Source organism: Polyodon spathula, chromosome 21 (assembly GCF_017654505.1).
Source record: "Polyodon spathula isolate WHYD16114869_AA chromosome 21, ASM1765450v1, whole genome shotgun sequence".
Classification (NCBI taxonomy): domain Eukaryota; kingdom Metazoa; phylum Chordata; class Actinopteri; order Acipenseriformes; family Polyodontidae; genus Polyodon; species Polyodon spathula.
The window spans coordinates 5,102,471-5,174,559 of NC_054554.1; the positions used below are offsets into that span (position 1 = coordinate 5,102,471).

The 72,089-nt window shown below is 37.8% G+C and overlaps 1 protein-coding gene across 1 annotated transcript; it reads left to right on the forward strand.

Moving 5' to 3' along the window:
* Nucleotides 1–2,826: 2,826 nt before the first annotated feature.
* On the forward strand, nt 2,827–48,107 carry LOC121296097 (A disintegrin and metalloproteinase with thrombospondin motifs 18-like). The gene is made up of 23 exons (XM_041221297.1): nt 2,827–3,124; nt 3,269–3,347; nt 4,130–4,446; nt 16,890–17,154; nt 17,678–17,877; nt 18,369–18,452; nt 18,544–18,703; nt 19,080–19,185; nt 20,958–21,095; nt 21,322–21,475; nt 23,027–23,122; nt 23,467–23,615; nt 28,770–28,942; nt 30,877–31,007; nt 31,702–31,825; nt 32,918–33,162; nt 37,169–37,310; nt 37,647–37,773; nt 42,759–42,963; nt 44,979–45,173; nt 45,477–45,707; nt 46,013–46,160; nt 46,351–48,107. The coding sequence occupies exons 1-23, from the start codon at nt 3,023–3,025 to the stop codon at nt 46,467–46,469; spliced, it is 3,690 nt and encodes a 1,229-aa protein (XP_041077231.1). The 5' UTR covers nt 2,827–3,022; the 3' UTR covers nt 46,470–48,107.
* The last annotated feature ends 23,982 nt before the right edge of the window (nt 48,108–72,089 follow it).

A 72,089-nucleotide genomic window follows, 5' to 3' on the forward strand; every position in this document is an offset into this window, starting at 1 on the left:
AACTTGGATTATTCTGGTTTAGAATCGCTTACTATGTCGCTTTCTGTTTCAGTAGAACTTTCAGACACATGTCTTATCTTTAATTGCAGCTAGTCTACCAGTGTAACCACCTGTCCCAGTGGAACACTCTGCCCCCAGTGGATGTAAAACATACTACACTGTCAGTGTGGTATTTCTTAACAATGCATTTCTTACTTGATTGGGCACAAGATTATGGTTACACTTAGACAACAGGCTGTGGCAACGGAAACAGAAAATGACATAAAGAGTTAATTGAATAAGAATACATTAGTTAAGATAACTGATATTTTGTGCATGTACCAGGCTTCTCTTTAGGCAGTGCTGTTGTTTAATGCTGCTGTATTTACTGAGTAATTGAAAAATTAATGCATTCTTCTAAATAAGGTTGGTTCCATATTCAATGCCATTGTTTGTTCCCATAGAGATCGTATAATATTGTGACAAGCAATGCCATATTGTTCCAGTAAAAACACAACTTACATTAGAGTCACTGTTTTAAATAGTATGATAAGATGGATAGATATACAGTAAGGCCAATGGGTTATACAAATTCACCACTCAAACCCTTCCCAGTGGCACTCTTTGCAGTTGGCATGCTGAAATTAAACTTGACTGCTGAGTTTACAGTCTTGATTTTTGGATGACGGCACCATGATGGGATGAACTTGTCTTTCATCACCACCTTGTTTGCTACCGGCCCATTAGAGCAGTAAAGTCTACTTCACTATTTCTGAAAGGGATAGCTGTGCAGTATCGACAGACAAAGGTGTTTTTATTTTTAATTCTGGGAAACCAGGGGAAAACTGCAAGGGTGGAAAGGGAGGAGAGGGCAGGTAGTAAATGAACAGGTTGTGTGATGTCCCTCCTTCCAAACTAAAGTTTCAGTTTTAATTATTCTTTTTTTAACTCTTGTCTTGCAATACTGACCTCGGGGACTAGAGATTTTATGATGTGGTTTATTAGATCTTCAAGTCCTTATCTGTAAAAAAAAATAAATAAATAAATAAATATATATATATATATATATATATATATATATATATATATATATATATATATATATATATATATATATATATATATATATCTATCGTTATCGTACTAGCATCGACGCCTGTAAATTCGACATTATTTGTGTATAAACACAACTTGTAACACGCACGATTGTGTGCTTGCAGAATTAAACATATTTAAGCACGGTATTGACAATGTCGACCCAAGGGACTTTTTCGACCTGAAAAAAGAAACAAGGACCAGGGGTCACAAATGGAGATTAGACAAAGGGGCATCCAAAAAAGAAAATAGGAGGCACTTTTTTACACAGAGAATCGTGAGGGTCTGGAATCAACTCCCCTGTAATGTTGTTGAAGCTGACACCCTGGGATCCTTCAAGAAGCTGCTTGATGAGATTCTGGGATCAATAAGCTACTAACAACCAAACAAGCAAGATGGGCTGACTGGCCTCCTCTCGTTTGTAAACTTGTTGTTTTAACAGCTTCAGAGTTGATAAGGCGTCAATGTATTGAAAATAATTAAATAAAACGCCCTAGTCTTTCACTCTTAAAATCCTCTAACCCTATGTACTGTATATACAAAACACAACTTTCAACACTATGAATTAAAACCATCTGGTAAAACAGAGATGAGATGGTTAAGTGTGGAATGAAATGCTGGGGAGCCTTCATCCAGAGAGACAGCTCCTTTTTGTAGTTCTCAAACAGGTGTTCCTTGGACAGGGTGATAATATATAGACGATATCTCTACAGATTGCTATTGAAGCCACAGGATACAGCAGAACCGCGGAGTTTGGAACTGACCGGTCTACCAAACACCCAGCTTTCAACCGGAAGTACGTAATCACTCAACCACGAATGCAATTCAACCAGATAGGCACTGCTGGGCATGGTCACGGCGAAGGCAAAATTATTTTACCTACAAATGTATCCAGAAAGGTGAGGCAGATTTTAAAGCAGGTACAGGCAATTTGATTAGGAACATTTTAGTTTTAAACAAAGCACCGTTTTTTTTTTTTTCCAAGCTGCACGAATGCAGTTTGTTTATAACAAGCCCAATGTTAACCAGGGTTTTCATAGACGTTTAAATCTGCGGTTTTTATACAATTACGATTTCAATGGTACTATTTAAACGTAGCCTATTTTCCATTTATAGTCCTGTTTTAAAGACTAGAACCATAACACTATGATTATTGTATTACTGTACTGTATCCTTGTATTATTTGCCAGGTTGAGGGTGTAGGTAGCAGGTGTCCACATTTAATAAAACCATTTAAAATTTAGTTTTCAGATTTAGGAACACCCTCCATTCCAAGGTGTTAGTAACTCCGAGTTTCTAAGAAAGCAAACAATCTTCTCAAGTCTTGAGGGGACCCGCTTCTCAAACATTTACCCTGCCCCTGGACATAAGTTACCCCTCTCAAAAAACAAAAGAGCAATGACCACAGCATGTAGTTTTAACTGGGGCTTTTGTGTCATAATCTGAATTGGTTCTCTATGTCATTTTTCCTAATACTTGTTGCTTGACGTGCAGCAAGTTATCACGTTTTTTTGTTTTTGTTTTACCAGATACTGTCGCTGGATGTCTGGGTCGTTGTTCTTAGTAATTATATTCCTCACACCTTCCATGTTTTGGAATACGAGGTTTCATTGACCGTGCTTATAATTTGGGAACTCTCTTGCGATTGGCTGCCTTGCCTTCCTACCTCCCCGAGGGGCTCGTGCAGCTTCTGCAGTCTGAGTGCAGGCTGACTGTCACTGATAAGTTGCAGACCTAAGTAAACGCTGCAGTGGTAGACTTCTACCTGCTGCAACCGTCACTTTTACAATTAAATGCAATGGATTTAAAGGACTTCAAATAAAGACCAAGCTGAAGTACAAACGAATAAAATGTTTATAGATTGCATTCAGCGCCGTCGAGGGTTATTTTTTAAAGTTTTCACGGAGAAGGTAACTGAAGAGGTGCATGACTGAAAAAAAAAAAAAAAATGGATTGCCTTTTCCTTTTGCTGTGGACTTTACCTATTCCATTAGTCAGCAGCAGGTCAATGACGTTTCTGTCAGCTTTGTGGTTTGGGAATGTTATGAAGGCAGGTGACCAATTCATTTCTAGACTACTTTTTTTTCATTATTTTTTCTAAAGGAATACAGTGTCATTAATGTATCTCATATCTTTGCTTGTTGTGGCGTGTTACTGTACTTCTTGTGATGGAGTCATGTTTGATGTTTTTCAGACCTTGCAGATCTGTTGTTCCTATTCTGTAACCTCTGTAACAGCTACATTCACGAGTGACACCAGTGGACTGAATTATGGTTAGTATTTTTCTTTATTTTACTATGAAATTAATACACCTTTTAAAGATACTTACTGTGACCATAACAAATAATAATAATAATAATAATAATAATAATAATAATAATAATAATAATGATAAAGAGAGAGAGAAAATAGTTTTTTCAGCAGTTTATGGGGGAATGACTTTAAGTGTACGGTATCTGCTGAGACTCGTTCTCCAAGCAGGTATGCAGTTAGCTGAAATAAAGTGCACAGCCCCTCCTTCATCTCTGTCACAGACACTTTGTCAGTGGAGGGATTCCCTTTAACTGCTGCAGTTGCTGTGGCTGACTGCCCTCACAAACTCACTCACCTCTCTATAACCGCAGGGAAAGTGAGAAGACTTGATATTGCCATACAGTGTCTACTGTCTATATTCTTGGTGTGCCTTATAAAAGTATGTTTTTCACAGCTTTGAACTGAATAAGCTGACAGCCAGTCCGAAGCGAAAGGCTTGAACAGCAGCAGTATATCCATGTGCAAGATATATCCTATATAATGATATTCTGTTTTACCTTTATTGTGTTTTATAACAGGTAATGTATGCAACATAATGTAATTAGGGGTAATTAGGATAAACATATTAATGGCAAATACCTGCAAAACCAAAAGTTGTACTGGCACCTGTGTGCTAGAACACTAGCCATGTATTCTACAGAAGTCCTGTTATTGAAAAAGGGGTTGCTAGAACTCAAAATTCTTCGTGAAAGACCAGCGACTGAATAATAAACTAATTATTGTTAACATTTTATCATTACAGATTACGTGTTTGTAACACCTGTAGAAGTAGACTCAGAGGGAGCTTACCTTTCCCATGATATTGTGGGAAGCAGCAGAAAGAGGAGGTCATTGCAGTATCCAAAGGACTCGCTGCACTACAAGCTGTCAGCATTAGGAAAAGAACTTCATTTAGATTTAAAGCCCTCCAATGTGTTAGCAAATGGGTTTGCTGTCCAGACACTTGGCAAAGACGGTGCAACCTCATGGCAAGAGCCCACAGTTGAGGATTGTTTTTATCAGGGATTTGTAAGAAATCACAGCAGTTCGTCAGCTGCGATATCAACATGTAAAGGCTTGGTAAGTTTTTCCCTTTTGTTTTGTATGTAGTCCTCCTCTTTTCTGTGTCACTATCAAGACATGTTTAACTGTGTTGCAGATCAATGAATGCATACCTTAATAGGTGGAAGACCTAGACTTAACCAACTTGCCAGCACTGCTGCATGGTGAATGTGTGCATGCTAGTTAAATCACTGATTTTCAAATAGGAAGTAGAGTCAGACCTGTTAAACAGCCCTTATCAGTTGACTCAAAATGGTCATCTGAGGTTTGCAATACATGAGTATTTAATTTATACCATATTGTTGTTTGTAGCAAAATGTCACCAAACGTTCCCATTAAATATACACCCACTGGATTAATACACTAACTACTGTATACTGTAGTCCTCCCTTGGATTAGGTTACTGATGAAAAATACAGGATGTGATTGGGGTTTATAATTTGTATGAGGGCATGTTCCCAAGCCAGGTTGGAACCAGGTCCTAGAGGTGAGGACCAGTGCCCTGTGCAAGGACATTTGCCACCCATTCACATTCTTTATAATGTGTTAAAACAAGCACTTTACACCTTCATCTACTGGAATAACCGGCATCTTAAAAGTGACTTTTCCCACTGTTTCCTACAAAGAATTGGGCCTTCCCATTGCTGGGAAACCCACTTTGACAGCACAAGATACAGCATCCAAGGAAGCGCTTTAAATAAATGCCCCACCAGCTCGAACAGTCACACATCAACCTTGAACATTACACTGTGATAAAGTATACCTTGTGAATAGCCTCTATCCTCTTTTTTTGAACTCTCTTCTTTTGTCCCTTGTTTTCATCGCTTCCCTATCCCTCTTGTTCACCGCAATTAAACCACAAGTGATGTTCCTCCTTCATGGATGGCAGCACTAATCTTTTTATTGTTCCTTTCATTAGTGGTAGCTTCTCTGCAATAAAACAGCAGTGACCCATTCTTTAAAAGCATGGAACAACACAATGTGACTTGGAAGCAATTGCATATGAATAGACTGGAAGGACTCTTTGATCTAATTTTTTGGATGACATAGGGGACTCAGTGATCCAGTTGTCAGCTGTCTGTTGATTTAATAAAAAAAGGGAGAGGCTCTGTTTTAAACTGTTCTCTTTTTTTTTTTCCTGATGTCAGGCGCAGTGGCAAAAAAATAGATAAACACTGCACAAGCCTGACCAATTTAATCTAACTTGCAGTCTTTGTTCACGAGAGGTTTAAGGTTAAATACAAATGAGGGCTTCATCTTGCTCCTTTAATCCTTTTAATAGAGTTTTGTAGATGTCAGTGTGTTAATGGTGGTTACCAGTTAGTGGTGGTTTCTTGTGTTCGTACTGTTATGTGAAGGCTGTTAGTCTAGATTTGACTGTTTGACTGCAGTTTATCAGGGTAACTTTAGAAAGACACCAGAATTTAATAACATATTGCATTGATATATATATATATATATATATATATATATATATATATATAAAGATCATTATAGATATACAACTATTACTATTCCATAATATATATGCTGGTATATATTAACATGGTGTACAACATTTATATTCCATTGCTAATTAATGGTATTTACAAGGTTTACATTACAATAATTCAGATGGTGTTAGATGGTATTAACCCTGATTTTTGAGTCTGGAAATGAGGGCAATGTCAAATGGAATGAGGTATCTTATCAGAACTGGCCTTCAAACATGCCACAATACATCAGTATTAGCCTTCTTTGTTGAATAAATAAGTATGGAGACTGGATTATGTCTAGGTCAGGACTTCAGGTCATTAGATGGACATTCGCAGGATGCTGGGTGCTAGCCTGCATGTATCTAAGCAGGTTCCAAATGTAGCTTTGCTATTCAGAAACAGCATTTACATAACAAAGGGGCTACATGTTTAAATCTCCAACTTAGCTTCATAGGAGAAACATTATTGTCATTAACATTATTTTAAGAAAGGCTCAGGAGATCTCTAGCCCACCAGTAAGATAACACCCTGTATTGTTAAACCTTCCCTTCAGTGTCTGCCACCCTGAACAGCCTGATTACCCTTTGCAAGACCTGTGTGCAGTGACCAGTGTCTTAAATTGTGTTGCACATGCTCTTGACCTTTCCCAAGCCCTCACAAACCATTTATATTAAACACTGCAAAGTTACTGCCTCCAGTTAAAACTGTAATGTCTACTAATCCACTTTAATAGGTGACGCAGAAGTGTATCGTTTGGAGTTCTTCTCTGCGTGCATTCATTCATGGACCTCCAGAACAATGACAATGACCTAAGTTTACAGCAACTGTGAAGAAATGTTAATTGAATGCTTCACCAGTAGTGTGTTACTGTAGTGAACAGCAACACCATGTTTAACAGTATTCATTGGATAACCACATGCCAATGTGAACCAATGATTCTGTGTACAAATTAATGAATGACAGAAATTTTACTGTGGCATTACCACAAATATTCTACCAAGGTGTTTTTTTGTTCTTTCTGCAATAACTGTATTTATTATTTCCAAGCCTGGCTGCTAGAAGTTCTAGTTTTTCTAGTCTGAGTTCACAAGTAGATGCTGTGACCATGTTGTCAAATGTTCATGTAGAACTTTCTGCTACCAGGCATCTATCCGCTAAAAAACCTCCCTCATATATTTAAAATAATGTTTTGAAATTTTATGTGAGCATAAAGATGAATTTTGTCTTGAGAGATTTTTGCCATTTACAGTATTTGACAAAAAAAAAAAAAAAAAGATTCCTACAAAGAAGTTCGTTTTTGAAATGGTGTTTTTGGTGTACTACCATTGATATCCTTTTAGTGTATCTTCAAGGGTTTATACAGCTTTAGTTTAGATTTTCTCCGGGAAAACTGACAGGTCTGTTGTGACCTGTCTCGTTGCTTAACATTATGTGGAATCATAATATTATCACAGAGCTGATGCTGTCAAAATGCCTGATCAATTACAGAAACAGTTACTATTATTTCTCTAGAACAAAATACCACAAAGATGTGCATAGTGTTTGTGGTGCAATAATTACTTTTCTCATGCGTTTGTGGTAATTTCTGATTGAGTTGGATCTGGTATCATGAATTATGATTGCTGTACAAGTTTTGGAGTTGTCTCAGATGTGTAATGATAGAGGAAAGCAACCTTTTATGTTGTTGTCAAACTAGGTGTGTAATTGAAGAAAGAAGGTAGCTCACTTAAGACTTCTAAAGTCTCAGTTCTTTGTTGTAAATCTAATTCATCTCCAGCAGGACTTGGAGAATGAAATCCAGATTTCAGTTGTTAAAGTACAATTTGGAAATATTTTAAAGAGTACATCAGCACTACATGAAAAAAACAACTATCCCACCTTGCTGTTCCGAAGATGAAAAAATGCAATATATTTATTTTTTAAGGTTGGATCATCTTCAAAGACTAATTCTGAAAGGAAATACGTCATTTCCGAACCTCATTTGCTAGTTTATTTGATACGTGTCCATTCTGTAGACATTCAGAATCAGCTGGAGCTGTATCTAAGACTTTGGGAGCATGTATTGAAATAACACAGTGCTGCTGTAGTTGTGTGTAGCTCCCTTCATTAGTTGGAAATGAGAACGACTCCATCTTGGGTTTCTTTTCTCCGCAACCACTTACACAGCTCAGACTTTTCTGTTATTATTATTTTAATTTTTTTTATTCAATGCAACCTTGATCATAATAATACATCAAAATACAACATGCGAAGGAAACATGTACATTGTGAAATTTGTCTACTGCACAAAACAAAAGCAGGTATAAGTTCCTTCCTTATTGAAAATTAGAAGGACCATGTTTGTCATACAGTCTAGTGTGTTTCCACACAGAGGTAATATAGGTTACACAACGCTTCATCGGACATGTGTCGGTACATCTGACAGTACATGCGGAAGTCAAGTTTTTTGACTCAGAAGAGATGCTCCAGAAGAATGATTTTGGACATTGGCAATGCGGCATTATGCAAATGTTTGGACATATACAGATTATTATTCAGTGACCAAATACATTCGGAACAGCAAGGTGGGATGGTTTGTGTTTTAATTTTTTTTTGTAGTGCTGATGTACCCTTTAAATGTAGCCATTTACCCACAGCAATTTTGGGAATCGAGAGTCTTACCAGTCTTACCTCTTTTGAAAGGTTTGTTCAACAATTGTTGTGACGAACAGTACTGAGAAATTAATTTAAAAGAATTACAAATGTTATGTTTGATTGTGTGTGTAGGTGAATCTGACTTTCAAATAAATGATTTACCTCTTTCATACATCTGTTGATCCAATAGCCAGTTACTTTATTTGACATACTGTATGCAGTCTACCATGTGAAATGTAACGCCAACTTGCCAGCTCTTTAGTCCTTATTATTCCCCATCATGTTTTAGGCTTTACCACCATTTTAACATCACATCTGAGAAACTATTTGAGAAGGTGTTCATATTTAGAGGATTAAACTCTTTGGGAGAACCTTTGAGAGAGAGAGAGAGTGTGTGTGTGTGTGTATATGTAGCACGTCGAGAGGACAGGTGCGTTTCAAAGAACTTTGATAAAAACCTAGGTTTGGCTAAAACAAGTGTAAAACTTTTGCCAGGATTTAAAATAATATAATAATAATAATAATAATAATAATAATAATAATAATGCACTTTTTTTTTCTATTTTGTGTTCTAAAGAAGGTGGTGGTAAAAGTCTGCTTTAAAAAAAAAAAAAGTGTCTTAAAGTGTTAACCATATTGTTATTTTAGTCAGTACTGAAAACTTAGAGATTGACTTCTGGTGTAACCCTACTGGGGTCTTCAAACATATCTTTCAGTTGGTTCTGTTTTATCACTCCCTTTCCCAGGTCAGAGTTTGAGATCATCAGTGTCTGTGCAGGAGACTGAGGTGTGGTGTTCACACCTTCTCTGCCAGTGAACTTTTGGCTTTCAGCTGCCAAAGCAAGGAAGTGTTTATCCGGTTTTGAAGAGTGTTTGTTTGTTGCTGCTGATATGAAGTGCAGAAACCTTAACAGTTGTAATTCCAGCTCGGTTACAGATTCCAGCCATGTGCTTGAAAACGCCAAGCTTGCCTCGTGCATCTACTTAAAACATGACCTCTCAAAATTTGTCAGGTTTGTCAATATAGGATGGAGTTGTTGTTTTTACCACTGTGTCTTAAATAACCCAAATAACCCATTTGCCTGCTTGCATTTTAAAATAAATATTCCAGTCTAATATTTCCGCACACTCAAGTGCTTTATAAACCTACAAGTTTAAATACATGCACATGGAGTGCTGTTAAATAACATTGATTGTCTTGTGACGTAATACAGTACAAATGCAGCTTGTGACGTCACCATTGTGTAGCATGATCTGAACATATTACACCATGCTATTTTACAATGGATGTAAATGTACAGGTATGCAAGGTACCGATATCAGTTTATTAAAATTCAAAATCTCACTTTTTGACCATAAGCAGAGGTGTTATCCCAGAGGAATGTCTGAAGAGAATCAACACTGTACAACATAATTCTCAGCCTGGTGTGCACACTGGACAGTGATGCCTGCTGGAGCTTATTTTTATGGAAACTTAGTAAAACCATATATTTGTACATGCGGGATTTTTTTTGTGGACCTACATGCATGCTTTTTATAGATAAATTGGTTTAGGAGACACTCAGTTATACGACTTTCTAAGATGTCATTTTATCCTCTGTCATTTATGGGGCAGCAAATTAAAAGCCTTTGTAGTTAAAAAAAAAAAAAAACAAAAACAAAACATGCTTATTGTTCATTTTACAATTATACACTGCCCCCTGTATGTGCTAGCCATCAAATGAGTTTATCAGTAGGTTTGTTCTCTAGCATGAGTCAGTAAAGAATGTTATCAGTTAAAACCGTTCATCAACCCATTTTGGTGCACTGACAATAGCTACACTCATTGTAAATTGTGCAGGATCCGGTGTCTTAGCTCGGATTCCAGTTGGCCATGTCAATGAACCTGATGGAATCTCATTCCCACACTTTTCTTCCAAATTACAAGGGAGATTATGCTTAAGTACCATAATAAGGTCAGTCAAAGGTGTTATGTCTGGGCAAAGGCTCTGACCTACAGTTGTAGTCTTCATCTGTTCCATCTCTTTCAGTAAATATGGGTTGTGTGAGTGTCTGTCCTGTTCAGGCACTGTAAAGACACACTGTTTTGGATTTTAATGCCTCAGTTTATTAAGGGCTTTACTCTCAAAGCATAGATTGGTAATAAGTGTATAGGGACATTATCTATGTTAACTGAAAGGCTATAGAAGAAATTGGTCTGTGTGTGATATTGTTTTGCGTATCCCACATCTATTATACAAGTCTGAGAAGCCTTGTATTTTTTATTTTTTTTTAGTTAACCTTACGTCATCCTGTTTTAAACAGATGTGAGGGAAATACTGTGGAATCACCCAAATCAATCAGTTATATGTACAGTATACACATGCATTCCTTACAAAACATCTAGGTAGTTTTACAAAAACCCAGTTAGCCCCAGTAGGATTTCTTATAGAGGGAACATTTAATGAATTTCTTGGGAGTAATTGAAGGTATGGGTAATTGAAGGAAGTCTTGCACCGCACATATGATATCTATCTCTTCCTTTATCCTTCCAATATAATCTTTAACAACACTCAAGTGTGTTACTCAAGGATTGCTACCAATTACATCTCACCATGCGCATCATTATGTCATTCAAATTGTATTTAAGGATTCATATTCCTTAATTACATTTTCAAGAGGGCTATTACTGCCAACATAATAACTAGGCTTATTGCAGCCTTGGTGATACAATAGGCATTTTGAAATCTGTCCGGTTATTTAGAAACATTTGTCAATCCATTTATTGCAAATGAGGTAAAAGCTGAGAAAACTATAACAAACAGTAACATGCTGTATACATTCGTAGGTTGTAGAACATATTTGACCAAGTCATCTGCTTAGACACTTGGCATCTGTCTCTGCCACCCAGCCTGTAAAGTAGGTTGTCAACCAATTAGACAGCAGTCCCATCCTGTAATCTCCATTAGTGCTGGACAGTTTGCACTTGGGGTCTCATTAAATAAGCAGTGGCGTGGCCAGTGGCATTGTCCAACTTTGATGTCCAGCTTTTATTGAAATTCATGCCAGTTGAGTCTTGAGTTTGAACCCATGCACGGAGTAAATAATCGATCTACTAGGCTTGTACTGTTATTTTGTTTTACAATTGTAGTTTCCCAAAATAAATCCAACTTGTGAACAGCAATGTATAATAAAACAAATCTGTTTAGTCGAAAGAAAAGAGCTCTGTGAATTATTTCCCTGCAGTTGAACAGCAGATACATTTCCTATGAGACATGCAGATGTTCGCCTGGGCTTAGTATTGGTAGAGATGAAATAGTGCTGTCTGTTGGTTTCATATAATAGAAACCAGCATTCTTTTGTTTAGCCTTTGTTGTATAATACATGTTTGCCCTTTTCATAATTCATTAGACATTCCAGCCTATTATATATTATGGATGAGTACTGAAGGCATTCCCCAACAGTTTGTGGTAACAGTGATTTAAAGCCTCATGCAAAGCACTGTTGAAAGCACAGTATTTCTTGCCATTATGTCCTATTGGCATAAGTTCAATTTTTGTACAACAAAAGGAAAAGTTTGGGATATAAGAAATTCCAAAAGTTTTTAAATCAGATTTGTTCGCTTAGTTGAAAATGAAGACTCTCAAATATTTACGTTGAATTCTCTTTTATGAATGTTCGCGAGGAGCATTGTAAAGTGGGGTAGTGTTTTTCTTCTCCCTCTCAACTCTACTGGTTCCAGTATCTGGGAGGGTGAGATTGCAGGAAGGTCATATGGATTTTGCGTTGGTATTGCCTCTGTGGTATTAATGGTCTGTTTTTCTTCATTGGGTACCTTCCTGCCGACAAGGTGTGTCAGCTCCTGCAGAGCAGACACCACTGTCATTCTGGGTGGGACTGAGGTTTTAAATCATCTGTAACCTGATGAACTGCCACAATAATTTGAGTTATGTTTGAGGTTTGATATCTATGGACTGACAGGGCTGATACACACTCCCAGCCAATAACAATGCTGTTCTCATCTCAAAGAACTGACAGGCGTACAAGTAGATTTAAATTATACATTATAGATATATTGGTAAATAGAGCATATTGGCTGGAAGTGTGTTAGGATTAAGCAGCATACAGTAAGTAAAGCATGTTGTGATGTCTTTAGTTAATGGCCGACAGGTCTCCAATCACAAAAATATACTCAAAGATGACAGACCCTGGGTTGCCATATGGCTGAATTACTAGTCCCTAAAGCAGGGTTTCCAAATCCTGGTTCTGGTGGACCCCTGTGTCTGCAGGTTTTCATAACTGAGTTCTCAGTTAATTAATTGAACCCTTAATTGAACTATTCATTAGCTTAATTAGACCCTTTTCATTGTTTTCAGCTTTTAAACAGTTGGAGATTTCAAGTTAACTATACAATTTTTTGAAATCGGCAACTTTTTAGGCGCGGAGAACAATTAAAAAGACCTAATTAAGCACATTATTAGTTCAATTAACCCTTAGCGGTCCATTTATTCATCGCTTGTCAGGCTCGTCAGGTCCAATTTATTTTCACATGCGCTGTTTATTTTACACACGCTGTTTAAAAAATAATTTTTTTCAGAGTAAAACAAGTTTAAAAGGCCCTGCATAGCAAAATGACATCAGTACTGCATCTCCAGCCAAGCCCCATCCCTTGTTCGCTGTATTTTTCACATACCTCTTTATAGACGTGCATACTGATAAATCCTCTCCTGATCACTCGTTTTATCATCAAACTCCTCAATAATGCAATGCAAGTCATTATTTTATTACTATAACATCTCAAAAAGCTCTGCAAATGTCTGTGATATTCTTTGAGCGATGATTGGGGAAGCAGCTATCTCCTTTGTTTGTGCCTGTATTATCTCTGTGGTGCAGGGGCTAAGTGTATTGCGCAGATATGTCCCCCCTTTTTTTTTGGCTTCATTCTGCTCCTATCAGTCTCACTCGGCCATTGAAAAGTTTTCTCAGCTTTTTCTGGAGAAAAAATGACTAGAGACATGTGTTTTACATCTTTTTATGATGTTGGATGGGGTCCGACATTGGACTGGAAAGGGAAAATTGTAATGTCAGACCTGGTCTGCAAAGGGTTAAGGGTTTGAATAAGTAATTCGGTTGGAATGAACACCAGCAGACACAGGGGTCCCCAAGGACCAGGATTTGGAAACCCTGATTTAAAGGAAAGGCACAGCATGTCTACATGTACCTTGTCTCTACTGCTGTTATGCAAGACTGCACAATTACTGATGTGTCACACGAATCCGTCTTACAATACTGAGTACTGAGTTTTTGTACTTCTGCCAGGCAGCAGTATTCCACTCCAGATCCTCAGTTTGGAAGGAGATTAGGAAAAGATTTATGAGTGGCATGCTGATTATAACCGTTGATTATTATCTCCTGCAGAAGGGAAAGGATGACAAACAAAGCTTCAGATAGGATGTGTGTGTGTGTCATGTAGATGGTATGGATCTCTGCCAGGCATAGCAACACATATTGCATGCAGACAATTTTAATGTGACAACAGGCAAATTATGCCCTTTATGGCAAAGCAATCAGATCTGTTTTTTTTTATGAGGTCTAGGTTATGACCCATATATCAAATTATATATAATTTAAAAAATTTCTACAGGCACTTGAATTAACTGTTCACATGCTCTTACAAGCCAGTTGGCCGATACCGATAGACGATGGTTTCTACCCATATTTTCGATATGGGTAGATTATCAGTGCACCCTAGTTAAATCCTTCTAAACCATACAGACTGGTTAGGGCTTGCATGCACTGATAACAGTTCTTGTTTCTGTGTCCTTGGCCAATAGTACTGTGCACAGATGAAAAGACAGAAGGCCTTTGCATTGTACACCTTTGTACTGTATATTGTGCAATTTAGGCAAATACTGTATGTCACTCTGAAATTTATTTTTAACCTTTTAAAGCCCAGTGTCCTTAGCAAAGTGGGCCTTAAGTCAAGTCTGAAAGAACGATCTTCATTTATAATCATACTAGTAGCGTACTGAGGTTTCATCAGGCAAGTCCTTTGGAACATCACCTTTTAATAAGAGGCAGGTTAAAGATTATAGCTGAAAATCTATACGTAAAACTTGACAAAAAAAAAAAAAAAAAAAAAAGTTTAACAATTAATTATTTGGATGACGAGCAGTATTATGGTATTGCAGGGCATATTTGTCGGACATAGTCAAAGGAAAAAAAGCTTATTTTTTCCCCCTAAGAAATGCCACATCAGACAGATGGAACTTATTTCCTGCACTCAGCACAGAAATTTCACGTACGCTGTTAACTACTGCAAGACTTTGTTACACAATTTATTGGAAAAGTTGGTATGTCTGTGGGGCAAATGGAATACATGTGTGATTATGGCATTCAGGAACAGTTTAATGAGTGAACACCCCACCGGCTGTGGCTGCACTGCTTTTAGGCTGGTTATATTGCTGGCTTTTGAGATAGGAGGCTGAACTCCTGAAAGTACAGTACTGCAGATGTAATGGGAAATTATAGGGTTACTGAATTACTGAGAACTCGGGACTTTTACAACTGATGATCCTACCTAAAATGGACAACTTCTCTCTTGGTTTTGGTCGTAAATATTGTATACAGCTTACAGTATAACTTAAATATAATACTATGTACTAAAAATACTAAAACAATGTTACCCGTTTAGTAAGCAGCACATAATATACTCTAACACAAGTAGACATTTAACTTTCAAATAAAAGAATGAAACAGACAATGGAGATAAAAGCCAGCACTGTAGAAATGCAGATGGTAACTCAAACCTCTGGCATCAAAGAAAACTTGTCTTGTCTCTGTCACAAGATAGATATTCAATAAATGAAATGCTGTATATGAAAAGAAAAACAGAGGCTTATATAATGAGGCATTGCAGGACTGTCACAACCCATCCCAAGAAGAGACGTGTCTTTGTGGGTTTTTTTTTTATGTTATTGTTTTGATTTTTATTTTACAGAAACACAACAATCACAAAAAAAAAACAAAACAAAACAGTAAGACAAATATATAGTCTCCTGCTTCAATGATGTGTTCCATAGCCGATCCATTAAACCACAGCAGAATGATGCATTCTGATGTGTGACATCTGGCCTCAAACTTTATTTATCACAGCTGAATGAAAGTCTCTGCGTGCCTTTCTGAAGTTGATACTTTTAGCTAACATAAACACATGAAATCACTTCAGGGATTAAGAACCTGTGTGCATTAGTGGCATGTTCTTTGACAGACGAAAAACAACATTGGATCCTTTCAGTCAACATGGTTTAAATTAGCTTAGAAATGGTCCCCCTGAGAGGGTGCTATAGAAATAGAAACCCTTTTAACAAAAGAAAAGCATACGCAGTTACTGCTGAATATCTGCTCGGAACTCAAATCAAATCAGTAAAACCCATTTTCACAGATGCTCAGCTTTCAAGCCGGACGTGGGTACAAGATGATTAATAACTATAAGATCTGATGTGGGCTTTTTTTATAGCATATCTGAGATTGAGAGTGTTATTTTTCCTTTTAAAAAAAAAAAAAAAGTCCATCCTTGCCAACGTTTGGATAGTCTGGGAGTGCTCAAAGAAAGCAGTTCTTAGGTAAAATGTACAGTATATTTACCTTTAGGCAGTTTTAAAGACTCCAAACACATTACATTGTTTTGTTACATACTGCATATACTTTTTATGCATATTCACCACATTTGAATCCTAAAGAATGCTCACACCCTTTGATTTGCATAACTGACAGTTTCTAAAATCTGCTGACATTGTCTGAATTTCATGTTTTGAGGGAATTAGGTTGGATTGATTGATGCGGCCCTGTGCAGAACTGGGTGCTCTGTTTCAGTGTGCACACCACCTGGCTCTGTATGATTCAGGACTTGATCTAAATTATGTTAAAGTCAAATCCAACACAAACAACAATGCATTCTGGTCTGATAAAAACAACTGCCACTGTAACCAAAGCCCCAATGTTATATTTGAATTAATAACCTTATCCAAAAGTTGAACCATTATCTAGCAAATTCTGACAGCATGTTTTTATGGTGAATTATAAATATATACTTTTGGATATAAATATCCACAAACATGCAGAGTAAAGTGGTCTATTTAGAAGGAAGTGCAATGTCAAAGGGAGATTTTTCAGAGGTGAATAAAATAATTTCAGTGGTAAAAAACTAACAAGGAACTACAAAAAAAAAAAAAAAGTCATTGTTAATGCCTGTAACTGTTTTATTCCTCTTTGCACTTGCTTCAAAATGGTGCTTGTTTAAAATAGTGTATTGTTTATCAAAGCCTGTCATTTCTTTTCTTCACAACCGGAAACTCTTTCTCTATTTACTAGTCAGGTTTGATAAGGATACATGGTGGTGAGTTCTTCATTTTGCCGCTACCACAGCGTCTGGCAGTGGAACACAACTACACCTCCCTTCCCGGGCATCACCCACACGTGCTGTACAAGCGATCGGCTGAGCATACCATCTTTCGCAGGCCAGCAGACAGCAGCTCCTACCATGGTCACCATTATCTGCCCCACGACCACCTTCACAAGAGAGACTACCTGCACGGGAAGTACCAGAGACAGCACTTCTGTGGACGGCGCAAGAAATGTATGTAAGGGAACTTTTCTCTCTTAACTGCTTAGAATACAACAGAAACTGCATTGGAGTGCATTAGACCATCAACATTTTTGGGGTTTTGCTTGTAAACGATGTTACAAATTTTTCATTACAAACCACACAGTTTTGCTTTATGATTACAAATCTAACTATTCTAATACATACTGTGCAACTATGTCATCACCCTATAGAATTAACAAATTCTGCTTCATAAAGGCGAATGAAACCTGTTTCGTTGATTACATGTTGTTAAATAAAAGATCTAAATTATGTTCATATTGTTTTTTTTTTTAATGTGTTAATCCTAAAATTCTAATTATTGTAAACTTTTGGCTATAGCTGTACACTTTGAATGGAAGCCCTAGAAACAGGTTGAGCTTGTGTGCAATAAGTTATTGTGAATATTTCCTGCCTTCTCATTAGCAGCAGCCCTCTTATCAGGGATGGTTCTGAGAAGTAATATTATTGTTCTTGACACTTTTTCAAAGCACACTTCTCTGGCTTCCCTCTGCAGACACTCCTAAGCCTCCTGCGGGACACCTCCACACAGTGCCCGATGAGTACGAGCAGCAGAGCAGAGCCAAACGCTCTCCTCTCAACCCCCGCAAGCCAGCAGGGCTCAACGTGGAGACCCTGGTGGTGGCTGACCGGAAAATGGTGGAAAAACACGGCAAAGAGAACGTTACGACATACGTCCTCACAGTCATGAACATGGTGAGCAGTCAATCACCTGATGCTAACTGGTGATTTAGGTGCCTGATGTTAACTGTATTTGTTATATTAATATTTACCAGAGCATTTAGTACAAATATTTTGGGATATATATATATATATATATATATATATATATATATATATATATATATATATATATATATATATATATATATATATATATATATATATATATAACTAAGATGTTAGGGGATGTATATGTTTTGTTAATTAAATAAACACTACAAAAAATTAAATGTCAGTACTATTGTTTATTTAGTTTAACCTTCTGTTCTGAGGGAGATATTCATTTATGAAGTTGATAAGTTTGTGGGGTTCAATGCAACAACATTAAAACAAATGGAACAGTAATTTCTAATTAAAAATAAATAAAATAAACAATACTAATGTAATAAAAATAATTTTTGCTTCCATATAGTACTTAATTGAAATTAATTAGTACTACAAACCTGCTAATATAATCTCCACAGGTTTCCAGTTTGTTCAAAGACGGCACCATTGGAAAAGATATCAACATTGTGGTGGTCAGTCTTCTTCTCCTGGAACAAGATCCAGTAAGTTGCTTTTAAAAATCCTTTGTAACATTTCCTTAATGGTAATGTTTCTGGTCAACACACACTATTGTCTTGTATTGGACCTGTGCAGGTGGGCTTGTCAATAAGCCACCACGCAGACCTGTCCTTGAACAGCTTTTGCCAGTGGCAGTCTGGCCTGACTGGGAAGAATGGGAAGCGTCATGACCACGCAGTGCTGCTCACTGGACTGGATATCTGCTCCTGGAAAAATGAACCTTGTGACACACTTGGTAAGGAAACAAGTGTACTGCTCTGACTATAATTCCATAGCGTTATGTTTTCCATAATGTTATTTCTATACTCTATTCATACATGTGAAAATGCTCTTGGTACCGCCAAGTCTTCTTTAATGATTTAATTCATTTGCCAGCGCGGATTTATTGATCCACTTATTAACTATAAATACACTTAAATGACCACGTGTATACATTTTTTATGCTCTACCACAGTTCAGATCATTCAAATATCATCGCTTAAAGACTCCCTTTATTTGTATTTTTAATGTTAATCTACTTACAATTATATACTGCACTTGAACTGGACTTCCTCAATTGTAATATCGGCACAAGATCTGTATTTGTTGATGTATTTCCTTTATTTCTACAGGTTTTGCGCCTATAAGCGGGATGTGCAGTAAATATCGTAGCTGCACTATAAATGAAGACACAGGGCTTGGCTTGGCTTTTACCATTGCACATGAATCGGGGCACAAGTACATCACTTAATTAACTTCTTCATTAAATGTTGTGTCTGTGAGTTCAATCAGCCAATTGTTATTCACAGGTATAGTATATAATGCAGTGAAATGGATTTCCTGGTTGCAGTTAGACTTGTCCAAAGCAAATCTACACAACTGGACACTGCAGCTACAGGTGCACTGTTTCTGCATTCTAAAAGCATAAGGCATACATAAGTGTATCAACAGGTACTTCTTCTATTGACTCTTATGTACAGAATAAAGAGTGTTATCTTTCTTTATTGATATATTTACAGGTGCAAATAGTAACCCTACACGATAGTGGATAAAAAGACTACCTGTGTTCTGTTATCTAATCCAAAACCAACACTTTGGGAGGTCCCTTTATGATGTTACAATGACCAAGTCAAAATGGATGTATAAATCCTTTAGATATGAGCATTTGTGAGCCATTAGTGATCTAAAATAGTTTTAGCATCCAGTTTACTCATAGCACCCTAAAGCATGCTGCACGTGTTTACGTGACAAGGTTCTATGTTTGATCCTGTATTGGTCCTAACTGCCCTGTTTAAATGACACCGAATGAAATACTGTTGACCAGGACTTTCTTGTTTTGTTAAGACAAGTTTAAGAGACAGCAGAGTTTTCTGGTTGGCCCCATAGCTCTTATTGAGAAGTGACAGGTGTTTGCAGAGACACATTGTAGCATCTGAAATAATACTGGTATCCATACACAAGACAGAGAGATGTGGGAACAGATAGAAACATGTTTATCTTGTAATTTTGAGAATCTGGGATTTACAGTATACACTCACAACTCTTAAGTCATGAAATCTGAATACAAAAAGAAGACAGCATTTCTTAAATGTTGGTGTACTTTATTATGTTTTAGAATTATATACTATGTAGAATATGTTGTCAGAAGTAGTTTGTATATTAAAGATAAAAAGATATCTTCACAACTTTTCTCCTTTAACTTAAAATTGTGCATGTAAAGGCTAGACAATTAAGTATTTTACTACTGGATTCCATGCTTATTAAAAACAAAAGGCTCTGTACTGTTCAGGAACTTCACTTTGAACTTGAGCAAGTGTTGAAAAGGTCCCGTAGTCCTCTTTTTCTTTACTGTGACTTGTTTAACGAAGCCCGGCCCTTGAGTAACGTGTATCTAAATGAGCCTCATTCATGTTTTCAGAGGTCTAGATCAAGGTTAACTCCTTAAATGTAATCGCTCTAAAAAATCTTAAGGAGTTTAAAGTTAATCTGATGAATGGGATTGTAGGAACAATGCAGAGAAGACTAATTTAGACTGACAGTTTTTATGTGTAACAATAATCCATTGACAAAAAAAGGGGCCCTGTTTTCATGTCTTGATAGTTAGCTGGCATGTCAGAGAAGTCAAACGGCACTGTGGACTATGAGTAAGCATTGCACTTGAACAGTTGCATAAGGAATTACCAACGTATTACCAACACAATAACATTCATAGTTTGAATGCATTGGGGATTAGAATCACAGAGTGTATTTATATATGTGATGTATGCTGTTAAATTAAATGAACTCCATTGATTTAAATCCCTCATTAGGTAGTTTTGACCCTACACAAAGCAAACACATTATCCTCACTTACAGTAGGTCTGTGGTAATCATGTAGGAACCTCCCGAGTAAGACATTAGAACAAGACATTAATTTTCTTTACTGTAAGAGTTATACAGAGTGGTCATGTTGGTCACCTCTTCCTGCTCTGTCATGTCTTGTAAAGCTATGCCTCCCCTGTGTGTTCCAGTTTCGGTATGGTCCATGATGGTGAGGGGAACGCATGTAAAAAAGCTGAAGGGAACATAATGTCCCCGACCTTGGCTGGAAACAACGGTGTCTTCTCTTGGTCTGCCTGTAGCCGCCAGTATCTCAACAGGTTCCTCAGGTAGGCCCAATCCAGAATGGACTGCGTTCTACAGGTTATTATTGCACTAAATATACCAAACACCAAAACATTCTTCCAAAAGGGGACCAATCAAAAGGATTCCTCCTTACCATGTTTCTTTTCCAGGCTGTGAGTTTCAGACCGGCGAAAATCCATTGTAGGTTTTGCTTGTGCATGATTGAACCAAACAGTTTCTCTTTTAAATGTGCATTATGTTTTTTCACAGTACAGCTCAAGCTTCTTGTCTTGTTGATGAACCGAAGCAAGTTGGACAGTATAGATATCCGGACAAGCTACCAGGGCAACTGTATGATGCTGACACACAGTGCAAATGGCAGTTTGGCTCAAAGGCAAAACTTTGCAAACTGGACTTTGTAAAGGTACCTACTTTTTATTCAAATCTAATATAACCAGTATCAGAAGGTAACAAAGGTTTAAAAAAGAATACATTATTGTGAGCCACAGCACTAAAAGCAGGACTAGTTTTTTATATATGATATAGGACAAGAACGAGCAAGGTAGATTGGGCTGCACACCATTAGCATACAAATACCCAGTACATTGCACTTCTATGCATTTGTCAACATGCTAATTCAAGTGCTAACACTAATGCTATGGGTTAAAGGGAACAACAGGCTTGGGAAAATACAAATTCTCCCATGTCCAAGTTCAATAGTAGCCATGCAGTATCTCTATCCCTTTGCCTTCACATCCTGTATTTCAGCTTTAGTCTTTGTGATTTAAGCTACTGCATGAACGACACAACTTCATAATTAAAGGGGTTTTCACTGTCTCACAGCAGCAGTTTGTGTTAGGATTCAGACTGCGTAGTCTAAGTAGAAGAGGGCTAATTGGCCGTGCATTCTTCTGAACTCGCTGCATGAACCAAGCAGCCTCACCGGCGTTAGATTAGCACCATCAGTGGGACCAGCTTTGAAAACTGACTTTTGTTGCCAATCGGGCGGGGTGCCAGGTGGCACTTATCCACGGCATGGATTGAAGCTTTCCCTCTAAGATTATTAAAGAGACATTTATTTTGAAAAAAGATGAACATTTAATAGATGTTGCCGGTTTGCCAGATTTATTTCTAGTTCTTTTTAAACACCAACTGTAGACGTAACAGCAGTTCTATTGTGAAGTCTGAGAGAACCTGTGTGCCTTCTGTGTCAGAATGTGTCTTTAACAAATGGCAGAAGTTCTGTATTTAGACATTCCTCCAGACAAGCAGCTAAAACAAATAACAGCTCTACAGGGAAGGCCATCTTAAGATGCGTGCAGGCTTTTAAAGGCATCAAGACCTGGGTTGTCAAATAGTGACTGTGACATAGTGAAAGCTGTCTAACAGGATGAATGTAAATACTATTCAGAATTTTTTTTAATCTATTCTTGTATCTTGCCAAGTCTTTTTGTCATTATTAATTACGCAAAAACGTTATGGTGGGAAAAAGTATGAATACCAGATTAAATTGGAAAGTTTTTTTGTTTTCTTTTGTTTTTGTTATATTGTATTAAAATACCCTGGGAACATTTAAGCATGGCTGTTTAATTGGATGATCTGAGAAGCTGGTTGTAGTCCAAAGCAATGCAGTTGTGTTCATCTCTAATTTAGATCTGGATTGCAAATAAGCAGTAATAATTTACAGACCCCCAATTAACAGTTCACATCTAGCCAAATTATATAAGGACATTTTCTTTTGTTTTCCCCCTAAACCTAAATGTTGTCCTCATGCACCTGTATATTTGCAGTGTTTCATTGTTTCCTGTTGCTCTGTATTCTGTCGGTACTTTCAAACTGGTGTTTTTTTTTTGTTTTTTTTTTGTTTTTTTTACAATTTTAACAGCAGCTTCTATGAAAGATTTTGACATTAAGGACAACTGTAAAGCATAGTTGGGGCCAACTATTTGATGATTCAACTCCTTGTATCTTTTAGGATATCTGTAAGTCACTCTGGTGCCATAGAACAGGCAACAGGTGTGAAACTAAGTTTATGCCAGCAGCAGAAGGGACCATCTGTGGACAAAACACGGTGAGTTATACATACGGAATATATTTAGGAAAACCAACTCCCAGTGGGAGGTCCTTCCAGGAAAGAGTTGTATAGTCTTTCCTGACCATTAACTACACAAATTAATTAGATAAAAAGGGAAAAAACAAACATAAAAAAAGAAAAAAAAAAAAAAAAAAAAACTAGTACATAAAAACAATTGCAATCCAAAAAAAAAGAAAAAGATCTAAAGAATGCTGCTTTTGTCTTTGGCAGAAATAAAATCTTAATCACCCAGATTTAGTGGTCTTAACACCCAAAGCCAGGCAGGATATGATCTACTGTTAGCTGATATTGACACCCGCTTTCTGCTCTTGTTTTGACAGTGGTGTCGGAGAGGCCAGTGTGTGAAGTTCGGGGATCATGGGCCCAAAGCTGTCCACGGTCAGTGGTCCCAGTGGTCAGAGTGGTCTGAGTGTTCAAGAACCTGTGGAAGGGGAGTAACATATCGCGAGAGACACTGCAATAGCCCAAAGTAAGCATATATCTGGAACTGGGTCTTACCATTATCTTTTATGTTTTTTTTTAATATAGTTGATGCATCTCTTTTTAGAAATTCAACAGTAATAAACACATTGTTTGTTGCAGTTATTAAAAATGAGCTCATATGACCTTTTTATGGTAATCCGAACAAAATGCCGCCTACGCTGTTTTGAGATGTGTGGTTTTGCTATTCTGGCAAGGACACCTTGTGGGAGCTTTCTAGAAATTCACATACTGTTTAAAAGACTATTCTTTATAAATATCTAAGTGATTAAAGAAAAAAAAAAACGTTATGAATAAGGCTGGAGTTTGAGTTAACTAATGCAGGTTTTCATTGGCAGCAGAGAAACTGCTCTGCTGAGTCAGCCAAAACAAATTAGAAATGACAGATGATAACATTTAAGAGGCTTGCAAATTACCAACAGTGCTGTAATGTCCTATGGACCACTCCTTTATGGTCTGAAAGGCTTTCAGGACTTACCTCAACCTACAGTTTCTCATCCCGGCTAAAGTATGTTGGGTACAAGGAATCAGAGAAACATAGCAATGTGAGCCCACGGAAGTGAGTGCTGTTAACAGTAGTGGCCTATAAACCTGTGTTGGCTCAAAGAGGATTATAGAACAGCAGTGGTACACCACAGATGTGGAGTGGTATAGCTTTAATATCAAGTTTGAACTGGAGTTGGAAAACCCTGGGCATAAAACTCTTGGTCTACGTTAAATACGGTGGCTTTCTAGAAAACATTGGTCTTCAGGATCTAAATTAAATGAATCTGCTTTACATACTATGTGGAATTTCTTTTTTTTTTTTTTTTTTCAACCCTTCTAACTTATCTTGAGATTAACTGTATTGAAAGCAGACCATGTGGGATGTAAATGCAGTAGTTTACTTGTGCATTAGGCAAGGGGAATACAGTTACAGTATACCAATCCTTTCTGTCTTCATCCCGTAAAATGCCTGTGGCTATTTCTGCTATAACGGTTTAAATAATTTCTATGCCAGGATTGAGGATTCTCCCTTGCTGCCACAAATTAACAGCATTTATCAGCTTGCTAGGAGGCATTACACAACCTTTACACCTCTTCCACTTGAGGCCAAATCAATTTGTTCTACTGATTTAATGACGGCGATAATATTGCTTCACTATGCTTCTGAGGGAATCCTGGTCTTAGGAATCCAGACTATCTGAGATCGTCAGTGCTTTACTCATTGTTCATTAATTTACTCATTATTCGTCAATGGTACTACTTTTAGGGTCCTCACTCAAAAGATAGGGACCATTATGCACTGATCGTGTCTGTCTCTCTACCTGGTGAACACCACAGCTGCATTGATTTTGCAGCAAACTCCTATAAAACTCAGGGTTAAGTATTTCAAGTTAGATGCCTAACAAAGAGCTGCTGTAGATCACTAAGTAATCCAGTTCAGAGTTACAAATTTAAATCTGCCAACACCATAACACAGTGATTGTGCAGGTGCCATCTTTTGGGTGTAAAAGTTAGAAAGTTTCAGCTTGGAAGACAATGAGGATAAAGACAAATCAGCCTGCAAATAAGTGTATTTCTCTGCCTTAGCATGTAAACAGAGTTTCTTAGGACACAGGCATGCATCCCAAAGAATGTGCCTTACTTGATTTAATCCTTAACAGGTGCTGATGAACCTAACTTGTTTTCACAGTGTAAGCGTCAATCACTTTTTGGAAGCTGGGAAGTGTATCACAGATTAAACATGGCTGAAACTTTTCCCACCATGCTGAGGAGGCTTGATCAGACCAGGATGTTGAGGAAGAAACTTGCAATGCTCTTCTTTACAAAATAAATAAAGCATTTCAATTGATTCCACATAAAGCACTTGGCAGGGTATACCTATTTATCTAAAAAAGTTAACGCCATATAGAAAGGTTCTTTATATTCATATTCATAGCTAATCATAACCATGTCAATTAATACCAAAAAGTTAGATCTGTACATCGTCTTTTAGTTTTTTAGTTAGTTTTTTAAAACTACAGTACTAGTTCTTAACACAACAGCATATTGACATTTTATCATCTTTTCCCATCTGTATGAAACATACATAGTTACTTTGAGGAACAGTTTATAGTTAAAATAAATAAGTAAATAAATACAACACTCATTTAGTTTCAACAAACAAAAAAAAAACCAAACAAAACTATTCTGCTGTTTACAAAACTGATGCTTTAGTTTGAATCAGCCTTTATTTGTGCAAAACTTGCACGTAAACAATATTTACTGTGGTTTATAAAAGTTAATTGTTTTAGACTGCGTCAAGCCTTTTTCAGGTTAAACAAATCGATTCCATCAGAGTAAGCCATTTGTTTTTATCCATTAGAATGTCTCCAATTGTCATTCGATTAACAGTACATGCCTCACTTAGGCAAGAAAACGTTTGCAATGTCTTGCTGACTTGCTTTCTTATTTTCAGATGTATACATGCAGATTTGTTTCTTTTGCTCTGTGTTAAATGTAGGGTCAACTTGACATGTTGTACTTTCTGTTTTGCTTTGGGAGGGTGAGTGTTGATGACATTGATATGAACATTCAATTAATAACGAATTAGGAAAGTGAGTCAAAGGTTAACTGCATAGCTGGAGCTACAATGATGGAAACTACAATGCTTATATTTAACTTGCTTGACTTGGGAAGTTGGCGGGTGGCGGACAGTGGGGTGGCGATATAATGGGTACAAGTAGCACTGTTTTTATATTGGTGACATTTGTTCAGAAAGAATAGTTGGTAGTGTGCAAGGGTGGAGTTATAAAGGGGGGGCAGTATAACACAGGACAACTGTGAGAATAAAAAAAAAAAAAAAAGACTACTACATGCCACGCAATACAAGATAAAAGGCTAGGAAAATATATCAGAAGATGGAACATTTTTTGAAGAGAAATGTTAGTGATGGTGGAGAGAGTTCTGGAGTAGCCAGAAAGTTAAAGCAAGTAGTGATAAAATATGATCCCAACTACATTACGTTTGGTTTTACAACAACGGGTGATCCATAGCCAAGTACCTCAGTACGTTGAATGTGGTGAGGTGTTGTCCAATGAAGCACTAAAGCCTTCAAAGCTGGAAAGGCATTTACAAACTAAACACCCTGGATGCATTTGAATGCCAAAAGAATATTTTGAAAGGAAGCGAGATCAGCTAAAAAGTCAACAGATGTCAACAACACATTCTAAAAAAAGCCCTGAAAGTGTCTTACCTTGTTGCAGCCTGTACCGCCCACTGTAAAAAAAAAAATCAGAGCATTCCCCTTTCAAACGACACTGTCGCTAGAAGAATAGTGGATATTAGTGGTGACATTGAAAGTCAACTTTTGGAAAGGATAGGACAGCTGGATGAATCTACAGATGTTTCCACCGCAGCTTTACTGCTCACCTTTGTTAGGTATTGTTGGAATGGTGACCTGCATGAAGGCATGTTTTTCTGTGATGAGCGGCCTACAAGAACAACTGTTTCCGTTGCCTTAACAGTTTTGTTGTTGAAAAGGGATTGGACTGGAAAAATAGTCGTTGGAGTATGTATTGATGGGGCCTGAATTCATGATGGGAAAACACTGTGGTGTGGTGAAACAAATGAAAGAAAAAGCATCAGAACAAAATGGATGCATTGTTTTTTACAATGGAGAGAGCCTGGCAACCAAAACAATGTTGTGCGGTGAAAACCGTGAACTGTATAAAAAATAATGCCCTGAATTCCAGATGCTTTGCAGCGTTGTGCGAGAGCGTGGAGTCTGATCATGTGCAATTACTATTTTACTGCAAAGTCAGATGGCTTTCTAGCGGAAAGGTGCTAAACTGCTTGTTTGAAATGAAGGAGGTTCATACATTTCTTGCTACATACATACATTTCTTGTAAGCTTGCTTACTTGTCTGAGATATTTGACAATGTCAACCAACTGAATCTGTCCGTTCATGGAAGAAACAGCAGTGTGTTCTTGGTGGTTGACAAAATTGAGGGATTTAAGAAGCAGCTCACACTTTGGAACACAAAAGTTAGAGGGGTGATTTGAAATGTTTGCTTTTAGAAAAACATCCCCACATTGACTTCTCCAATGTTGTATGTCGGTATTTAACTCAACTGTCAGAGACATTTTTAGCTATAAAAATATATATATTTTAGTTATTGTGAGGATTTGTATACTAACTTACTGTACAATTCGATTTGGTGCAAAATAATAGACAACACATCAATATAAAGGGTGCCTGCTAAGAAAGAATTAAATAATAATTGAGAAATTAGAGTTGTATGCCTGGTGGGGGTGCTAACGACGTTTTGATCACATGTGTGGGCCTTCACTCATGGGCCAGATAATTAAGTGGGCCTTGAGGTGGAAAAGGTTGGGAAATGCTGCTCTAGCATATAGATTCATTGCATAATGATTAATGGAATCTTAGATAGACACAGTGCACAATTTATTAACTTGACTGGGCATCTAATAGTGTGTTTTAATGCTATGATTTTGCAAACATTTTATGATATAACACTCAGAAGGTGGTGATCAATCCCAAGGAGAAATAGTAACACCTTTTATAACACCATTTTGTATTCTTCAATGTGTAAAGCAGCACACAGTTAGATAATATTCTAGCTGTGACACCACTGCCGGGAGCACAGCATGGCCTGGATCTTGTAAGCAGAGCACTGGCCAGAGTTCTTTGCTTTGAGGTTATACAACGCAAGTATGCCTAGAATGCCTTCATTTGAGAAACAAAGTTTACATGCTCAACAGAGGAATTGAATTGAGATAATATCTGTAATATCAAGTTAAAGCACCACTGTAGACTAGAGGATATTGGCATGTGTAACTTGGAGTTTTTTCCAGGATACCTGCCTAAATGGAAGAATAAAATGTGAGAGGATCTGGCATGTGTTGTAAACATAATCCTTATTAAAGAGCATGCTGTGACTATTATACTTTAGAGAATTATATTTTATTTTGTATTTATTTATTTATTTTTACTATACATTTGCCATGGTTTTTAATAATTAATTTCTATTTTTTGCTGTGTGCTTTATTATACTTTTATAAACATTTTCCAGGGAATATTCACATGCACGTACTGTATATAATGTTTAAAAAAAAAAAAAAAAAAAAAAAAAAAAAGCTTTACTGTTTTGTCTCTAGGCCACAGTATGGCGGGGAGTTCTGCCAAGGCTCCACTCGCTTATACCAGCTGTGTAATATCAATGCCTGCCAGCCCAACAGCGTGGACTTCCGGGCACAGCAGTGTGCTGAATATAACAGCAAACCCTTCAGGGGCTGGTACTACAAATGGAAACCCTACACAAAAGTAGAAGGTACAGTCACTTTATAATACCTGCTTCTACACTATGTGCGTGAGTGTGTGTTTACATGCATTTATAAATTACAGAAAATCTTTCATCACATACATTTTACATTATACAGTGCCAGTAGTGGAGATTATTCACTACTTATTAAACACAGTAACACAGTTATGATGTCTTGCTTTTACTATGGTTAGGGAAAAACAACAAAAAAGTTACAGGCATGTATGATGCGAACAGCCTTTTCTCGTTCCCAAAGTTTTCTTATGTATGAAAAGTAGTTTCCTGTAATATTATTCATACTTCACAGTAACACATATTTATATAGTATGGATTTTATTAAACATTAACATGTTGGTTCATTGCAATTTGTTTTTTCTTTTTAATTGTTATTAAACATCAAGATGCCTAGTTCTTAAGTTCTAAGAAGCGGATTTGTTAAGTGTAAGCTGATGAAACATGTACTTGCCTGTCCTCACAGAGTGTGAGTTAATAGGCTATTAAAAAGCCTTGGGGACATTTTAACTCCCAAGAATTATTTTTCTAGATTAATATTATCCCATTTGGAGCAGATATCATGAGGTATAAGTGTATACACTTTTTTTTTGTTTTTTAATGATGAAAACGGTCGCCTAACCAATGGAAATTGATTTTTAATAGTACATTATGTAGTGAGTTAGCAGATGCCGTATGCAGCAACATAGTGGTACTCAAAAGAACTTTCACTTTCAGATACTCAATCAATAGTTTAACTATCTGAATCTACTGTTACTTTCAATAGCATTAACAGTAATAAAAAAAAAAAAAAAAAAAAACCTCCTCTTGCCTAAACAGATCAGATGTAACTGTTCAAAACCCTTTTACATCTTCTTAGATGTTATAGTAGTGTTTTTCAATATGTGCAGTATAAAGGCCTGCCTGTATAGTACTGTATGAGGGCAATATTCCCCCCCCCCCCCCCCCCCATTAGCGTCACTGGGATTTACTGTTGGTTTCAAGAGGTAGAGTCTTTCCTTGGAGTAACTGAGCACTTAAGCGTTGAGCATGGATTCAAATCCTGGATTTTTTTTTTTTTGGCTTAGATTTGTCAGTTTATCTCCCCAACCTGAAATGTTTTGATAAGTACAAACAATAACATAAACACTGCATAGTGATCATCATACCAGAATAGTGTAAAGAGAGTTATAGTATGTGGTGTTAATTCCAGTAAATCTTACATTTTATATATATATATATATAGTTTCTCAGATGTACCTATGTCCTTTTTTTTTTTTTTTTTTTTTTTTTTTTTTTTTTTTTAACTAAACTTTGTTTTTATTTATTAATTAACATTAGTACAGTATATGCTCATGTTTCAAATGCTGTAATTTAAATACACATTTGTCAGCTTTAGATCAAAGGAGTAGAAACTGGTCATAAAAATCTGAAGGGAGAAATGTTTTGGGATTATTATTATTTTTTTTTTTTTTTACTTTTCCTAATGTCAGTACTTTATAACAGAGCCAGTATTACCCATTTTGCATTAGCTTTGTCTTAATTTAATACACCCTCCTCATAGAAGGGGATAAAATAGCAAAAAACCGAACAAGGTAATACTCGGCTCATTAACTATGGCAATGTGAACCTGAGTACAGCCAAAAATGTCCAAGTCACCCATTGCAGACCCCCACCTGAATGGCTCAAGCAATGGAGCTGCACTTGATTTGGCAGGGAGGTGATGCATGAAAATACAACTGAGTTAGCCAAATGACCATATGTTCATTGATCATACAAGGTAGTAACTGAAATGCTACGTTTACATAGTATTGCACTTTGCATGCAATGTTCTCATCAAGTTCATTTTTTAAAAACTATTTCTAGATATTTATGAAGTGCTATTGCTATTGGTAGAAATTCAGACAGCATTTTGTATTGAGGCGTTCTAGTGCTTTTTTTTTCTTTTTCAGTGGAAGACATTTGTAAACTATATTGCATAGCAGAAGACTTTGAATTCTTCTTTGCAATGTCGAGCAAAGTTAAGGATGGGACCTCCTGCTCTGATCACAGGCATGATGTGTGCATTGACGGGATCTGTGAGGTACGGTAAACCCCAGTTTCTTCAGATATCTTGTATTGCTGTTTCATGCATGTGCAAGTATATATTATTTAATTACATAAGCAATGGACAATGGAATAAAGACAGATGGATGCCTGCTGAGCAGTTCAACAAAAGCCAGTAAATGCATTGCTATGCTATTCTGATGTAGGAAAAAAAAAATCTGCCGTACCAATGCAGATTACTCAATTCATTTAGGGGAGGGAATATTCAAATGACCGTGTCTGCTTACTAAGCAGGAAAAGAGTGACTCTGAATATCATGAGGAGAGCTTCATGCGTTGCCATGAAGATAAAAGCATTTAACAAGAGAAATTAATTAATGTGTTGCTGCACACACACACACACAATGATATAAAATATAATTTCTACAAGTTGTACTGCTTAGAATGGGGGGGGGGGGGGGGGGGGGGGGGGGGGGGGGGGGGTCAGTAAATTAACCCTAGTTTTGTGCTGTCTGGATCGGAGCAGGCGTAGTTAATATTTGGACTAATACCCCCACTGAGGCTGTTCTTCACATGTTGTAGAAATAGAGCTTTTCATAACTATTTCTATACATGGAGCTTGGAAATGGGCAAACCGATAGTGCATATCCTATTTTTATTATAGTAATCCTTTACATTTTGACAGCCGTACACTGTGTACGTGTTTTAACTTGTTTTAAATGTCTATTTCAGCCAGTAGGATGTGACCAGGTTCTGGGCTCAAAAGCTGCACTAGATGCCTGTGGCATGTGTAAGGGGGAGAACTCAACATGCACATTCTTCAAAGGGCAGTACCACCAGCAGCACAGAGTTAATGGTAAGTTAGAAACAAGTTACAGGACTGGGTGGTGTGAAAAGCTCTAAGTATATGTTTGTAAAGTTAAGTGCAAATCCATCCATTATTCAGAGTTTGTTTGTAATTATATCATGCTTACTCACTGTAAGCACTGCTGAGTTCATATCTGTTCCTAGATGAACCAACACATAAATGTAAATCTTGTCTTCCCATCACAGACTGCCAGTATTACAAAGGGTTGAGTTCAAGATCCCCATACAAAAATAGGGCATGCCTCAGATCTCAGTGCTTTATTTGATTTGATATAGTCATGTGGTCATAATCATATGGCTATGAAGTATATATCAGGAGAAACATGCTGTAATTAGAAAACAATTGTGGAGATGGAGAGTAATTGTGAATTTTGTTTTATATGGTGCTTTTCTATATTGATCAGACAGCATGAATTGAGTTGCAGATTCCATTAGCCTGCAGGTGAGCCCTCATCTTATATTTATACTGTAAGCTAAGACTTGTCCGGAGTATCAAAACTTTACCTCATAGTTCAGAGATATATATCTACATCTCTTCTTTGGTTGATATCCCATATGGGTTGTTACGCAAGGCATAACAATTTCCTGCGGTATACTGAAGTGTATTAGAAAACCTTCATCCACCAATCAGAAAGCTCCACTGGCAGGCACTACCCCAGGGTAGATCTCCGCAGAACATTCAGACAGTAATGTCCTAGAATCTGTTATTGTATGGATATAGCATAGACGAAATATGACAAGTCATTGCATAAGCAAAACAAATATTTACAGTTTACATTTACCTTGCTAAACTTATAAGTGAGGTCTCTTTACAAATCTCCAAAACTATGTGTTCACCTTTTTTTAAAGTAAAAGCTTTTTGGAAATAAATGGTTTGTAAAGCCTTTAAAATGTTTATTGAAAAATGCATCGAACCCGAGACAATCAGTCAAAGAACAAACCAGCTGGGCCCTCATCTTAACCTCAAAGCTGAGATCCTTAGAACTTTTCTCTTTTTTTTAGGATGATACCCTTTCTTTCGTGCCGCTACCTGATGTTAAGAAAACAGCTTACAAAGATTTGTTTCCCTTTGTTTCTCCAGATTATTATTCAGTAGTCACAATTCCAGCAGGAGTCCACAGCATTCAAGTGCGTGAGATGGAAATCTCCACCAGTTATCTGGCCGTCCGTAGCTTGAAGAAGAAATACTATCTGACAGGAGACTGGACAGTTGATTGGCCGGGACAATTCCCCTTTGCTGGAACCGTGTTTGACTATCAACGCTCCTTTAACCGTCCAGAAAGCCTGTATGCGGCCGGTCCGACTAATGAGACGCTGGTCTTTGAAGTAAGATTTCCTCTGTTCATTCCATCACTGATGTCCATTACAAAATTAGCAGTGACAACTTTGGCAAAATGCTCTATCTAGCTCTCAGTCAGAATAAAAGGTTCCATGAAGAATTGCATAGTGTAATGCTACTATTCAGGATTCATTGTATTGCAGGCCCGCTACATCTGAGGGCCTTTCATCAGTAAAGGGTTTATGCAGGGTGAGCCTTTACTCAGGGCTGAATCTGTGGGGTAAATAGAAGCCGTGTAAATGTTGGAATATACTGACCAGCAACATACTCAAACAGAAGACTCTTTTATTTGGCACTTTTCAAACAGCAGATTTCTTCGTTTTATAAGGATGTGCAGCAGGGGATATAGGTTTTATGAATGAAATATGTCAGAAAGATTAATTATTGTACAATTAAACAAGAACTAATCAGAAGTATAGATATGCAAATTATCTAGTTCCTGCTAGATTTTCCTTCTTTATTCATGTGATCTTGCTTAATAATAATAATAATAATAATAATAATAATAATAATAATAATAATAATAATAATAATAATAATAATAATAATAATAATAATAATAATCATCATCATCATCATCATCATCAATATGAAATCTCTAAAATGTAGCAGTCTGAACAAACCGTTTTACTGCTGGAGAATCCTCAAAACGTACATCTTGTTGGAGGTTGCATTGCTAACAGTGCCCCTGTAAACGGTGCCAATTACCCTTTTTTGATGGTTCAAGCTAAAGGCATGTTAGGGAGTAGAAAGCAGACCAGGTGAGATGTATATGTTATGTTAATCACCATGGCCGCGTAGAAAAGTGATCTTTTAAAAAGGTACTGCCAAGAATCCCTGTGGCTGTGTCTCGCCTCCTGCTAAAGTGAAAACAAGATTTAAACCAGTAAATATGGTAAAAATGTCAAGGTGAAATCCCTGGAATGCCTTTGTCGTCATTGTTCAGGTAATTTTGAAGAGAGTGCTCCCAGTCATTGAAATGCTTGTGTAGACTTTATGACCAAGAGACAAGCTCAGTAGGCATGTGCTTTATTGCTTTCAGGTCCCTGCAAGATACTCTGGGATAAAATTGGCTTAATCACACAGTGCAAAGTATTTAGAGAGAGAGTTTTTACTGTAGTCGTCTAGTTAAAAAAATAATTGCGTGATCATATTGGGCAGTATTATATCATTGGCCCATGGTTATATATCCATACACAGCTGTATAGAGGCAGATACAGTAGCTTCCTATGCAAAAAAAAAAAAATCCATTTAAGTTTTGTCTTCCCTATTTTATTTATTATTTTGTTTCAGGTGAACTGCATTTTTAGTACTCGGATCCCTTAAAAGGTTGTTTTCTGTATCTTAGTACAGTTGCTGACAGTTGCAACTAACCTGTACCATATGCTGTAGATAGTGTTTAATAGTTGGGAGAACAGACAGTGAGTACTAATAAAAATATTCTGCTTTCTGACTTCCTAATTTGTGCAGCTGTTTGGTGCTATAAGATATTTGGATTTCATAAGAACCTTCAACAATATTTCAAACAGTGTGGCTGGTAAGCCCTGGGTCAAACGGAAATTTGATCCAGACTATGGAAATTCTTTCTGTTGCTTTTTTCTTACCTGCGACCCGCGTTAGCAGCCAGGAAACCAAAAGTCAGGGATACAGCTGGTTTGGTGAATTTATTATCTTTGTTTGAAAAGCTAATTCAGAGTGAAAAGGGTACTTATTTGTGCAGGAGAGTTCAGTTTACTCATTGTTTTAACTCGGTCTTTAACTTGGGAATATCTGGCAGGATTCAACTGCAGCGGTTATTGCAACTTAAGAAGCTGTAAATTGTATAGCTCGAGACCTGAGGTCAGGACTGCTTGAGTGTTGTGTCTAAAATCAGGTGGCTGGTGTGTTCAAGGTAAACATTAAACAATTCTGCTCAAGGAGCTGGAAGTGTTTGAGGACATATCAGACAGCAGTAAGTTTGGACTGAATTGTTGACTGGTTGAAAAATTGAATGTTTCCGGTTTTGTACATTCTGAAGCACCCGGTGTTTGTCTAAATGTTTTCAGGTTGATAGTTTGCCATTTCTTTCTCTCTTTTTTCCCGTACGTTTATTTATTTACTCTTTTCTGATAACATCTATTGCATTGAATTTAATTCAAACTATATGTTTAAAAAAATTGGCTTTTTTTTTTACTTAAAAAGGTACAACAATTATTTAAAGAGTGATGATGTTAATTTAAAGGAATCTAGAAAGAAAAAAAAAAAACAATTACCAGACTTTCAACATTCACTTTCTCTAATGATCTGGCCATATATAATCTGGTTCTTCACCAGATGAGACTGATTGGCCCATTACAATTCAATCCTGTAACAAGTGTAGAATATGAAGCAGTTTACTTATGTCAATACAAAAGATCTGTTTGGATTAGTTTCAGTCACTCTGTGCTCTTCCGGCTATATAAACTCTTAAAAAGATCTCAGTCTTGTTGATTCCTCTTGCATTGAGTTTGTAAACAGATTAGGACTTACAAAAAAACTATTAACCTTAGAGCTATTGGATGATTTAAAACAAAATGTCAGTGACTTGGGAGACTACAATGGGGATACTCTCTAATAGCTTTTCCACCCTTAAATCTTTTTTGACTTCCTCCTAGTCTGAAAATGGAAACACCAGTTTAACACATGCTTGTTTCTAATGGCTTACTGGTAGTATGTTACATTGCAAATACAATTTAATATAGTTTGTTTTGTGTGTGTGTGTATATATTAAAAAAAAAAAAAAAAAAAAAAAAAAAAAAAAAGGTATAGTGGAAGTGCTTTCATGAGTACAATTAAGCATGGAAAAAACATAAACAGGTGTGGTGTATTCATTTTTTTTTCTTGAAATTGCTCTTACAATACCCTGTGATTTTATTGATTTTATTAACTTTGTTGAATCTGATATTGTTTTAATACCCTTGTAACTTTTTAGCTTATAGACAGGTTTTGCTGCATGTTGCATCAGCATTAAGGGAAGGAAATACAAGGCTTTAAAATCAATTTTCTTACTTCCTGTACATGTGAGCAACCATCTCTCTTTCGTTGTGTTAAAACATGTTGATGCAATGCCATAGATCAAAAGCATTACAGGTCTACTGTTTCTTCCTGCTACCTATTAACTTAGCAGCTGGATCCTTCTGAACATATGTACACAGCACGGTGATTAAATTCCAAGAAATAACAGCAGTTTTTTTTTTTTTAATTATTCCAAAGAGTTGTATTTTAAGATATCTTTATATCTTTAACTAAATAATTATAAAAAAAAAAAAAAAAAAAAAAGAGCCAAAAGATATTCAACACAAGAAAAATGGAACAAGTGATAATGTTGCTAGTGTGATGCCATCATCACTAGGAAGTTGCAGATTTTTAATCATGTCGTAGAACCAGATTGGATTACAAGCCAAAGGAAGATTAAAGGGTAATGCTACACACATTGTTCAAATTGATGTGTTCAATCATAAAAATAGTGGGTAGAGAGCCAGATTACAGTTTTTCAATGCTTTTCATCAGACATGATTGCTTTCTAATTTTGAAAGGTGCTGCTGATACTATTTGAAACTACTGTATATAGTGTACAAATGAACAAAAAGTAATCCTGAAGCAAATTTGCTGTTCATCTTAAACAATGTATATGTGGTGGTGTTATTACGGTTGATGTCGTGCACGATTTATATTTAAGCCTTCTTACTATATACCGGTATGCCTTTGATTGGATAATACAATAAGATTGCATTGAATGTGGAAACATTACTGTCACCCTCCTGACGTTTTTATTTGTATTTCATTTATTTTTTTGTAGGCAGTGAGACAGTGAGATGCTTAAATCTAGGATTATTATTGTAGCCCACTTTCAACTGTGCATGCATTACTCTTTCAAGGTTTTTACGTTGGAAGAGAGTCACACCCTGGAGTTTGAGGTTGTTCTCTGGTAATCCAGAGACCTGTCAAATAGATTTTTTTATTTACTTATTACAGATACTTCTGCAAGGCAAGAACCCTGGCATCGCCTGGGAATACACCTTACCCAAGAGCCTGAATGACAGCAAGACCACTGCTACACAACACAACTACACCTGGGTGGCCGTCAGATCAGATTGCTCAGCCTCATGCGCTGGAGGTGAGTAACATCCCCACCAGCAAAAATAACATTGTCCGCATAGAGTGAAAAGAGACACCAAGCCACTCAAAGTACCTTGGTCAGGTTTGAAAGATCAAGGCTTTTGGAGACCTAGGAAGGTCCATTATCAGAAGTTTTCAGAGCGAATCTAACTTCCTACAGTAGAATGTTCTTGGTCTTCTGTCTTCCTTTTCTTTCTTTCTTTCTTTCTTTCTTTCTTTCTTTCTTTCTTTCTTTCTTTCTTTCTTTCTTTCCTATAAGCTTATATAAAACAATTATAATAATAAAGTGCTGTAAGACTATAAAAATTCCATACATGCAACATTTTTCTCTTAGGTCAAATGTCAATAAAGGCTGTTTGTCTACAAGACCATTACACACAGGTCAACTCATCCTTCTGCAATCCACGCACTAGACCTACAATCGGAACTAATGTCTGCAACACTCAACCATGCCCCGCTTTGTAAGTTTACATTTTCCTTGTTTGAGGTTTTGTGCAGTTTATTTAGAAATATATCATTTTGATTGTCAGAACACAATGAATGGTCATGTTAGCTGCAGAAAAAAAAAAAAGTTTTGAAAGATTATTCAGACACAATGTTTCTTCCCAGTTGTGGTATTACATTAAAATTAAATTTTAAACCCCAGTTATACACTGACATCAAAACATACACTTTAGAATTTAACAGGAGGCAGGGTGATCTGATTTCCTTTAACCTGATTTAAATTAAATATGTTTAAGACCTATTACATGCCTGGACAAATTGAATTCATCTGCTTTAGGCCCTGAGCCATTTCCAGCTGTACTCATATTTATACAAAAAAGCTGATGATCCTGTGGATCACAATGGAATGTGGGCTATGTTTGCACATGGGCTGCTTGAATGGAGTAAGAAGACCACCCTTTTAGTTTACTGTGGTATACTAGGGAAAAAGCACAGTAGAAGGTCTTTCGTATGGTATTTTTGTTATGTGGATCATGCAGATACTATTTCAAAGGTACTGGTAATGAAAAGTTCTTTGCTGCACTGCTACCTGATCACTTTATCACCTACAGCAGACATTTATCTGCAGCTATGGCCAAAAGCTAAAAGCATAATAAAGCAGAAAATAATCTTATGCCCAGTTTATTAAAACTTAAGATATAAAGTTAGAAATACCTTCAGACATGTGTAACTTGTCTTGAACAGAGTGGGCAAATCTAAAAGAGATCTAAAAGCCTTTATTTTCAAAAGCTGCAAAAGGCTTGCAACCTCTGATCGCATAATGTAGCAATTGAGACAGGTATGATGAAGCAAGGTGTTCATTCTCTGTGACCAGGACTGAGGTCAGTGCAGCAGAGCCTGCAGTCTGTTTATTTACTTTTGTTTTATTACTCAAAGCAAAATGACCCACTCTAGGGAAACATTAACTGTTATTGTGCATGGAAAAACAGACTTGAGCATCACATCAAACATTAGCATCTATCATTTTTGTCTGTTCTTTGTGTCTAATGCTGCTGAATTCTTTTACCGCTTAGGAGCAAAGTAGATCAGCAGCAGCTTGTATGTTAAGTCTCCGAATGGAAACAAAGGGACTCAGTGGATAACTCTGGTCCCTGCGGCATGTTTTTTTTCCCGTAGCCATCAGGATTTACATATCCTCTAGACATCAGCTAGCCTGCCCGGGAGACTGTGGGTATAGGATGAGTCAGCACTGAAAAACAATGCTTGCCAATGTTTATGTTGGTAGTACAGTATCCACCACTTACACCGTACAGGGTTATTTTGAGCAGCTGTTTATATCGGGCTATTTATATATTTGCCGTTGGGCATTCCCATTGATTTCAAAAACAAAGGCATTGTTTATACAGTGTTAAGCATGCCATATACTTCGGGCAAACTCAGCTGTTTGGATCTCGTTATGTGCCATTCACGTAGATTTCAATAACAAATGCACTGCTTATTACTGTAGTAATCGCTTGTACTAATCTACCAATCAGCTGTTTACAAAAGGCAGCACTTTACTGTAGTAAAAGCTTAACAGATTGATCAATCAGCTGTTTGCACCTCATTACTGAGTGATTACCCCTGTGCTGTACCTTGGCTACTTAATCCCTGTATGCAGTGTCGGGTTTACAGTTCAAAAAGAAATCACTGACTGCAACAGCAAGCATGGCTGGAAAGAGAAGAGCAATTAGCATCGGCACGAAAATTCAGTGTAAATGTCTCTTTTCACCAGAACTGTCTAAGCACTTTGTGAAAAATTCCACCGGGAACTGGTCAGGGAATACCCACGTGTGAACGAGTGGCTTGTAGTGCACAGGTACAGTGATGGTGCAGTGCTCTGGAACAGACAAGCACAAGACCGTTCACAATTAACAGCTCTTTATTTCCTGCTGGGTTTCGTGTTGACAACACTTTAAATAATAAGCACAGGCTCTACACAACAATGTGTATTGCTCCGGGCACAAGGTGGGTTACAGTCCCGAAAGAATAAGACACATAACACAAACACAGACACGTCTCCTGACAGTGGGTGCTGTAGTGCAGATGCGCGGTGAAAAGGCAAACACAGATGTAACAACGTGGCAGTGTAGTCCAGGGTTTGGTGCTGGTGTGTAGCGACAGCTCCTGGTTCATGTTAGCAGTCTCGCGAAACAAACAATGACAGTTAGCTGACAAACAAACAAAACACGAAACACTCATGGTAGTTTTAAATTTCTCTGGTCCATGTAGTTTAACCATAAACCAAGAAACGGATCACTGGGGTCTCATACCCTAAATCCCCTCAGTTATGCCCTCTTTCGGGGGCACGGCCAATCATCTCCAATCCGTGACATTTAAGGCACTCATTTCTGGTATCGTGGCCCCGCCCCCTTCCTGAATGTCTGGCTTCTGCCTGGCCTTGGAATGAACTGCCAAACCATCCATCCGGAGGTACTCTGTTCCATGCCCTCACAGTTCAGGAGGGAGATTGTTGACGAGGATTCATCTTTTCTCTGTCGCATCACGTTAATTTTTTAACAGGTAATACATGTACTGCGTGCATTATCTTTATCACTGTGCTGTTCTGTACACCTCGCAATAGATTTAAAATGTTATCTTAAATGTTATTTAACAGGATAGCCCCACTTAGACTTTAGTCTTTTTTAGCAGAAGGGGTACAGTGAAGCCAAAATGTCCAGGCCAATTACTTTTTGTGTCATTTACTGCAGTTTGAAGGTTTGTGTACTTTTGCTACGAGTTAGCCAGCTTGAAAGTATATTACTGTAACTGGGGAACACAATCTAAGGCCTGTTCCAGAATATAAATTAGTGTCCAATAATTCAAATTGCAAAGTACCCTTGTATTTTCACTGTACTTTAGTTAAAGGGCCTTTCATTAATTCACAACCCTCATAATTTCCCAATTTGTTGATGTGTAAATCAGGGTGCAAAATAAAGAGGTTTACTTCCAAAAACAAATTGTACTGTGTTACACAACAATACCCCACTATACCTGCAACCTCTACTATGATACTAACCCTAAAAAATCCATTATAAACAGTAGTCTACCCATATATAAAAACACACACTCGAGAAAAGCCCCTTATCATTCCAGCAAATATCTGTAGTGCTGACAGGTCTATCCGTGTTTTATTGTAGAGAAAGGGTTTAAATCCCAGAGAGGCAGGATCAGTCTAGGCAGCCAAGAATCTCTGCCACCACTTCGGCCAGACACTGTGATCTTTCACTTGTAAGAGCCACAGGATTCTGTGTTTTGTGGACCAGAGGAGATAAAAAAAAAAATAATAATAATAATGAAGGATAGGGAGGGGGGACCTCTAACTGTATCTGGAACCTGAAAATGTCATCAAAAAGATACATGTTAACGTTTAAATGGTTTTGCAGTGTCCCTGGTTCTTAACTGTGAGCTTGAATTTGATTTTATCGCATTGCATCTGTACAGTCAATTACACTTTTCCCTTAGGTAAACTGTTGTAACAAGGGGTCTCCCCCTTTAGAAATAACAATGGATACACATTGTGTTACAGACCCTTTATTCGGAACGATCGTTGAAAGTGAGGCAGTTAGAAGTTACAATTGGAAATGTATACATTTTGTATCTATTAAGAAGATTTACACCATCAACCTACAATGAACTTATTGTGATATTTAATAATATAACACTGATAAAAAACAAAACACAAATGATACACCTTGGATACACTAATTGGATGTGTTTCCTTGTAGCATATCTTTAGTATTACGTTTCTAGTAGTACAATATGAGTTGTACTACTACAATATACAGTGATTTCAAATTTTAATGCCTCACCTACCTCATTTCACTTTGATGATTTTTCATTACACCGCAAAACATTAGAAAAAGACATGAAAATTTTCAGTTTTCAAAAATATTGCATAAATATTGTTTTTCAATTGTATGGCTTCAAATATACCAGATATTAAGATATTCTCTCTCTCACTCTGTGGGTATATATGTGTGTGTGTGTATGTATGTATGTATGTATGTATACACACATACACACATACATTATGGTATAACCAAAATTGGTTTGCAGTGAAGCTTGACAGTCAATTTATCCATATATATATATATATATATATATATAATATATATATATATATATATATATATATATATATATCACAAAGAAAACATAAACATCCCCTGCCCTTTACCAGCTTTGCTGGTTTAGTTGATTCTGCTGTTTCCAATATGGTTCGTGTAATGTTAATTTCCCAAACAGCAGTTTTGTGTTTCCCTTCAAATTTGTAAGTTGATTTGAAGGACACAAAATCCAAATAGCCAATTATGTGGCGGGTCCTGAAAAGGGCAGAGGTAGGGATCCGTTTGGAAAGTACCACACGACCCCTGCTTCAGCAGTTTTTTGATGTCTGTATATATAGCCACACTATTGTCTGAATACTAATTTACAGTAATCTTCCTGCCCAAACAAACTTTATTTTGGTTCAGCTTTTATCTGAGGCCAAGACTCCCAGATCCCAAATGTTGGAACTATCTTTAAGTGGCAGTCTGCAAAATTGAAAAGTATTCACATTTTTTTCACTGTGTTTTCTGGGCCTACTTGGCATGTGCAATGCCTCGCACACATGATTTATTCTGACATTAAAATAAATACACATACATACAAATACATATTTATTTTCACAGTAATGTAAAAGCGAAAAACGGTTAAGTACATTCTTTAACATGCACAGAATACTTCTGATATTTGATGTTGAAAGTTGTTGTTTTGCTTTAGTGGAACATCAAATTATGTCAATCAGAATATCCTTTTAGATGAGCTGAGTAGTTATTCTGGTGCTATGATTACACTGTGCGTTAAGAGCTAAGCACTTCCAAATTAGTGATGATATTCAAAAATGTGGGGAAGAAAGGTGAAAATGTGGAAAATAAGGTGAGGGAGAGGGAAATTAAATCGAATTGTGCTGCCTTTACAGCTGGTCGGCAGGGGAATGGAGCACGTGCAGCAAATCCTGCGGACTGGGACAGCAGTCCCGTCAAATCCAGTGTCTCCGGAAGGTGTCCTTCAAGCGGGAGGAGGTGGTAGCGCACTCTTTGTGTCCTGTGATGACACCCGCCCAGGTACAGGCCTGCAACAACAAAGCATGTCTGCCTGAGTGGAGTGCAGGAGCCTGGTCTGAGGTAAATATGGAGGACTATTCAGACCCTGTAATCTAAAGTATGAAACTGGTCAGTCTTTCAGTCAAAATTCTGTAAGTGAAAAATGAAATTCAGTCGTTTTACGTGTGTGTGTGTGACAGAGAGAGGGAGTAACTGTGTGTAATTACTCATAATAAAATAAGACAGAATTAGTAACAAGGGTTTACTTCAGTTTTGGTCCCTAATGGCATTAAAATCTGTGTTCTTTTTATTTATTTATTTTGGTTTGCTTAGTGAGCTGGTTTGCTTAGTGAGCTGTTCATGAACTGTTGCGCTGCCATCTGTTGTTTATGCAAGGATCTGCAAGGATGAACTTGATCAGATGAGAACTGTAATTGTAATTTTAAACATTTTATAAAGGACAAATCCATTCATTTAAAATGTCGTTAATGAAACCTTATTTAATACTGATTTCTATATTTTCTAAATCCCTTAACTAAACAGTGTGTCATTTTTTAGTTGGAGGGAAGGAAACATTTGTCTAAGTGACAGAATAGCTCAGATAGAGAAGTTAATGAAATTCAAGGAGCAAGGAACATCAGTCAGTAGGCTAGTGTTACTAACATATTAATATAGTTTTCTACGAATATTCCTAATATTCGTAGGCTATGCCATGATTTTTGTAAGATGCAGCATAGTGTGACAAAGCTATTAATCTTATCTGGTGACAGAGATCTCCATTTGGATGGTGTATAAAGTTCATTTGTCATCAGCCTAAGACTGAAACAAAAAGGAGGTATGACATCATTGGCTATTCATGACTGGGTGTTGTTGCACTGGCAGACGTGTATTAGTTTTGAGGAAGAGAAATGTCAAAGGACGTGTAGTATCTAATTTTTTCAATGTGAATTGAAATAGCGAAATTACAATAAAAACAGTTAAACCTGCTTCCAGTTAGTCTTTGTAAAGTGCCGATACTTTATACAGTAGATCAAATACCATATTTAATGCTAAGCAATAAACGTGCATAAACTGTATAAATGTTTTCAGTTAGGATTTTGGTTAGAGTTGTGTACAAACCACTTAACATTAGAAGCTTACACTGAAATTCAGGGGAGGATTATTGAACGATTGCTCTCTTATTAGGATTATTGAATAATTGCACTCTCATCAGATCGCATGTAATATAAATCTCCCCAACTTCCACCTTAATGCAAACAATCCCTTTGTTGAGGTAGGAAGGGCGTGGCTTTGTTACGGTTGACCCTGCTGATCTGGCATCGCCAGATCAGTCCCTCTTTCAGAAGTTGGTGGCTGCTTCTTCTCCTCTTAACCCTTTGCAGTCCATTTATTCAGCTCTTGCCAGGTGCGTCAGGTACAATTTATTTTCATATGCGCTTTTATTTTTTTAAAAAATTGGTTTAAAAGGCATTGAATCGCAAAAGGACACTCAGTACGGTATCTACAGCCAAGCTCCACCCCTTGTTCGTTGTATTTTTCACATACTTCTTTATAGACGTGCATACTGATAAATCCTCTCCTGATCGCTCGTTTTATCACCAAACTCCTCAATAATGTGATCCAAGTCATTGTTTTATTACTATAATATCTCAAAAAGCCCTGCAAATGTCTGTGATATTCTTTGAGCGCTGGATGCAGAAGCAGCTACCTCCTTTGTTATGTCCGTGTTATCTCTGTAATGCATGGAGCATTACGCCCCCTTTTTTTCTGTTTCGGTTTTATATTGGTAACCCAACCACACCCTGTTTACCAAATTTGACGACAATGTTTCATAACATGGTCATACATAACATGCTGTTTGTTATTATTTCATGGTTTAACAAAATGCTGGGTAAACTTGATAATTGGTGAATGCATAGTTTATTTTAAAATATTGAAACTAATTAAACCGGGGACAGATGTTAAAATACAAATGTGGTGCCTGTTTGAAAATGGGATCAAATTTACAAACAGACTCCTTGTGTTCGCAAAAGAGATATTCCTTCCTGGGAAGCTGTTGACAGAAATGTGTTTTCAGTTCAGTTGCTCTTTTATAGTGTTCTAAGACTTGTGGGAGAGGTCTGAAGAAGCGAGATGTCTACTGCAGTAGCACCAATCTGTCAAACAAGCCCAGCATCCTTGTGGATAGCATGTGCAGCCAAGATCAGAAACCCAAAGCCCAGGAGACATGTGTGCTGAGACGCTGCCCGAAAAATGACAGACTGGAGTGGGTGACATCAGCATGGAGCGAGGTATTGCTATAGAAATGACAAGACCCACAGATTGCATTTGCAATAAGAAATTAGCAAGAGAAAGGCTCTAACTATCGCATATGTTGGAAAATACTGTAGTACAGCCAACAAAGAGATTATCAATGCATATAAGTCAGAAATGTTGCATATGTGGGTCACATCATAAACAATAGGTAACAAATCATCAGTTTCCTGTTTTCCAAAAAATATGGATATGAACTAATAACTGAACTTAATTGATTGATTGGAAATAATACAAAAATCCATAATTAAAAAAAATAAAATCCATTGTCTTCATTCCAGTGTTCAACAAGCTGTGGTCCAGGGGTTCAGAAAAGGGAACTGAAGTGTAGTGAGAAAGAAGCTCCCGGCAAATACATTGAATTCCTCCAGAGAAGATGTCGTAACTTACAGAAGCCCATTGTGGAACTGGAGCAAGCCTGCAACAAGGGGTCCTGCTCAGGTCCAAGACTCCCTCCAGAACGGACCGTCAGTATGGTTGTGTCAGGATGGTATTCGTCCCCTTGGCAACAGGTATAAAAACACTTGGATAGCTATGGTAAATATTTGTTTTAGTTTAACAGAGGATAAATACTTATGTAATTTCACAGGTCTCTGCATTTTCAATCCAAATATCTCATAATCGCTGTACAGCTGTAAAACTGTACATCTGAAAAGGTGTCAGAACAGCAGTAACCCTAGGAGAGTTTTTTTAAAGTCAGCATCAATCTTTGGCAGTTGAGTTCTATAGGCTTGGGGCATAGCAGTAATTAAAAGTGTCAGATGCTACCGTGTGTCATGTTGTAGTCTCAGTCTGACGTGACTTTGTCTTTGTGCAGTGCACAGTGTCTTGTGGAGGAGGGGTGCAGACGCGGAGTGTGCAGTGTCTCAGGCAGGGCAGACCATCAGGTGGGTGTCAGCATCACCAGAGACCTACCACCTCCAGAGCCTGCAACACCAACTTCTGTCCGGCACCCAAGAGGAAAGGTATTACCACATGGTACATGGCCATTGCAGTTGATATGCATTCACTTTAGATGCTCTTTCTCCTACACATTGGTTATAAATGGAATTTTTGCTGAAACAGTACAGTAGTGTTTTTGACTGAGATATTAACGCAGCATACAATTAAAATGTGGTTAATAGCTTTATATCAATTGATTGTTGTTTCTTATAGATGATCAGTCCTGCATTGACTTCTTCAGCTGGTGCCATCTGGTTCCTCAGCATGGTGTGTGCAACCACAAATTCTATGGACAGCAGTGCTGCAAATCGTGTACCAGGAAGACACGGTAGCGAATCACATTTAATTCTACATTCACACCAACCATTCTCTTTTTTCAGTCTGGAGTTTATTCACTTAAAAACTCCAAAAGAGACAGTGTGTGGAAACCTGTTGGGGAAGCAGTACATGGTAGACTGCAGCACAGACTTTGTCCTGGAGTACTTGACTGCTGCACCTATCAAAACACTGCTCCAAAACTGGGTTCTAACAGAATGCTATGGATGATAGCGGTATAATGCACTGCTACTGGTGCTTGCATTTGTCAGTGACTCATTGATCCCCTGCACGTTTGAGAACTGGAAATATGAGACTATGTAGGATTTCATCTTTTATGCTGAGAAGAGTGATTTTGAAACCCTTTAACAAGTAAACTACATATTTCTGTAATGGCTTTTCCTTTAGACCACACACTGTGGATCAGTTATGTTTAGACACCATTTATGAATTGTCTTTGCTGAACAGGTTAATTCTTGGATTGTCCAGCAGTATGCAGGGTATATGTTCAACTCGGTACTTGTAATTTATACAGCATATGACTGCTAAGTGTAAATGCACTTAATTAGATAATTTATTTTTGTTGTGCTTGTTTTTGTAACATAACTGTATACACAGAAAACAATGCTGACTGAGAAATAGTGACAAGAGCCGTGTAACGCAACATTAAAACACATACATACAATAACAACAGTTTAGCATGCCAAAAGTAAAATGTTCAATGCTAGGATTATTTTTCTTTATTTCCTTTAGTTGGCTGTCCATATGTTTTCATGTATCAAGTTTTTATGCTTTATCAGATGCACATGATTGCACAATGAAGCAGTTAAATATTACTATGCCTCATTAGATGCTGTTCAAGCAATGAATTCCCTAAAGTACTTCATTCATTGTTCATGTTGTTTCATTAAAAAACGTTGTACATTTTGATGTTGCCAATATGAGTAGTTGCCTTTTAGCCACACATGTTTGACCTGATATGGGGAAAAAAGCTGACAGCATTAGCGATCCAGACCAACTACCGTACAAGCCAGGCTTCATCCAACTGTAGTTTTCTGGAGTCTCAACAATTGCTTTTTATTGGACAAAGATCTTTTTGTAAGTCATGATTAGCCAGCTCAGCACTAATGTTGTACAGTGGGCAGTTAAGTTTAGGGGTTTGTCTTTCTTCAACCAATTTAATATGGTCATGTTTGCTTAAAGATGAATGATGTGCAAACAGATGCAGCAACGTTATGTTTGGTCTTGGCAATTTGTTTTTCTCCCAGTTTATGTTTTGTACTCATCTCATTTAAGATGATCATGTTTTGTATGTTGGTCTACATCCTCCTGTTTATTGTTAAAAAAAAAAAAAAAAAAAAAGTAATTTATTGATATGTTTAGTGTCTCCTTATGTTTGGAGTAAATGTCCTGTATCAATGGCAATACCCCTAACAACATGATTTATTGTGATTTTATGTGGTTTCTTTTTGTCTTTTCACAATATGCTGTAAAATAGCACCATGTACTGTTATGTGTCGTATTTAATTATTTTTTAAAACTTTTATAATAAAATGTTATGACATGTTTACACATCGGCGAATGTAACTCATTCACTTCAATGCAACAGATGGCACAGAAGAAATATACATATCTGGCTTGTACAATACATAATGTAAAACACCCTTTAAACTGAAGAGTGCCTTAAATTACCCTGAGAAACATTGCTGACACTGTGAATTATTCATTTAAAAAGTAATTTTTCTAAAATATGTAGTTTGGATGTATGGTAAGTGATGTTGTTTTTTCTTCATGGGTTCATGTTCAAATTTTCTTAATGTTTTTTTCACAATGTAGGCTTCGCATTGAGCCTGTGGAACAGTTTAATAATTGCTTGCTGTGTACAGCGTGCTACTTCTTACAGCTCCTCTGTGTACAGCTGTGGCCAAAAGTTTTGCATCATCTAGAATTTTAGGATTGAGACATAACAGAATTTAGATATTTTATTTATCATGTAATCAAAGAAACTACAAAAAATGATATCGTAAGAGTCTACCGGAAGCCATAATAGTATTTCATGTTAAATTTCAAAATGTCACATTTTTCAGTTTTTTTCAGTATTTCGTTATGTATAAGGAAAACTACAAAGCCATATGTAATTAAATATGTTAACGTAATATTGTTCAGCAGGTCTCATTCGACTTTATGAAGCAGAATTACTTAATTCAAAACCTTTGGCCATAGCTGCACACTGTTTAGTATATCTCCTATACAAATAAGCCTTTTTTTTTTTTTAAACCATTGGTGAGTTATAATTAGTTCATGTTGTAAGTCATATAAAACAAGGCACAACAACACCTAATTTCCATTCTGGATTGTTAACAAACTTATTTTTGCAGTGTGTTTATTGACATTGCAAGCTGACCCCATCCTGAAATATACCAAAATGTTTTCCATATACTGTTCACATTTTAATAAGAAGCAGTTATGCTGTCAGTCTGACAGCCATGCAGCATTACAATGGCTAACCAGTGCCTGAGGTTGACTGAGGTTATAGCAGCATCCACTACTACATACTGGTCTCAGAAGATGAATGTGGATTGTGTACTAGAGAGTACTTGAATGTGAACTACTTTGTAATTGGAAACAATCTCATTTTTAATTGTAGGATGCTCGGTGAGCATGGTGCTGGTTTGAGCATATACAGCTATGACCAAACGTTTTCCATCACGTGGCATTTCGAAATCTAACAGGAAATGCTGTACTACTATTATGGCTTCCGGTAGACTTTTACAATACAATTTTGTAGTTCCTCTGATTTACATGATGTTAAATAATAAAATAAAAATTATGTTCACATAGTTGTGTTTTTTTTTTTTTTTTTTTTTTGAATTATGTCTCAATCCTAAAATTGTAGGTGATGTAAAACTTCTGGCCACAGCTGTACACATAGTGACACTACTTTCTGAGTCCTAACAATACAAAGATATATCTTCCCTGTATTCGGTTGGTAGTTTCCATCAGGCATATGCTATGATAATCATATCAAAGACATACCATGGTCACCTCTGTGTTATGATTAGAAGGTGATTTACAAGTCTGATGGAATTTTGTTTGACAGAATTGGGTTTCTAGTGTGCAGCACATTTTCTAGAATCAGTTGCTCTTAAAACCTTCCGACTTTGTAAACCTGATTGGTGGCATTAACCTTTTGTCTGAATCCAGACTATAGACTGATTTATATGACACTAAATGCACTTTACTAGTCCCTTGAGTGCTTTTGAGTGTTAAGGAATTAAATAGATTTAAATATACTGCTGCTACTGACTAGGCATTTGGTCTATAAAAAGTGGGGGACAAAAGAATTGAAGTTCACTAAAACTCAAAGTACACATTTAAGGATCTGCAATTAGACAAAAAGGAGATGGAAATTGTGAAACTTGTAAAGGCTGATTTTTTTTTTTTGTTCATATTTATATGCCAAATATGAAATATAAGCAAAAACCTAAACGGAATAAAAAGGAGGCTGTGGTAATACTGATAGTTCTAATATGAGGTAAATAAAAGGATTTGAAAATATTGATTAGCACTACTTTATCTTTTGTCAACCTCTGCATTTCCCCTAGTCAACAGAAGAGTACGATCTCAGTTTTATAAACGTATTGCATCTGCTAGCTTCTCAGTACCAGTGATGTACTGTTGTGCTCCCGATTGATAATTGTATAAACCCTGACTGACCATTTATTTTACAGTACATCAAACATTGTACCAAGCTGTTGTGTGCCATTTGTTACTGTGTGTTTTTTTTAACAGACAGCTGACAAAAAGTGTCTTCCCCCATGATGAGGTAGATATACATATGTATGGGAACACAAGATAGAAAAATAAATATTACTTGTGTCCTAAATTGAACCCTTCAGCAGATCCGTCCTACTTGTTCAAGGTTTTTTGATATTTGGCTTATTGGTTTTCTATTCTTTTAGTCCAAGAAAGTCATTGTTAGGTTATAAGTAGACCCTCTATTTGCAATACAGTATGATTGATGCATGACTGCCCTGCAATACATCATCTGAAATGCCATCCACAACAAGCAATGATCTTTCCTCGGGGAGAGACAGTGAGAGTAAACAGAATTGATATGTCTAGAATCCTACAATCTAAATTCAATTTTGCCTTGATGATGAGCACAGGAATGTACAATAACAATGGGATGTAAAATCGATATATGTAGCCCACCCTGTTCAAACACACAAAAATGTAACTTTTTTTTTTTTTTTTGCACGATCACTCGTAATTATAAAGATACTGCGTGATTGAGTTGTTTAATAACTGTCTGTCCCTTATACCCCAATCATCATTTACATACACTTTATGTCCAGAGCAAAGTAGCATCAAAACATTGCAACAATCAGAAAAATCCCCTTGCCTTTACCAAACAATGCTTCACACATATTACCAATATGCATTAGCTAAAGATCTTTAAAGGGTCGTGTTGTCCAATATCTGACACAGAAGGACACCCTGGAAGCATTGGAGAGAGAGCATTCCAGGAGGTGAAGGGTTTTCATAGTTAAATTATACCAAAAGGTATGTGGTTTGTTTAGTTTACATCACATATAAACTATTAAACCTCACATTTGTAAAAGTGAACTCTGCTTGAGGTGCTCAGAGAAGTACAAGAATTTCATTCCAAGCTTTAAAATGAAATTAAGTTTGTTCCCGTTCAAGTGAAATACACTGTCTCTCGTTCCTCAGTCTTGTGGCTTTATTTTGAAACCCCCACACTGATGTTTGGCTTGCCTGTTTTTAAAATGTCAGTAGCTGTAAGGCCCACTTAGTTAGCAAAAATAAGGCTTTTACTCTGAACACCTGCAAGTCCTCTAAAGCAGACACAAGCATGCAGATAGGGAATGCCCCGCTTGTGAGGGAGATGGATACTTAAAGCCCAGACTGTGACTCACTGCTCTCCTGGACTGAAAGACTGTTATGCATTCATATGTACTTGTTTTAATTTTATTTATTTATGTATTTATTTATTTATTGGGGGAGTGATGTGGCTATTGTGACATGCAAAATAAAAACTTCTTTCAAAAAGTAATGTACTGCCTGGTATTGCGGCAGTAAAAGCTTCAGTTTTACATGATTTCCTGAAATGAAAAAGGGCTCATCATCCATTTTATTTTAGAAAGAGTACCAGTGTATCTTAAAATGGATTTCTATGCTAACCTTCTTGGACGATTTACTGTGTATCCTTTCAAACCATGTGGATGTAACTGATGAAATCTGCACAAGATATAATCTAATTTCATTTAATAGGTAAAGCTCCTTCTACGACTAATTTGAGTGATGCAAGCTACTTCACTCAATGTTTTTCCTTATGTAAGTCAAGGTTGTTATAATAGTAAAAAACACTAGACTAGTGGAGGCGTTGAGTAAATTTTTGATGCTAATACTGCATCAGAGTAGAAAAATACAACATGCCTAAGACTTTTGCACAGCAGTGTATACACATATATATATATATATATATATATATATATATATATATATATATATATGGTTTTTCAATCTAAATATCTCTCCATTGGATTAGAAAAGTAGAGGTTCATTTGTGATTTTAATACATTGTCCCATAAGTTAACGTTAGAAAATCTCAAAAACATGTTTTATCTCAATGTGAAAATGCATCACAATATTCCATATGTCAGTTATGGTGCGCTCACAATAATATGGTCATTAATTTTCCTGAATGTCACAGATTTCATAGACATAGGCAGAAAACTACATTTAAATATAATCAGTGTAATCTATTCAGACTGCTCATCCTCGTGAATTCCTGCTTGCTGGAAATTCCATTTGCAAAATTAGATTTTTCCCACGAGTTTAGCACCCTTATAGACGTAACACTGTTATACAAATCTATTTGAAATGACATGCACGGTTGACAATTTCTTACAATATAACCCTTTTGCTTTAATTAGAAAACTGTTCATTATGCAGAATGACAGGTACTGATGTCATGGATTGCTTCCTTCAGAGTATCAATAGAAACATAATATCTAAACACAGGATGCCACTTATATCGATAACTTTTTGTACTCCTCCGTGGAAGATGGGCACTGTGTATGTGTTTGGATCTAGATCTTAGAGAACATTAAGCTCCCTCTGCATTTAAACAGAATAATTAGCAGCCAGACTAAAGGCCACAGTAGCCACTAGTCTATATGGACTGGCCTTATAATTAAAATAACAAGAAGAGATTCACAATCTGTGTACATTTTCCACTGTGTGTGACTTTAAATCTCTGGGTGATCTTTATTCCAAGGTTGCTCTAAAGAACTGCAGGACTATTAAATGGTCATAGTGAATCACCTTAAGGGTCTTAGGCATCCCAAGGACCTTCTTTTGACACCTTTGGATGTGTACAGCCAATGTACAGCCTGAGGCCAAGTCTAATTACTTCTATTTACTGTAAAGTATGAGCATGTCCCTGATTTCCAAGAACACCAGACTGCAGTGATTAAAGGAAACAACATTGTAATCTAAAGGTGACTAATGTGTATTAACTTTACATTGAAGGTGAAGAAGAAGAAGAAAGAAAAAAACGACTTTCATGTCTGCCCTTTTGCTTCAAATATATAACCAAGTGTGTCATTTTTACCAGATTTAAATACTGTGAAAATGGAATGATGGAAATATAAACTATGTGGATATTAATCGTAAAATGTGGTGGATGAGAGGTGGTGGTTTAAAGGATAAAATATTAACATCACAAGAAGGCAGTTTTCTGGTAAAATCTATATTATAATCATTTCAAATTATAAAAGGTAGAGAGGCACACTCATGGTTGACTGTTAAAGCAATGTCAGAGTTCTTACCACTAGAGGGTGCAGTATGCTTGGAAATCAGCTGTTTGTGGATTCACAGATACTGTAGCAAAACTCATTCCATGTGGCATACATTAAACTGTATACAATGAATAAGAATATTCAATTATATTAGAAATTGCAGTGTCTGGGAATTCCATTGTCCTTGTTCACCGGTTCCTGAAGGGTACTTATTAAAGGTGTTTTGACTGTTATCTGTGTGTAGGTTAATCTGTTGTTGTTTCCTGCTCAGAGGACATAGTTGAATGCCGAATAACTTAGGAGAAACAAGGTAAATGCAAGGACAAGATTATTACTACTTTGCCAGCCAAGCACAAAATGTCCCTTTTAGCATACAAAGCGTTATTGTAATTGTTCTTTCCAGAAACACGCACAACAGAAAGTATGTAGCATTTCCTAGCCTGCTTACTTCCAATTCCAAATTCCAAATGATGAACTTTCCGCACAAAGAGACACATCATTGATAAAACTCAAAGTCCAATTCAGATGTTTCCATAACCTTTGCAGAGTTTTACTCAGTGTCTTATAATGCATATAGCCAGAATAAATACATCGAGGGAGTGAGGGAAAATTGTGGATGCATTTTGGGTTGTTTTTGTTGTTGAGGGAACCAGGGGGGTTCTCTAACCTCAGAAAATGTTTACAAACAGTTCTTAAAAAAGGCAGAGACCACACTCCTTTGTGACAATGACTTCCTGCTTCACACTTAATTTTATGGAATGTCTTCACTAAACAGAATACCAAAGCAGTTAATGCCACATACAACTTACACAACAACATTTACTTGTTATTACTGCAAGATACAACAGTCACCAAATTGAGATGCAGATTTTGATGACTGCCACAAGGTATATAGGTATATAGTAAAACGATTAAACTATAAAAGTGTATTTATACTTCTGGCATTGCTCTAAGGTTCATATGTTTTCATTTTTCATTTGGATTTATATTCTCTATATACAATTCCTCCTCTGACTAGTAGACACTGCAACTTCTAAATAGAGTTCACTACCTCGTTGAATTGTTTGCTCGTTAATTTTCTTGACCATCTTCTCTCTATTCCTGTTTTCTTGTGTTTGTCAATAATAGCCCACACAGTGCTTTTCGATAAATCGTCTTCAATAAAGTTTCTCCTTTTCGTGCACTTGTATCACCATTTCGATATCTTTGCTGTTCTCTTTCGTTTTAACCATTTTTGTTGCTTTTTTGAATCACAAATTTCCAATGTATTTCAGCACTTGATGATTATGTATTTATTTATTCTATAATTATCATCAGAGCAATGAGCACTAAAAGTTTTCTCAAAGTATGTACCTGCTTATAAAATATAATGTATTTTTTGGAACATACCACCAAACACTGATACAATATGTAGCTAGCAGAAAGTAAAGCTATTCACTTAATGTGTTTATTATTGCAATGAGTTTCACAAAATACACAAAAGCTAATACTGAGAGGAGTCCCTGAGAGTAATCTAAAAAACTCAATGTTATTTAAACCTATCTAGTTAAGGTCAGTGAATACATACAGTGACATCTGCTAAGAAAAGAGATTATGGGTAATCTTGATTTGGTGTTAAACTGAATCCCAGAGTACAAGGCAGTTTTCATTCATTGTCACTCCTACTGTTGCCCTGGGATTCCAATTTATTGCTAAGCTTTAATTTATGTCAAAAGAACCTCATCAGCAGTGTTGGCTGCGTGGCACATTTCCCTTCTACAGCAGGGTCGGTTGGCGCTGAAGAGAAAGGTTATCTGCTCTATTAAGCTTGTGGCTTACTGTCTTTTAATGTGAATGCTTTGTATTTTGTTATGTCAGGAGTTTAACCAGGTCCATTAATTAAAAGCAGAATGAACTGTTTTAGCCTCATTACCACTCCCTTGTCGGTGCCTTTCTGACTGTTTGCTGTCCTTGTCGGCTGAGAATTGTGCTTTTTCTATGCATTGGGGATCTGACTCTAAAGTTTTGTGCAATTGCAGAGAGTGGTGTCGGAGAGTTCAGCACCATTATTATTATTATTATTATTATTTATTTATTATTATTATTATTATTATTATTATTATTATTATTATTTATTAGCAGACACCTTTACCCTGGGCGACCTACAGTTGTATACATAAAATACATAGGCTAAAAAAATTACAGTACAATTAAGAGCAAGATACAAAATACAATGACTTCAGTACTAATAAGAGCAAATACAAAACACAGTACAATTTGATATTGGGGCAGTTCAAGAGCAGATAACAGGGTTGATAGTTACATCAGGGTTAGACACGAGTGCAAGTGAAATACAAGATACAAAATAGGGAGCAGATACGTGCAAGTTAAAGTGCATTAAAGGCAGAGTGCTTTATTGTCTAGAAGGGAAGAGTTGAGTTTTACAGGTGTTGTCTGAAGAGGTGTGTCTTGAGGAGGCGATACAAGGTGGTCAAGGACTGGGTTGGATCAGCTGATCTGAAATTTAGATCATTTTTCATTGCACAGGGGTAAAATAATGCAAAAACCGATATACAATGACAATAACGGTTCACTATTCTCAGCTAAGGTATTTTTACCACCATGCAGAAGTATTCTGAAGCTTTGCAGATAACTTGGAGAACAGTCTTATTTGAAATTGCATATGTATTTGAAATATGTAATTTAATAATCAAACTTAAGAAAACTTAAGAAATACAGCTAGAGTCAGAAAGATAGACAATAAGGGAAGTGGCCACTTTAGTTCAAAACTGCACATAAGCCCTAAATGCACAACAGGTAAGATTCATGGAATTATTTAAGTATAACCTCTTTATAGTATATTACAATGTCTATAGGTATTCAAATACAATGACCTTGTAGTTCTATGGTATTCCATTAATTGATTTTGGTATGCTAATTAATGCAATTGGTATTGTCATGACATTAACACATTTTATTGTATATGATGTTTCATTCAATCCTAAGATTTTGCAGCCTTTTGTTAAGAATTACAGGAAAGGTTTAAGAAGCATTGCCCATTTTGCTCACATTATAGGTGAAAGAATCAGCAATTTCAACCTGCTGTACAAGCTTGAGCTGGACAATGTGCTTGTAACCCACTGATGGAATGCATGGTTATCAGGTGGCTTGGGTCAGTTTGTGATAGCTGGGTTGGTGAGATGGGCAGAAAGAGGAATGAAAGCATGCAGAGGCATGTGTAACTGAGGTCAGCACCTTGGAGAGAGCTGTTGTAGCTGTCAGAGAGGCTTGTTCACAGCACACACGCCTTCTCATAATAACTAGGCGAACAGGAGGAACAGGCGGGCTCATTTAGGAAAACGATTATCCGTCGAGTAATTGTTCAGCATATGAAAATAGACTAGCTCTCCCTGTGCACACATTTGATTGGCATACTCACATTGCTGCAGCAACTCTAACACTTACTCTCCTTTGATATATTGTTTTTGCACCTGTATTTGAAGTTAGCTCTACATCCAGCCCTTTTGTTCTTCTGGTTTTGTTCAAAAGAACATGTGCTGTTTACGTTTTCATAATTTATGAATGCGGAAATAAACTGAATGGACAAAACATACCAAAATGAATAACTGTGCCTTCTACAGTCATTGTTGTATTGCTGGAAGGAACCGATTTGTCTTAAGTTCATTCAGTAAAGATGAGAAGCCTCAGTCATTTTTCTTTTGAATTTGTGTAATGATCTGTCTTTCCCTCAGAGGCAGATAGATTTTTTTAACAGATTGTCGTGTCACCATAGCCTGTGTGGTACAATAGAAACCAAGTAAAATCAACACACACATTATGGAAGCATTACTGTTAGTCACATGATCAGGAGCTCACTGGTTCAAATCCTGGTCATGCCGAGTTAACTGATGGTCCATAGAGAGCACTGCATTTGCCCTTGTACTACTATGGGTTGCGGTGGAAAATCGATGAGAATCGTCCTTTAGTGACCCTTACTAGTCTGACATCCATTGAGTCCAAGTAGAAACTTCCTATACTGGCCTTTCTTATCCAGGGTTTAGTAGCTTGGTATCAATAGTTCCATGGTATCAACTAAGTCTAGGTTGACTTTGGCCTCAACAAAGCAAGCAAAATTGAAATTTCAAGTTGATGCAGTCTGCAAAAGATCAGTTGCATGTTTGACATTAAATCAAACTGCTACTCCAGTTTTTGAATCTAGGAAACGTAATCCCTTTTTGAAGAGCCTGCTCTAGGATGAAATATTACATTTTCTTTTCTGATGTTAACGCTAATACCCTCTCCTCCAATAGTAGTACTGGCTACTGCAAAACAATTATTCCAAAGCTTGTGCTGAGTGAATCAGGATGAATTCTATGCACCTGTGAAGACTGGCTGATCCCACCAGCAACCCTGCAGGAAGATTACAATGGAAAAGCCTGTTTGAAACATAAAACACTGTTCTCTGTGAGTTGAAAAAAAAAAATTAAAAAATTGGAGGTGTTTTAAGAAAGTCAGTATTAAAAAGACTATCTGAAAGACTGTCAGCAGGAACGCTGTGCTCATCAAATCCAAGTTGTGCTTCAAAATGTACAGTATGTAAAATTACATAGCCTACGATAAAGCATGTTTCCCTCTTAGACCTTTTATTGAATTACTATTCTACTAACAGTGCCAAACATCTTTTTCTGTCTTCTTGCTCTCCTCCATTGCCACACAGTCACTTCAAGTTAAGATGGAAAAGAAAAGTGGATTGCTTTGCTGGAAAGGTTTTCAAATTATCTGAATAACCAGCTGTTGGGTTTCTTTAATCAATGCGCAGTTAAAACAATTAGCAACATGTTAATGGAGATGCTCATGCAATCCAGCAGGTTCATTTACACTTGGCTTCGTAGCATTGCTTACAGAATGGCTCATTGCAGATTCCAGGACATGTTTCTGAAATGTGACAGGGCTGCCAGTATTTTGTCCGTCAGGGAGAACATAGCCTACAGCTGGACAGTTCACTTTGTTCTGACAGCAGGTTCCTGCAAAAATAACCCACCTGGGAAGGAGATGTTTCAGCATTCAGATGCAGCATAAGCAACAAAGCATACAGCAAGGCTGACCCAGGATTTAGTTTCCTGGAATGGTAGACACAGAAGGTTGTGTCAAAATGCCATTCTAAGGGACAGCTAGTCATGCAGAAATATTAATCCCAAGGGTAGGCAACCAACTGTCTGGCTAAGTTAGCTATCCAGTTGAGAATGTTGTTATTGCTTCACTCCACATATAACCGATAGTCAGCTTGTCTATTCCACCACTGTTAACTGCCACAGGGGCATGTTTGTGTAAATAGATTGCTTTTACATGCATCTAAACCCCCAGTATGTTCCCCACAATGTTGAACAGTTTTAAAGACCATCCAGGGTGAAAAGAAAGAGATTTAAAGGCTCTAGGCAAAATGCTACAATATTTATTTTAAATACAAACGTCATCAGAAAAAATTAAATTGTATTGTTCATTTTTATTCATTATTCATTTGCCAGGCTTACATTAAACAGCTGTTTAAGGAAATATACATACCTGTATTCACAAATAAAGCACCAAATGAGGTAATGGCAGATACAGGGCTGAAAGGGACATGATCATGCTGATGGGATCTATGTATCTCAGAATATTTGTGCAAAAAGGAAAATAAAAGACTGTTGTCTGAGACGTCTTGAGAGAGCGAGTAATATCCCAGCACAGCTATTGATCAATCTATATATGGTTGGTAACTGTTTGTGACCAATATCCTGTCCACCAAAACACATGGATTTTACATTGAAGGAGCAAAAAGATATGCTTGATTGCTCTTTTGAGTTTTTGAAGCAAGCAATCCGAGACATGGGGTTGCATCTTTAGTAAAGTACAAATGCTTTTTTTTTGTTATAGTCACTATCTGTTCATATACTTCCAGTACCAATTTAAAGAAATGGTAGGATTAACATGTAATACACATATTAACAATTATTTAATGATGTAAGCATCACTGCAATAGAAACACACATGTAACTACAGTACATTTAAATAATTTTATTTATTTACATATATTTTTTATTTACGTTTATCAATAAACCTATAATATATATGTTTAAAATGTTTAGAAAATTATTTGTTTTTTCAAAATGGTTAATAACTACAAAACCATGGCCACAGTCAAACTGCCTTCTATTGATAAACCTGATAAAAAATAACATAATAGCAAAAATACTAGTGTAGATAGAACATTGTATTTATTTAATTCTGTGTTTTTACAACAGCTTTGGGTATTCTTTTTACACAATTTAGAGCCACCATTTTAGACAGACGTGAGAATAGCTGCTGCTTTCTTTAGCTTTTCTGCCCCTCCTGCTGCCACCTACTGTTTCAGCATTGTGGGAGTCGGAGCAGATCAATCCCACACCCAGAACTCTCATGCAAAACATCAAACTGATAGATGAAGTCTAAAGGACTGCCTGCAGCATTGCAACAAATTCACAGCTCCATTAGAGAGTGGTTTTTAGAAGCAGATTATTAATTCGGTCACTGAATATATATATATATAATAAATATTATATATCTATATATATATATATATCCTGATAGAATGGATGTGTGTATATATGATGTACGGGTATGCCCATACGAGAATTGTTATGTAACATACACATTAAATTTGTTTGGAGAAATCATCTTTCCGTAACCAAGGCAAGGTACATTACATTCGTAATGTAGTCCCCCCCCCCCCCCCCCCCCCCCCCCCCCCACCGCCCCACACGACTTAATAGCTGAAGGGAAAAAGCTGAAGGGAGTGATGCACGCACATTTCTGTGCATTTTTGTTGGACCTTTCTAAATTTAAATATTTAAATAAATTAAGCAATCATACTGATTTTTACAGCAGTGAAGGACAAATCTGTTTGGTTAACACAAAGAAAATTGCTTTGTATACCAAAAGCTTTCCTCTGTATTCCACCTATCCCACATGGTGATATTGTTGTTCAAATTTGTTCATATCTGCTAGTTATTGGCCTTGAACCTGACGTTTGCCTCCTGACTCTCCTGCAAACGCTGACACAGCGTTCCTTTATTCCTTTGCAGTGTAGATGGTATAGATTCATTTATATCCTCTCTTTAGGATCTACCATGTCCATTATAATCATGTCTGAAGCCATCTGATTCTTGGTAATTGTGAATGTTGATAGCAAGCGGTTTTAACATTTAATCCTCATTAATTTTAATACTGATATCAGTAATGTATTGCTGATATCAGCAATTCTATTTTTGATAGCAACAATTCTCAATGTTATTTTTTGATATAAAAAAAAATTAATTGTTGATATCGGAAATACAATTGTGGATATCAAAAATAGAATTGTTGATATCAAAAATAGTACCTTTTATTTTGATGTCAACAATTGTTTTCCAATATCAACAATTCTGTTTTTCATATCAAGAATGGCATTTTTGATATTAAGAATGGCATTTCTGATATCAAGAATTGTATTTTTGATATAAAAAATATGATTACAATACCGATATCAAAAATGAATGCCATTCTTGATAAAAAAAAAAAAAAAATTCTTGTTCTCAAAAATGCCATTCTTGATATCAGCAATTGAGGATGAAATGTTAAAACGGATTGCCATAAATGTTAACTGTGGGTTACTATAGGGGATTGCCACTCTAATATATGGAGCCTGTGTACTGCAAAATATACAGTTTACTTTGTACACTAGATGGCAGTATTCTGCTATGACAATCATGCTTTCGTGCAGCAGTAATGAAGGATTTATTTGACTGCCTTAAACCAGCTTTCTGAGGATAATGAGACTTTGTCAAAAGCAATGCATCTTTAGAATTGCATGCTTGAGATTCTTTTTTTTTTTCTTCTGCGTACCGTTTGATATCTGCTGTGTTGTTAGCTATATATACTTGTTCAACATCATGGAAACTGCAATTTGTCAAATTGTGCAATTTATCAAAGAATGTGGCATCCTTTTAGAGCTAGTTATCTAAATGAAATAGGGGATAACAGTGCCTGTATGTATAAACGTATAAATACTTGACTTCTAGTGAGAGAAATCTTCTTTGTGTCCAGAATGCAAATCTATCTAACTTTCTATCTATTTATCTCTAGCTTATATATATATATAATATATATATCTATATATATATATATATATATATATATATATATATTATATATATATAGATATTATACAGTTCTGTGTGTGTGTTTTCTTTTCATATTCTTAGCTTTGCAATAATTTGTTTAAACATTATTACCTTATCCAAGATTTATGAACACTAGACTTTATAATCTCCTTTTTAATTAGTACCTGAAAAATTAGAACAGCATGGACCTTGGGAATTGTCAACGGGATTAAAGTATATATATATATTATTATATATAGCTATATATATTATATATATATATATGATATATATATATATATATTTTGACTATGCCCATAAGTAATACATAGAAGCATTTTTTTAAATGTAATTTGCTGAAATTAAGTGTTCTTTGTGAGAAGATTTTGACACTGATAGCTAGTAATCTATAATCACAATTATTGACTCTATGACTAGAGACAAATCCTAGGTAATAATTCTAAAAGGAGAGTTTAATGTGTAAAAAGCACCAGCCAGTTAAAAACAAAAAAAAAAAACAAAAAAAAACAAAAAAACATTCAACAGCATTTTATCAACCACAAAGTTATTTATGACCTAATTTCAAATCCCAGATGTCTGGCTATGAATCTGTTTTAACGAGTGGTTGAGTCCCCTGTGCCTATAGACAGCATATATACAATCCTAGTCAGGTGTGATCAATCTGTGACCAGGAAACTAAGAAGCAAAGCTATTGACTTTTGTTTGTGTCACTTTTTTAGACTGATGTTGGCAGGCCTTGTCTGCCCCACCACAGGTAAATAGATAGCCCAGCATTGGCCATATTGATTATGTGTTCTTCTACCAAAATCTCTACTGTGGCCCCTCAAAGTTTGTATTGAACCTATATTCAGCTAGTTTTCTTCAGTTTTTTTTTTTTTTTTAGCAACCTACTTACTGCTGGCAAGGTGGCCTCTTTACATGAGCTCTATTGATTTAACAGCAGAGTGAAACAAATAATGACCTCTGTAATTTAGACATGGGTTAAACGCAGTGACTTTTTCCTGACTGTAGACATCGACACACAGTAAACTCTGTCAATACCTCTCTGGCACTGATGTATGACTGGGAGAGAATAAACTTATCTGGTAAATCAAGCTATGGATCACGCAAAAATACTAGTGGTGTGAGGACCTGCTAGGCTGTTTCTCCTGATGGCAATCAGATTCTTATATTTTTTAATAACCCATTGTTGCATTAAGGTTAGCTGTACTGTTTAAATAATTTAGAAATTAATTTAGTACAGAATTTTAGTCTATTTGTTAATAGAGTCAAAATATTGTTGACTGACTTACTTTATTTATTTATTTTATAATTTGTGTAGGGAAAATCAAATACAAAAATGTTTATCCAACATGGATTAATCCATCCATAACAACACTGAATCATAAATGATTACAAAATAATAGAAAACTCAAGTAAATAAAGTCAAGTAAATAAGAAATGCAAATGTGTTTTGCCTCTTGACGCTATTAGTCAAATTACTGGTGTACTTGATTTGACCTTGCCAGAATAAACTATAGCTGGGTTTGTTTAGAGCATTTTATTGCACCAGAGAATGCCCCTGGGTTGCATCAGCCACTTTTCTGAAATAATCACTGATAGATAGTTTAACCCAGGTCAGGCCTGTTGGGTGAATCTACTGGTCATTAACTGCTCATTTTACCTCATTCTAAGATTGGAAAAAATATGGGAATATTCTACATTTGTAAAAACATTTATGACATTTCTAATAAATAAGCTTTTTAACTAAGTTATTATATGTATTTGACGATCCATGGTTAGAAGCTAGTGAATATAAAATAGACTTCATGAGGCTCTAAATCTATGCCCCCATCTAATAGAGCTTAGGTGCTTACCACTCTGAGACTGACTTTCATGGTGATCCAGAACTTAACCTGGATTTATTTAAAAAAATACAATGTAATGAGTTGAAAGCATTGACTGCATAGGGATGCTAAGGTCAAGAGTCAATTACCCCTGCTTTACAAAAACACAGTTCTTGAGAAAAAAGACGATAAAACTTTTATGCAAAGGGATCAAAAGCTTGCCCTCCCTCAGTGTCTACTATTTACATGCATTAACATAAGAGGCTGTAACATTTCTATTTAATTAGGACTTACACTTGTAATACATGTGCATGGTTAACATCAGACCTAAAGGACGGTCAAGGTTGTGCTGATGTACCACTTATAGCATTCTGACAGCAAGTCACAGGTTGATATCCTTGGGGTTAACTCCAGTGTTTGATTTTGATAGAGGAAGACTGTGTTTGGAAATCAAACTAAGGTGGCTGGATGTTAAAGACCTAATGAATCCTTAAATGAGAAAAGGGGGCACTGACCTTGTGTCTCAATCAAGAAGCAAACTTTTATTTTTTTTAGTTTGCTTTTCCAAAACACATTTCCAGGTAACACTCAACATGCTACTTGTGGCTGTGTACTGTGACGGAAATATGAGTTCTGGTGATGAATCTTCCTCCCAACCTGTGAGGGCGCTAAAGAACGGGAGGAGAAGTATCTGGAAGGGCTGGCCTGACAGTTCGTTTCCGGGTCAGGGAAGTGGGTCAGCCTGGATGGAAGCGCGACTCTGTTGTAAGACCGTATTGATTTGAAAGGTAAACGAGAGGCAGCTGCAAGTAATAAGGCAGCTGCAACCGTTTATCTCGATATCATGCGGGATTACATATAGGGGCCAGGGTAACGCTGGTCTTTTCCTTCGTTTGGGTTAACGCTTGGAGAGAGAAGGAGCGAGAGAGGAGCTCTCGTTGTTGCAGAGAATTACGTGTTGTGTTTTGTTGTGTTTGTTTTGTAATTGTCTGCGTTTTGCACCACCAGACAGTTAACTCACCTATCCGGAGCTGTCGACCAGGGTCAGCACAATCCGGATCACCACTGCACGGAACCGTCACGAAATACAGTGTCTTCACCCACCACAAGCACGTCTGCACTCACCCAGGACTGGTGACCGTGTGTTCGTTTTTGTTCGGGACTGTGCCCTGTTATTGCTATCCCCGTGCTTTACACATTGTTGTGTATAGCCGGGGATTTATTATTTAACGGTCACCAGACCTGGATTATAAATAAAAGCACCTTTTCACTGGAAACTGTTGTCTGCCTGTCACTCCTGCATCGCATCACCGTTTTACCTGTTCCCCTCCACTAGCCACTTTGCCACACGTGGTGTCAGAACACGGGACTATGGACCGCAACGCGCTGGCGGAGTTGCTGCAGGCACTGGAGACCAGACGGGATGCAGAGGAGAGACGGAGGGAGGAGCGCTATACGGCGCTCATTGAACGGGTAGGGCTGATCGTTGCTGCAGGAGCGACCCCTACCGGAACATCATTGATGTCGGCCCCGAAGGCACGGGCCATGAAAATGACGGCGGAGGATGATCCGGAGGCATTTTTGGTGGCGTTCGAGCGGCTGGCAACCGCGGCGGGATGGCCTCGGGAGTTCTGGGCAAGCCAGCTAGGACCTTGCCTGATCGGGGAAGCGCAGGCAGCTTACCAAGCCCTGAGCGACCAGTACGCCACTGACTATGACCTAGTCAAGCAGGCTATCCTCCGTCGTCTCAACATCACCGCGGAGACCCACCGGACGCGGTTCCGCGAGTACCGGAGAGCCCCGGAGACACGCCCCAGGGTGGTGGCACAGCGGTTGTGCGACCACATGGTCCATTGGCTGACCCCAGAGAAGAAGACCGCTCAACAAATGGGGGAAGCCATTGTGGTGGAACAATTCTGCCATGTGGTCGGCGCCGAAACTCAGGCGTGGGTACGGCGCCACAACCCTGACACCCTGGAGGAGGCGGTCAAATTGGCCGAAGATTTTGAGGACTCTTTGACGTCAGCCCGGGTCGGGATCCTGTCAGCCCCTGCCCTGCTCAGGAACCAACCTCTCCCTCCCTCTCCTCCAACACCACCACCATCACCCTCGGTCCCGGCACCCAGACCTCCCAGACCGCCGACCCCGTTGGGCCCCCTTGCCTCCCCCCCATGGAGACCGAGGATGGCCCCCAGCTGGGGTAGAGGTGTTGCCCCTGCCCCGTTGCCCTACCAGCAGCGGGACAGATATTTAACCTATGCCCCCTCTGTCCCTCCACTCTGTTTTAGGTGTAACCAGCCAGGACATAGGGCCAGGTCATGCCCCGCTGCTATGGAGTGTGACGTGGCTGCATGCAACTGGACACCTGGAACGGGTAAGCAGGGGGAAAACGGTTGGGAGGGGCCCTGTCTGATTGACGTGGTTTTAGGGAATGTGAAAACCCACGCGTTAGTGGACACAGGGTGTGAGCAAACCTTGATCAGGACAGCTCTCTTGGGCGGTATGTCGTGGCGGCCACAAGGTCAGGTGGCCATCTCCTGTATCCATGGAGACACGGCGGCATACCCCACCCTAAAAGTATATTTATCGGTAGGACCGATAAAACGTCACCTTGTAGTCGGGGTGGCGGAAAGGTTGCCGCACCCAGTTATTCTGGGCCGAGACTGGCCAAAATTCAAAGAATTGGTGCAAATAATGGCAGTCTCAGCCACACACGTAAACGTGGCAGAAAAAGGGAAAAAGGAACGGATTGGTGATGTGTTTCCTTTTCATCCTGAAATGTTTTCCCCTCTGTTCCGTCCTAGAAAAACAAATAAGGAGAGACGGACCGCGAAATGGGAGGGAGCGTCTTTGAGACAAGGCTGGGGTCTGGTGGGAGAGTGCTGTAATGGGAACAAACGCCAGTCGAAGGGAGTGGGAACGCAGTGCGACCGAGAGAGCGAGGTTACTGGGCCGACTAGGGCAGAGGTTATTCCAGCCCCTCTCAATATACCGGACCCGTGGTACTCAAGCGCGGACCTAGTGTGGGGCCAAAAGAACGACCCGTCACTGGTGCACGCTTGGGGGCAGGTCCGGTCCATTGAAGGTAAGGATGTTGATGGCGCTGGGCCGCTAGTATATCCACATTTCAGTATAAAGGGGCAATTACTATATAGGGTAAACCTAGCCGCGGGCACAGGACAGCCTGTAACACAATTATTGGTTCCCCCGTCTTGTCGGACCGAGGTCATGAGGCTGGCGCATGATATCCCTTTTGCGGGGCACCTCGGAGCCGAGAAGACGAGGGAGCGAATATTGGCTCGATTCTATTGGCTCGGTCTTCATACTGATGTGTCGAAATATGTAGCCACATGCCCAGACTGCCAGCGAGTAGCGCCAGGTCGAGTGCGCCCCGCTCCTTTGGTCCCACTGCCGATTATTTCCACTCCGTTCGAGCGCATTGCAATGGACATAATGGGCCCGTTGCTACCTTCTGACTCTGGGTATACGCATATATTAGTAGTGGTGGATTATGCAACGCGATACCCAGAGGCAGTTCCATTGAGGTCCACTAGTGCAGCTGCAATAGCCACCGAGTTAGCGCACATTATGGCTAGAGTAGGGATCCCCAAGGAGATTTTGACGGATCACGGAACCAATTTTTTGTCCAATACGTTACAGCAGGTGTACAAAATATTAAAAATACGTCCCATCAGGACGTCCGTTTATCATCCACAATCGGACGGTTTGGTTGAACGTTTTAATCAGACCTTAAAGTCGATGCTGAGGCGATTTGTAACACAGGAGCAGAAACATTGGGCATCGCTTCTTCCCTACCTCCTTTTTGCGGTGAGAGAAGTGCCGCAGAGTTCAACGGGGTTCTCCCCCTTTGAGCTCCTGTACGGCCGGCAGCCTCGCGGCATTCTCGACCTGCTGAGGGAGGGGTGGGAGGAGCACAAAGGCTCGTCTAAAAATGTAGTGAAGTATGTGCTCCTACTACGAGATCGCCTGGATTTGGTCGGTCGTTTGGCCCAAGACAACCTCAGATCGGCTCAGCACCGACAACAGCAGCATTACAACAAAAATGCACGGATTCGAACCTTTCGACCAGGGGACAAGGTAATGCTGCTACTTCCCTCATCAGAATCAAAACTGTGTGCTAAATGGCAGGGGCCGTATGAGGTGATTCGGGCTATAGGGAAAGTAAATTATGAAATTAGACAGCCCGATCGCCGAAATGAACGTGAAATTTATCATGTCAATTTATTAAAGCCCTGGCAGGCAAGGGAGGTCTTATTTATAGCCCCAGGCAATATGGAGGATGATTTAGGTCCCTGTCCAGAGACCCCGAGCACAAGAGCGATTTCTATGGGGGAACAATTGGTTCCGGATCAGCAAAGAGAGCTGCGTAAGCTTATTGAGGAGTTCAGCGATGTTTTTTCCGACTTGCCCGGCAGAACAAACTTAGTTGAATATGACATTATCTCTCCACCAGGTGTCACAGTGCGAGAGAGACCGTACCGGATCCCGGAAAGTCGACGAAGTGGCGTTCGCAAAGAGGTATGGGATATGCTCGAGCTTGGGGTGATTGAGCCTTCCAGGAGCGAGTGGTGCAGTCCGATCGTCATAGTGGCTAAGAAAGACGGCACCAACCGCTTCTGTGTGGATTTCAGAAAGGTGAACGCTATTGCTAAGTTCGATGCATATCCCATGCCTCGGGTCGACGAACTTTTAGACAGACTGGGAAAAGCGAGGTTTATTTCCACTCTGGACCTGACGAAGGGATACTGGCAAATCCCTTTAACCCGCAGCTCCAGAGAGAAAACCGCATTTTCAACACCAGAAGGGCTGTTCCACTTTAAAACCATGCCGTTTGGGCTACATGGTGCGCCCGCTGCCTTTCAGAGACTGATGGACCAGGTTTTACGCCCACATCATGAATATGCAGCAGCGTATATTGATGATGTGGTGATATACAGCTCCACCTGGCGAGAGCATTTGGCTAGGGTTGCAGCCGTTCTTCAGTCTCTAAGGGCAGCCCGGCTGACAGCTAACTTGAGGAAATGTGCGTTTGCCAAAACAGAGACTCAATATTTGGGATTTTTAATGGGGAATGGAAGGGTGAGACCTGTAGTCACCAAAATCCAGGCTTTGGTTGATGCAGCGATCCCCAAAACCAAGACTCAGGTGAGGTCACTACTGGGCTTAGCCGGTTATTACCGCCGCTTCATCCCCGAGTACGCCACAGTGGTTAACCCGTTAGTCGACCTCACCAAAAAGAGTGCTCCAAATTTAATTAAATGGTCAGCTGAGTGTCAGGGAGCGTTTGATACTATTAAGCGTACACTTTGCCAGGCCCCCACTCTTATTACTCCAGATTTCACCAAGAGATTCATCCTCCACACCGACGCATCGAATGTAGGTTTGGGTGCAGTCTTGTCCCAAAAAGTAGCTGGAGTAGAGCACCCGATATTATACCTCAGTAAAAAAATGTTACCTCGGGAACGCAACTACTCCGTAGTCGAAAAAGAGTGTTTGGCCATTAAATGGGCTACTCACTCTTTACGATACTACCTGCTGGGACACTCATTTGATCTGGTCACAGACCACGCCCCACTCAAGTGGTTAAGCACAATGAAGGACAGCAATGCCCGGATAACTCGGTGGTATCTGGCATTGCAGCCCTTCATGTACCACATGGTACACCGTGCGGGGAAAGACCACCAAAATGCGGATTATTTTTCCCGGGAGGGGGGAGTAATGGGGAAGGTAGATTTAGCCGAGTGTTCCTTCGGCTCCACTCTGAGCGGTGGGATATGTGACGGAAAGATGAGTTCTGGTGATAAATCTTCCTCCCAACCTGTGAGGGCGCTAAAGAACGGGAGGAGAAGTATCTGGAAGGGCTGGCCTGACAGTTCGTTTCCGGGTCAGGGAAGTGGGTCAGCCTGGATGGAAGCGCGACTCTGTTGTAAGACCGTATTGATTTGAGAGGTAAACAAGAGGCAGCTGCAAGTAATAAGGCAGCTGCAACCGTTTATCTCGATATCATGCGGGATTACATATAGGGGCCAGGGTAACGCTGGTCTTTTCCTTCGTTTGGGTAAATGTTCGGAGAGAGAAGGAGCGAGAGAGGAGCTCTCGTTGTTGCAGAGAATTACGTGTTGTGTATTGTTGTGTTTGTTTTTGTAATTGTCTGCGTTTTGCACCACCAGACAGTTAACTCACCTATCCGGAGCTGTCGACCAGGGTCAGCACAATCCGGATCACCACTGCACGGAACCGTCACGAAATACAGTGTCTTCACCCACCACAAGCACGTCTGCACTCACCCAGGACTGGTGACCGTGTGTTCGTTTTGTTCGGGACTGTGTCTGTGTTATTGCTATCCCCGTGCTTTACACATTGTTGTGTATAGCCGGGGATTTATTATTTAACGGTCACCAGACCTGGATTATAAATAAAAGCACCTTTTCACTGGAAACTGTTGTCTGCCTGTCACTCCTGCATCGCATCACCGTTACACCTGTTCCCCTCCACTAGCCACTTTGCCACAGTAACGTAACATAGTGACATTGTCATAACCTTCCATAGGAAATACTAACAAGATTGAGGGGGAAGTATTCTTAACTTACCAGCCGCTAGGAGGAGATCCATCACACATTGGTCTACAGCTCAAAGGATCTCATTACAATTCGGGTGATAAGCATGGTGAGCAATGTATTCTGGACTGAGTTCCTGAACTGTTCTTTTAGTTCAGTAGTTTACTGTTATGATGGCCAGTTCAATGGGCACAGTTGTGTTTTTGTAAAATAAAATCCTGTTGTTTGGTTCGTTGACTCTTGGTGTTAGGTGGCAGTTGCATGTGCAAAATTCAGTTCAAATGTCCTCTCTTGTGCTTAAATAAATATAAATCAGCTTTTGGCTGTACTGTATGCTTCATAAAACATAAAGACAGAAATTTGCAAGCTTAAAATTACCTTTATCTTATCGTAAAAGTCTTTCTTAACTGTCATAGTTACCTATTTTTCTTTCAAATCTAGAAAATGTTCCCTTTCCCCTTGCTTATGAAATGGTACAGAACATACACACAAAGAACAGGGATTGTATCTATGAATTAAATATTTCATATTTCTGTACTTTATTGTTCTGTATCTCGTGGATATCCTCTGAAACAAAATTGGTATGAGTAAAGCTTTTCAAATAAAAAAAGCAATAAAGCGATGGTGCAATGATGTAGTACATCCAAATATAAAAAAAAAAAAAACTGAGTCTAATACATTATTGATGTGTACTTGTGTGAGTTTCTTATTCCAATTCATAGTTTTAGAAAGTAATATAGTGCTGCTATATTAATCTAGAATTTCAAAAATCACAGTAGAATCCAGTTTATAAATGCAATAGAAAATCCTATTGTGCACACCTACGTCTTTGTAAATGTTAAACAGCATATCCGTCTGGGTGTAAGATGCTGTTTACAGGGCTTTCAACAGACTAGCAACAGGTTACAATAAAATAAACAAATAACACAGCAGCCAAACACTCCCGCAACAGTAATCTAAAAGGCTGAAGCACTCCCTTCTGGGGTCAGAATTATTTACATTCAGAAAGCACTGATCCAAGATTACATGAATGCCAAAGGCAATGCAGACCAGAAGAAAATGCTCACATTTTTTTAAAAATAATAAATAATAAATAATAAATGTTTGATGATGTTTACACTATTTTTCTTATGAAAACAAATGCTAAACCTTGCAATCCATTTTGGATTATTGAAGAAAATAAAAATAATGAAAAATAATCCAATTTGAAGCTAAACTGTTTTGCAAAAGCAAAATACTAATACTTGATGAAAAACAAAGTACTGATTAAGCATTGGTTAGCTAAACTTGTATATACTGTATCTCAGCCGTGATGGGCATCAGTGTCTCCCAATACCATCTTTTGAATACAATTATCCAGAACTCCTTCAATGATATCTACAAATATGTAATAATTATAATTAGTTCCATCCCCCAAGGGGAAAGTATCCACACAAAATTACAGGATCCCAATACAATCCCGTTACCCTTCCAGTGCAGTGCTCTGCCATCCCTCCCTCCGTCCCTTTTATCGGGACTCCAGTGGAGTTCCACCCCACTCTGGGTTGGTCTGTCACATCTGTTGGCTTCCCCACTGGCTGCCAAGTCTACCATTATCTCATCAGTGAGCTGAGCAGCTTTGAGTTTTGACAAGAAGCCAATATTTATTTCCCCCTCCTACCTCATTCCAAAGGGCAATCGTTCTCTGCAATTGCAGCACAAACACCCAAGACCGTGCAGATCAACACCAATTTACAGCCCAAGACTTGCATATTCGGTTGTTTGAACCTTTGATGTCAACTAGCATAACTCCCAAGCACTCCAAGGTTAATGCGCAAGGAAAGCTTGTGACAGAGTTTGTTTCTAGGAGGTATATAAACAACCCTTAATATGTTTTTGCATCAGTTAGCCAACTAAAACATGCCTTGGCACCTTACTTTAAGCCAACTAATTATTGACTTTGATTATTCCCATTTTGCAACAAGTGCACTGAAATGCCCACAGGCTGCATAGAACAAAAGATTTTTCAACTGATGCTTTTTGCTTTCAGACCTAATTGAGCCAAAAGGGAATCCCTCTTGCCAGCTTTTACAATCATCCTAATTTTACAGTCTGATATTCATAAGAGCTGTGTTCTACACAGCACTACTATAAGTGGTAAAAACGTATGCGTCATGCTTTTGTAACTAGATTATTAGTAAAAATATTCCTTGATTATAAAAGTGCTAGATTCCCAAAGCAAATTACTCAAAATTGCCATTGTGGTATTTT

Coding starts and splice junctions, on each gene's coding strand:
- LOC121296097 (XM_041221297.1), top strand. CDS start 3,023: ATGGATTGCCTTTTCCTTTTGCTGTGGACTTTACCTATTCCATTAGTC. Junction 3,125..3,268: donor GGTTTGGGAATGTTATGAAG/GCAGGTGACCAA, acceptor GATGTTTTTCAG/ACCTTGCAGATCTGTTGTTC. Junction 4,447..16,889: donor TATCAACATGTAAAGGCTTG/GTAAGTTTTTCC, acceptor TCTATTTACTAG/TCAGGTTTGATAAGGATACA.